This window comes from Podarcis gaigeae (assembly GCF_964106915.1).
Source record: "Podarcis gaigeae genome assembly, chromosome: 7".
In the NCBI taxonomy this organism is placed as follows: Eukaryota; Metazoa; Chordata; class Lepidosauria; order Squamata; family Lacertidae; genus Podarcis; species Podarcis gaigeae.
Window position 1 is genome coordinate 79,401,505 of NC_139683.1, and position 60,948 is coordinate 79,462,452.

Here is a 60,948-nt window from a genome sequence, read left to right on the forward strand (position 1 = left end):
CTGACTTGGACAAGAATTGACCAAATATGGATTTCTAGAGGTCTGGCTCCTAAGGTGAAGAAAGTGGAAATCTGCCCAAAGACCTGCTCCGATCATAATGCGTTGAAAATGGACATGACATCATTACCAACCGGCTCCTTTAGATGGAAGATGAATGACAACTTGTTTAGAGATCAGGAGATTATTAAGAAGGCCAAAAAAACAATAAAGGACTACTTTGAGATAAATTTGAACACTGCTGTGGAAAAAAGAACAATCTGGGACGCAAGCAAAGCTGTGATGAGAGGGTTCTTGATACAACAGAACGCCATAAAGAAAAGACTACAAAATGAGAAAAAGGATAAGATTTTGGGGAAAATTAAAGAGTTAGAGAAGAAACTAAGAGTAAACCCGAAGTCACAGCCGATCTTGAGAGAAATTAAACTTCATCAGGCACAATATTCCAAACTGATAAATCAGGAAATAGAATGGAAGATTAAATTAATGAAACAAAAAACATTTGAATCGGCTAACAAATGTGGGAAACTGCTGGCTTGGCAGTTGAAGAAGAGACAAAAGTTGAACATAGTAACAAATTTGGAAATAGAAGGAAGATATATTCAGAACCCGGTGGAAATTAGAAAATGTTTCCAGAAATATTTTAAGAAATTATACACTCAAGGGCCACAAAATGAGGAAGAGATTGCAAAATTTTTGGAGAAAAATGGACTTTAAAAACTATCACAAGAAAATAGATCACTCCTGAATAGTAAAATAACACGTTTAGAGATAGAACATGCCATTCAGAATATGAAGCTGGGCAAGTCTCCAGGGCCAGATGGCTTGACCTCCAAGTATTATAAGACATTAAGTGACTATTTGATTCAACCACTGATGGAGGTCAGCAATGAAATTATGGAGGGAAAGAAGGCGCCTGAATCGTGGAAGGAAGCTTTCATCACATTGATACCAAAATCAGAAACTGAAAAGACACAACTTAAGAACTACCGTCCCATTTCCCTTTTAAATGTGGATTATAAAATATTTGCTGACGTTTTGGCAGGAAGACTCAAAAGAGTTTTAAATGAGATAATTCATAAAGACCAGGCAGGCTTTCTCCCAGGAAGACACTTGTTTGCTAATACAAGGAACATTATTGACATTTTGGAACTTTTGCAAACAAATATTAACACTAAAGCAGTTTTAATTTTTATAGACGCGGAGAAGGCCTTCGATAACATCTCTTGGAAATTTATGAAGGGGAATTTAAAAGAAATGGGAGTGGGGCGGGGTTTTGAAAATGGGATTGACGCGATTTACTCAGAACAAAAGGCAAAACTGATAGTCAACAATGTGGTTACAGAAGAGTTTAAGATTGAAAAAGGGACACGACAAGGCTGCCCGATTTCCCCCTTGCTGTTTATTTCTGTCCTGGAGGTGCTCTTGAACTTGATTAGAGGGGACCGGTTGGTGCAAGGGATTCAGATCGGAGCGAAACAATATAAACTTAAAGCTTTCGCAGATGACCTTGTTTTGACATTGCAAGAGCCAGAATCTAGCACAAAAAGAGTGTTACAATTGATTCAGGACTTTGGTCGGGTAGCGGGCTTCAAACTAAATAAACAGAAAACTAAGGTGTTGGGAAAAAACTTGACAGATGCAGAGTCAGAACGGTTTCAGAGAGAAACAGAACTAACTGTGGTTAAAAAAGTAAAGTACCTAGGGGTAAACATAACAGCAAAAAATCTGAGTCTATTTAAGGACAATTATGAAAAATGTTGGTCTGAAATTAAGAGAGACTTGGACAGTTGGTCAAAATTGAAGCTTTCTTTGCTAGGCCGAATTGCTGCTATTAAGATGAATGTATTGCCTAAGATGTTGTTTTTGTTTCAAACATTGCAAATTGTGGACAAGACGGAGTGTTTCAGGAAGTGGCAGAGAGATATTTCTAAATTTGTCTGGCAGGGCAAAAAGCCCAGAATTAAGTTTAAGATATTAACTGATGCGAAAGAAAGAGGGGGCTTTGCCCTGCCAGACTTAAGGTTGTACTATGAAGCCGCAGCTTTCTGCTGGCTAAAAGACTGGCTACTTCTAGAGGACACTGATGTGTTAGATTTAGAAGGTTTTAACAATGCATTTGGTTGGCATGCATACTTATGGTATGACAAAGTTAAGATCAATAAGGCCTTTAAGAACCATATTGTCAGGAAAGCAGTGTTTAATGTCTGGACAAAATACAAAGACCTATTGGAAAATAAAACTCCAAGATGGCTATCACCTCTGGAGGCTAAGGCCCGAAAAAGACCCAATATGGAGGCCAAATGGCCGAAATATTGGGAAATAATAGAGAAAGAGGGCAATAATTGGAAATTGCAGAGTTTGGAAAAAATGAAAGACAAAGTGCGAGACTGGTTACATTACGCTCAGATTCAAGAAATTTTTAAAAAGGATAAAAAGTTAGGATTCCAGGTGGAGAAATCGAAGTTGGAAACAGAATTGTTAGAACCTAAGACTAAAGCAGTGTTTCCCAACCTTGTGCCTCCAGATGTTTTTGGCCTACAACTCCCATCATCCCTGACCACTGGTCTTGCTAGCTAGGGATGATGGGAGTTGTAGGCCAAAAACATCTGGAGGCACAAGGTTGGGAAACACTGGACTAAAGTACTCTCAAGAATGTATAACTTGCTGTTGAAATGGAATACACAAGATGAAATGGTTAAGTCGGCCATGATAAAGTGGGCACAGGATATTGGGCATAATATTATGTTTGAGGATTGGGAAAGGTTGTGGACCACGGGGATGAACTTCACGGCATGTAATGCTCTGAAGGAAAATGTAATGAAAATGATATATAGGTGGTACATGACCCCAGTTAAACTTGCCAAAATATGCCATGTGCCAGACAATAAATGTTGGAAATGTAAGGAAAATGAAGGAACATTCTTTCACCTCTGGTGGACTTGTCCCAGGGTGAAGGTCTTCTGGGAAATGATATATAATGAGCTGAAAAAGGTATTTAAGTATACCTTCCTTAAGAAACCAGAGGCCTTCCTCTTGGGCATTGTCGGCCAGATGGTGCCAAAGAAGGATCGAACATTCTTTTTGTACGCAACAGCAGCAGCAAGGATACTTATCGCCAAGAAGTGGAAAACTCAAGATCTACCCACTCTGGAAGAATGGCAGATGCAGCTGATGGACTATATGCAACTGGCTGAGATGACTGGCAGAATTCGAGACCTGGGAGAAGAGAGGGTTGAAGAAGATTGGAGGAAATTTAAGACTTATTTACAAAAATATTGTGATTTGGTGGAAAGTTAAGTAGGATGTTTGATCATAAATAATTGGCCACCACAAAATCGGATCGGAATGGGATGTAAAGTGAGATTAAGAGAAATTAATTTGCAGAGGATTATATTTAAATAAGTGGTTATAAAATTTGCAAATTAGATGATAAATTGCATGGAAAAAATCTATGATGATGAAAATGGCAGCGGGAGATGTGAGGAAGTCCAAAGAAGTTATGAAACTCTGTTGAGATAAAAGTAAGGTTGTTTATTGTCTTTGTACTTTATTCTGTAAAAACCCCTAATAAAAATTTTATTAAAAAAACAAACAAACACTCCTTTCCCTTCCTCCACAACAAACACTCTGTGAGGTGAGTGGGGCTGAGAGACCAGAGAAGTGTGACTAGCCCAAGGTCACCCAGCAGCTGCATGTGGAGGAGCAGGGAATCGAACCCGGTTCACCAGATTACGAGTCCACCACTCTTAACCACTACACCACACTGGCTCTCTTCACTGGCTTGCTCTTAGAGAGGAGAGAACTTTACCATGAGCTTGAGTGGCACACTCAGTGCGGCATAGCAGTAAAAAGGACCAGGAAGAAGCTGGGGGCCTTCATGTCCACATGGTGATTGTAAATAACTAACCACTCTCCTTTGCTTTGTATCTGACATTTCTTCCCTATGTGTACTAATGCTTACATCTGTACCACTGTTATGATTCATGTTATGACTCACCTACAGAAGGCAGATGTTTCTTACAGAAATAAAGAACAGAGAGAAGCAGGGAGGTGGGGAATGCATGCCTCTTTGATGCAAGGAAGCAAAGGCCATATTGGCTCAACCTCATCGAAGTACTCAAACCATCAATTTTGTATACGGTAGCTTTGCTCTGTGTTTGGGGCTCATGGGACAAGGAAGAAGAAAGCAGGGAGGCTAGGTTAGCGGCATTTGCATTTGATATAGAACTTGCTTTTTAGAGCAACAAGTCTGTTGTGATGCATCCATAAAAAGATTGCTGAAAAGAAAGAGAGGCCATTGTGGGTCTTTGGCCTCCAGTCATATGAAAGCACAAAGGGGCAAAGAAGCATGATTGGAGATGAGCAGACTCTGCCTAAGCACTGGAGGCATAGACGAAAAGAACAGTAAGTTCTGCTGTGCTGTGTGATAGCAACTAATGGGTTTTACTTCTACAGCCAGCAGGATTTTCCTCACACCATTCAGAGTAAGAGATACTGGTGCCTGCTCCCTTTCAAACAAGTTTTCCCTCCTGCAAGTCGCTTCTGTTGATTCAGATCTCCCTACCACCTACAGATGGAATAAATGTCTATAATAACAACATGTAAACTGATCAGTTATATTTGACATGAGACACTAATGTTATAGACAGGTCCCTCCAGTGTCTAGTTATGATGTTCCTGGCTTATGAGTACTTTGCAGTGTGAGTGTGCATTATTGTCTTGGAAAATATTCAGTAGGGCCAGTTCTGTAGAAAGGATTCTATGAGTGGAAAAGAGAGGTGCTGTATGCACTTTTGTAACAACAACAGCAACAACAAACGACACACATACAAACAAATTGAAGCTCAAAAGCACACACAAATTCCTCCTTTGAACTTAGCAAGCTGATGTATTACTTTTCTAGAAAGCCCAGTTCATTAATACATGACAACTGCAATAAAGTCAACGTGCATGGGACTTGCTTGTTAATAGGCCATCTAGATATAACTTAATTTTTATTATTACTGTGTTCATTGTTTCCAAGCAGTTAAACAATGATTACTAGGTCCTGGGTGCTGCTTAGAGTTAAGTCCATGGTCACCTCCCGATTGGTTGGTTCTAGGAAACAGTCAATCTATAAATGTTGCCTGCTTCTTGTGGCCAGAGCAAGTATTCAGTGTATGTGCAGCTAATCAAACTAATCCTACTGCTACAATGCCTTTGGATGAATCCCTGATTTCATTTTCCAACTCAAGATCACCCAGAGCACTTTGGTAAGAGGGGACTGATAGTACACCCTCAGTACTAAATTACTCTTGGGATCTCATATTGTCAACCAAAAAGTAATTCTGTGGGGGAGCTTTCTTTCTTCTTCAGCAGGCTTCCTCAACCTCGGCCCTCCAGATGTTTTGAGACTACAATTCCCATCATCCCTGACCACTGGTCCTGCTAGCTAGGGATCATGGGAGTTGTAGGCCAAAAACATCTGGAGGACCGAGGTTGCAGAAGCCTATTCTACAGTGTCTCACACCCATCTTTGGATATATGCCTCTTCAAGTTCCCTCCAGCATTCTCTGGAGAGATAAGCCCTGCTGTTAGTTTTAGATTATCCACCCATCACATAGGTGGTTGTCCTCTTGAGCTTTTAAAATTGTAAGGTCTCCACACTAGCACTGCTCTGTTCCATCAAACTTGAAACACTTCAGGTTGTAGCATATTTTCTGGAGTGCTTCAATAAGTATGTTTCTTGGCCTCTTTTCAGATCCATGTCACTTTGTTAGATTAGCTCCTGTTCCGTGGAATAGGACTCTTTGTGGCATTACTACTCTAAGAACCAGAGGTTTCAAATTAGTCTGTCCTACCAATGCCTCGATTTGGCAAAGCAATATTGTACCTTGTTCTGACCCCAGACAAACCTAACAAGCTTAAATGCATGTATTACATATATATTTAACACCGGCTTTTTCAAGTGCCAAGCAAATGCAAATCAGATGTTGCCAAATCTGAATAGAGACCATTTCAGCGCAAACACTTTGTTTTGCCCCAGACATTGTCATCTAGCAACAACAGAAGACTGAGATAAAGGCATTCATCTGCTTATATTTCCCGTGGATTTCTTCCTATACGCAGTATGCTCTTGGGCAAGTTATCAAAACCATCTTGGCAGCGTACCAGGACAAGCTAATCATATATTGTGGAATCATAATTATCTGTCTGGGAGTTATTTGCATGGCTCTCGGAGTCAGTATTCTCTGCGCTCTTGCAAAATTAACCCGGAGCCTTAACTGCTCTAACAGCTATGGCCTCCAATCATGGCTGCAACCCGGAAAGCTCTTTTCAGTATACCCATGAGCTTGCATGTGCCCTCTGGGAATTGATGTTGTCTATTTTCCCTAACTATTTTAGATGCTTCTCAAGCTTCAGAAGTGCCTCGCTATGCAGTATAAAGGAGCTTTGCCTGGCAGTGGTGGAAGGAATATCAAAGGTCCTGCTGTGTGTCTGAAGCTAGTTTCTGGTTCTCTGGAGAATACAAATATGTGCCTTCCGCTGTCTGTGATAGAGGTACTCATTAAAGCAGTCCACCTGAGAGATGATGGTTGTCTGCTTTGTGCATGCAGATCTCTCTAAAGATCCACACCACCTCCTTTAAAATGTTGTAAGTTAATACATTTATTTAATAATTTGTAATAGCTGGTAGATTGATGTAGCAAGGCTATAGGATAAATTAAAGCTGCCAAATGGTACCTGTTTTCCTCCAAATCTCATGTTTCACAGGGTGGTAGGGTAACTAACAAGAGCCAGTTTTTCTGGAACAAAGCAAAAGCACTGGGGTGATGTGGGTTTTTAAATTTTTAATTGCATCTATTGAATGAGGACTAGGATATTCGTTGGGGCTCCCATCTAAGGAAAAATGTACAGTATGCTGATGGATTGGTGGATTAGGGGCGCTATGGTCAAAACCACTGAGCCTCTTGGGCATGCCGATCAGGTTGGCAGTTCAAATCCCCGCAATGAGGTGAGCTCCCATTGCTCTGTCCCAGCTCCTGCCAACCTAGCAGTTTGAAATCACGCCAGTACAAGTAGATAAATAGGTACTGTTGTGGTGGGAAGGTAAACAGCGTTTCTGTGTGCCCTGGTTTCCGTCATGGTGTCCCATTATGCCAGAAGCGGTTTAGTCACATGACACGGAAAGCTGTCTGTGGACAAATGCTGGCTTCCTCGGCCTGAAAGCGATGAGCACCACACCCCATAGTCGTTTTTGACTGCACTTAACTGTCCAGGGGTTATTTACCTTTACCTATACTCTAGAAATCCCCTCTTCTTGTTTTTCACCAGTCCTTCCAAGAACTACTGTATTTTACTGGTCTGATGGGCTATCCTATAGATGCCTACTCAGAAGTAATCCCATTGGGTTCAGTTGGACATATGCTCATGTAAGTGTGTATAGGCCTGCAGTCTAACTTGGTTTTCAAGAAATATTGTTTGTGGATCATGTCAGGAGCACTGTGATTTTTAAAAAAATAAATAAATGATTTTATGTTCTTGTTTTGCTTTTCTGATGTATAGGAAAATGTATTTATGAATTTGGAACGAGACTTGAAAACAGAGAAGTAAAAGATTGTTTAAAATATAAACACAGAATCCCATTGGACTGTGTCAGGCTAGCTGTGCATAAATGGTCACTGTACAAAGCAAGCGAGATGTCAAGAGAAAAGAGTGCTAAATCAACCTTCTCCATGACATATTGTTGTCTAACAACAAGAAAAAACAGAATATTATAAAAACATATGGAACCCTTGGTTTCTCAGCAGCAAATCCCATTGATGGTCCTGGCTTCGCTCCATCCTCACCACATAGTGTGTTCACTCCTTCATCAGGGATGCTGGACTATTTATTATGCTGTTGGCAACATAATGCCTTTGCCTGTATGCTAGCCTTTCCAGTCAGGCGATGAATACTGAAGTGTGGATAACGAATACTGTGGCCAGCTTTGCCCATGTACAGACGTAGGTAAGGAGCTTATTGTTTCTCTAAATTGTTTGTCTCTCCAAATTGTCTGGGAATTTCTCAATAAAGGCCCATTTCAGTGCTGGAAATTCTTATTTATGTATATAGTGTCTGGCTTTGCTCACGGTGAGACCTCCTTTTCCCATCAATCTCTTGGTACAACATTGCCCCCAGTCCACTAGTGGTGGTATCTGTGTGCCAAGTAGAGAATGAATGGCTTACTTGCAACTGCACAGGCTAACACTGGAGCCTATGTTAAGCACCGAATTATCTCATGAAACATTTTCTTGCAATCTTCATTCCATTGTGCTCCAAACGATTCCAGTGGATCATGGCAGAAAGCCTTTGATGGTTGCCAACGTTGATATCGAAATCCAGCATCGCCTGAGCAAGTGCGACTTTCTCCCAATTAAAGTGCAGAGTGTTTGAGGACTGGGACATTCACAAGGAAACCAAAATGCTTGTTTACAATGCTATTGTACTACCAACCTTACTATATGCCTGTGAAACATGGACCACTTATAAATGCCATCTCCAACTCCTCAAAAGATTCCATCAATGGCGTCTCTGAAAAAAATTACACATCACTTGGGAAGACAGGCGAACTGGGTTTCCCAAAAACAAGTCATACCAAACGAATCTCATTTCTTTTTTCTTTTTCTTTTTGATAGAGTCACAAGCTTGGTGGATCAGAGGAATGCTGTCGACATAGTGTATCTTGATTTCAGTAAGGCTTCTGACAAAAGCCCCACATGATATTCTTGCAGAGAAGCTGTAAAATGTGGGTTGAACAAGGTAACTGCTAGGTGGATTTGTAGCGGGTTGAGTGCAAAGGCAAAGGCTATCTGTTTGATACCTTTCAGGGTTAATTATTGTAGCCCTTGGTATTTGTGAATATGGCCTTCCAGGTGTATAATAGTTATACATGGCACTAGTAAAAGGTTTGTGGTGAGCACCTAAAGTATTATCCCCATCACTTGACACCTTAACACGGGAACTCTTGCAATGGCTGGGCAACATCTATAAAGTCTCATGTACTCTCATATGTTTGCAGTTATCATGGGCATAGCCTGCTGTGCAAACCTGCGAGCCAACCTTGAGGAAAGCATTTATCTTAAGCAACAACCTTGCATCTGTACATTAAAACGTTCTATCCATTTTCAATTATAAAAGCATTCTGATGAAAAGGGAATCTTTATTTCAGTTTTGCACCTGCTGCTTAGTCCTCTTTTGACATCCTAATCCTTTGTTTGTGACACTATTCATCGCCTCAGCAACTAAGTAAATGCGAATTTTCCGAACAGAGGATTAGGACTCCAGGTGGGAAATAAGAACAATGAACCTCTTCTCCGCCCCCTACCCCCACTTTCCAAGTAGTGTGAAGACATTATATATATAGCCCAGATTTGAAAATGTCAAAGAGGACATCTAATGGCTTGCAACAAAATCTTGGCCATTTCTTGCCACTGAAGCAGTTTTGGAAACTTTGCCTCAACCAGTTAAAAGATTGCACCTGTTGTTAAAACGAATGGCGACCAGATGCCATTTTAATGGCGTAATAAACAAAACGCACAGATAGGGGATTAAGAGAGGAAGAGGCTGCAGGATTTTTCACTGCCAATTTCTCCTCAGAGTTACTAATATATTCACTGGCTTCTTGTCTGGCAGCCTCCGCAGAGGACTAAACAGGCTTGGAACGAAGCCCACGAACTTCTTGTAGGCTGGCAAATCCTGCCATCTTTAATGGTGTTGACTAGATGGGAAGTGACCTGTGACAAGATCTTGGCAACGATATCCCAAAATCATTGTGAACGGGAAAATTAAAATAGCAACATTAACACATAGATTGTGGAGGAAAACACCTTCAAAAATAGGGGGGGGGGAGCACTGGAGATAAGGTTGCAGTTCACTCCATCACACATTTCTTGACACATTTGTGTGGCGTGTCTCTTACAGTCTTGCCAGTTTGTGGAAGACCTGAAGGGTCATATTTAGAAGTTCTTCCTAAAGACATAATTTCCCAGCCATGACATTTTGCAAGGTACATGTTCAGCAGACATATTATGTGGTGCATTTATTGGTGGACTGGCTTTGAATTCCTGAATATGTGCGGTAGTTAAATTAGCTGACAACAGCCACTATCATCACCCTGGGTCACTTAGATGCTACTTAAATATTAACACAAGCTGTGGGGGAAATCTTCTTTAAGGCCAGGGACCAGACATACAAGGTCTTGAGTTCCCCCTTGGCTCATTCCCTTTTCTTTCAAGAAAACATGTAATTAAGCAAAACAGGGGAGTGGTTAAATAAAAGGTGAGTGCAAGCTGGTCCCCTTAGACCAGGAGAGAGGTACAAGTAGCCATCTAAATGTTGATGGACTCCCACCAGCCCTAAACACCAGAGTGGTTAGAGTTGATTATGAAAACTGCAGTCCAGAATTATCTGGAAGGCTGCACGCTCCCCATCTTTGCCTTTAGCTACATTCTGAGTGGATTCCAATGCAACATGCTCTGTGTAACACTACTTTTGAAAAGTGTTCAGAAACAAGCTCCAATAAGTGTTGGAAATGTAAAGAAAGGGAAGGCACATTTTTTCACATGTGGTGGAACTGTAAAATAATTTAAAATTACTGGGATATGACTTATAATGAAATGAAAAGAATGTTTAAGATAACCTTTGTTAAAAGACCAGAAGCTTTCTTATTAGGCATTTTAGGTCAAGATTTGCCAAAAGACAAGAAGAATTTGTTTATGTATGCTACAACAGCAACTGGAATTTTACTAGCTCAAAGGTGGAAAAGCGATGAAATGTCAATGGAAGAACAATGGCAAGATGGAATATGCCGAAACAGCGAAGCTGACTGAAAGACTTAAAGATAAGGCTAACACAGACTTCAGAAAAGATTGGGAACCTTTTATGATATATCTACAGAAACAATGTAAGGAAATGGACTCACTTGCAGGATTTGACTAAAACACTTATAATCAATGAACATAAACAGAAAACATAAATATGAGGTTAAAATATTAAGAATATAACAATGTACAATTTTAACTTTATTACATAAGGGATATAAAATAACAAGCAGGAAAAGTGAATATGTTATATACCAGAAAGGGAAGTTGGGGGAAGGGGAACTGCGAATTTATTTTTTGACTTTTTTTAACCAGCAGTGATTATGTTAAAATTTGTTGAAAATTTAATAAAAAAAATTTTTAAAAAAATGAAAAGTGTTTGGAAACTACAATGGCTGTAAAATGCTGCAGTCAGGCTTGCTGTGGCCAGAGCAGTTTGATGGAGCATGTTGACTCCGTTGCTGGATCCGCTTTCGTGACTTCCAAGGCCAGTTCAAAGGTGATCACCTTTAAAGCCCTAAGTAGCTTGTCCTGATGATACCTGAAGGACCATCTCCTCCAACATGAACCTGCCCATCTGCTCAGGTTGGGGAGGACGGGGCCTTCTCAGCATTCTGCTGTCAGAGTGCATTTTGCATTCCCCATGGCAGTGCCCAGGGCGAAGACCAGTGAGTCACCTGGAAGCAAGCCATTAAGAAACAAAGGCAGTGCCATGACCCATCAAGATTGGCTATCAGCAAAGCAAAGGCTGTATCACTGACTGGCTCGCTCTGTGACAGTTTATGCGTTCCATGTATTTTTCTGGAAATAAAATTTTTTAAAAGGAGTCGGCATCATCTTCATATGATTATTTATATTTGTGAATTCAAAGCAGCTTTCACAGACTGATATTTATCGCACAGCTTCGCAGGAAATGCTGTCAATCACTTCAGCTATACTCCCACTGAAGAAGTGTGCGTTATTAGCTGCCCTCAGCCATTACTACGCTTGTTTTGTGACAACCACACATTGCTAAAAATTAATTAAAAGAGCTATTTAAGCAGAAAAAAGCGCATGCATGTGGTAGGCAATTTCAACCTTTTTTTCCTTGACAACAACGTGCTATACCCTGTAGCAGTTGCTTTGTTTTGCTCTCCAACAGTAGGGTCTTTCCTACCGCTCACTTCCCATCTGTATCCCATTTTCTCAGTCACTGAACAAATGCAATTAGCTTGCAGTCAGCCACATAATGATCTCCTACAAGTACCACTAAGGTGTTTCTGTATCCATGGATTCTCACATCATTTTTTTCCAGAATATTATGCTTTTCAACACTCAGCCTGATTCACAGGTCAAGAGGAGTTCCTGCACTTCAGCCCGTTTCAAAAGTAAATCAAGCAGATTTTCATAGGGTTTTATTCTAAGAAATTTCGCTTATCAGAGCAACTTTAGATTCATTGGACGCATGCATGTTCATGACTGCGATGTGGAAAGATAACCTGAATGTTATCACAGATATAGGACCACACAGAGAGCTTGCCCTTCTGTGGCACAATGGGTCAGTGTGTCTGGCTGTTAACAAGAAGGTTGGGGGTTCGAGCCCACCCAGGGATGGCTGTGGGATTCCTACATTACAGGGGAGATGACCCTTCCAACTCTACAATTCTATGATTTCCCAACACTTGAAACAAAATGGAGTCAATTTATAAATCCAGTTACCAGTCACACATATCCAGTAAATAGAATAGCGTACAGAAATGATAAGCTGTGAATCTGCCATTGGCTGAACTGGATTGGAGACCCCAGGGCATATAATACAAATCTTAACATTTCATGGCGAATAGAGAGTTATATAAAACTATATTCAGCTAAACATGATATGCTTTATCTTGGGGATCAAGTGTAGGTAATATATTTTAAAGGAGGAGGCAATAATTATGCTCCAGCAATATAAAATAAATAGCAAGACATCTAAAAGGTAAATGTCCCCTGGACAGTTAAGTCCAGTTAAAGGCGACTATGGGGTTGCGGCACTCATCACACTTTTCAGGTCAAGGGAGCCGGCGTTCGTCCACACACAGCTTTCCAGGTCATGTGGCCAGCATGACTAAACCACTTCTGGTGCAACGGGACACTGTGAAGGAAACCAGAGCAGCGGAAATGCCATTTACCTTCCCGCCGCAGCGGTACCTATTTATCTACTTGCATTGGTGTGCTTTTGAACTGCTAGGTTGACAGAAGCTGGGACAGAGCAACAGGAGCTCACCCTGTTGCAGGACTTCCAACCACCAACCTTCCGATTGGCAAGCCCAAGAGGCTCAGTGGTTTAGACCACAGCGCCACTTGCTCCCTAGCAATACATGTATGCTTGTCCAAACAAAGATCTTATGATATATCTCATGATATGGAAAGATAGCTATCTTATCTGTCTGCATACAGTGGTACCTCTGGTTAAGAACTGGAGGTCTGTTCTTAACATGAAACTGTTCTTAACCTGAAGCACCACTTTAGCTAATGGGGCCTCCTGCTGCCGCTGAACGATTTCTGTTCTTATCCTGAAGCAAAGTTCTTAACCCGAGGTAATATTTCTGGGTTAGCGGAGTCTGTAACCTGAAGTGTATGTAACCTCAAGCTTATGTAACCCGAGGTACCACTGTATATGCATTATCAACAACAGGTATACAGTGGTGCCCCGCAAGACAAATGCCTCGCAAGACAGAAAACCCGCTAGACGAAAGGGTTTTCCGTTTTGGAGGCGCTTCGCAAAACGAATTTCCCTATGGGCTTGCTTCGCAAGATGAAAATGTCTTGCGAGTTCCTGCGGTTTTCCCCCCCTTTCCCTAAGCAGCTAAGCCGCTTATCAGCTGATCCGCTAAGTTGATAAGCCGCTAAAAGCCCCGCTAAGCCGCTAATAGCGCTAATCCGCTAAGCTGTCAATGGGCTTGCTTCGCAAGACGAAAAAACCGCTATACGAAGAGCCTCACGGAACGGATTAATTTCATCTTGCGAGGCACCACTGTAATAAGATTGCCAGCAGCTTTTCCTTTTTTATTATTATTGAGGGGGTGGGAATCTTTGCAGCAGCAGATCGCTTTAATCTTTGTGCTATGTAAACCCTACATGTGTAGGAAAGCAGGCCAAACCCTTGTGGATTCCAGTACACCAATATTGAATGTATCTATCAGTATTAATCTCAGATGGCCTCAGTACGTAGGAGAAAAATCCTTGAAAAGGGCAGGCTGGTGCTTATCACCATATGCATATGATAGAAGCTGCTAACATGGAAAAGCGCCCCAGGGGTTCTACAACATGCTATGCTTGGCAGCTTTCCTTGTCGAAACCAGCAACAAAACAAAAGCTTTTATTATTTTTTTATAGGTCTCTTTAGTCAGCTAGCATATGTTATCCCATTTTAGACTTTTGGCCCAGCCCAGTGCTGTCAGAATATTTCATGTCTCGCTACAGGAAGCTGCAATATGTCCAAGAAAAACAACTTTCCTTACACCTTATCCACCCACATAAGGAATCCTAACAGCCTCCGCTGGGAGAAGTGGAATATGGAGGAGATGACTGACTTGAAAAGTTGTCGGCTATTTGAAAGTGTATGGGCCACCCCTTCTCAAGGTTTACAATACATAACCGCGGAAACATAAAATCCTGTTACGTTCAGCCAAAAACAGTACAGGCAGTGCCACATTCTTATACATGTCTACTCAAAAGGAAGTTCCCCTTACCACAGGGAATTGGAGATGGGATTGCAGACTAAAGCACTAATCCACTTTTAGATTAGCCCTAGCTTTGCCGCAAGACAGAAAAAATATATTGTTATAGACAGTGCTTTACTTCTAGGAAAAAAAATGGTGCCGGTACTCTTGAGTACTCCAAGAAAAAGCACTGGTTATAGATTTGAGGGGGTGCCCCTCCCTAAACCGCAAAAATTGATAAATGGTAGGATTCTGATTATTTGTAGTATGGCAGGAACCAACAAATACAATTAGATTCAGTTCTGAATAAACATGCATAGGACCATGTTGCTAGCAACCACAATAAAGATTTTTATATAGGACACAGGTGGCGCTGTGGGTTAAACCACAGAGCCTAGGGCTTGCCGATTAGAAGGTCGGCGGTTCGAATCCCTGCGACGGGGTGAGCTCCCGTTGCTTGGTCCCTGCTCCTGCCAACCTAGCAGTTCAAAAGCACATCGAAGTGCAAGTAGATAAATAGGTACCGCTCTGGTGGGAAGGTAAACGGCATTTCTGTGCGCTACTCTGGTTTGTCAGAAGCGGCTTAGTCATGCTGGCCACATGACCCGGAAGCTGTACGCCGACTCCCTCGGCCAATAAAGCAAGATAAGCGCCGTAACCCCAGAGTCGGCCACGACTGGACCTAATGGCCAGGGGTCCCTTTACCTTTACCTATATAAAAAGCAATAAAGAGACACTTACATTACTAAATACAGAAATCACAACCAAATTTGATGTAAAAAAAACAAACCCTGAAAATCTACATTGTGTTGTTTAACTCAGGAATTCTGGTTCCTGAGTTCTTTTCTGTGTTAAAAACAGAATGTAATCTGAAGCCCAGCTATAAGCACATTGAACGCATTGATTTCAATGTGACTGCATGCACTGCCAACAAAAATCCTGGTGAAGTGTTTTTCTTCTTCTCATGATTGCTATTATCAGAATACCCAAATGTTAGTGATATATTTCTTTCTCTTTTTTTGCTGACTATAAACTTAGCTCTAAGTGTTATGTTATCAGTTTCACTTCATCTTGAAAGGATTCCAACTCCGTCTCGTTTTTAAAATATTATACAGGTAGATCGCATCTCATGCTAATTTCACTTACAGTTAAAAAAAACAAAACAAAAAAGGGGGAGCGGGGGGGAACCCCTGGAAGGGCCATCTGAGATCAACCTGCTTACAAGCTGAGATCTATATTATGAAAAACTATACAATATACATCTGCTGTATAGTATATATAAGATTCTACCTGACTAAATCATGCTCAGAGCAGACCCACTAAAATGAATGGGAGTTGGAAGTTTGCATTGACAACTCCATTGATTTCAGTGGGTCTCCTCAGAATAATACTTAAACATGTGGAATTATATTTCTTCCCTATAACTTTCTGACTGTTGGGTACAAATTGCCATTATTTTGACCACTGTAAGCAGATGAAAACATTAGCAGGATTTTAATGTCACTTGTAATGTAACAAAGATTATGGATAACATGGATGGATATAAAATATAGAGTATGGAATAATATGCAGTTGAAAATGTTGACAATAGGACCCATGGAGGGGAAGTCTTGAGATTCAGAGGATTTTCTATACATGGATATGTATTTGGTATTGTTATAAATTTCTATCTGTAAAATCAAATAAAAATGATTAAAACAAAAACAAAAACAGAAAGCCATTATTCCATCTCAACCTTTACGTGGTTCACAATGTCAAGTTTGCCCTCTGCCCCTTTCTTACCTTGTTTTCCATACCGAATCACTAGATTCTTTCTCCTAAGGGCCACTTTATTTTGGGTTCCTCAGAAATGCCATCAAATTCACACATTTCTTATTACCTTTATCGGTCTTCAACTGCTTTTCTTCCGTTTTAGAAAACACACTTTTAACCTCTGAAATATATAAAAATAAGAAACACGATATTTGACAAAATGTAATAAACATTTCAAAGTCTAATATAATATGAAACTGGAAAAATTAATATTCACTACCACCCGCCAATATTTAATTGCCTTCCCATGCTTCCAACATGTGTGCATGTCTGCGAAATCTCTTCGTTATTTACAAATATTTACAAATATTTACAAATATTCCATCTTCTTGGAAGACACGTTCTTGTCACGGGGACTCTTTTCAGTTTTGTACAAATTTAGTACATTCAATCTCCTTTTCACCAATTTTTTTTATTTTGCAGGCCCACAAGCACCACTGTACATCCATCTAAAAGCACTTTTCTTTATAGTCTCTCTACCATTTCTTGATAAAGGTTTTATATTCTTCTACCTGAGTATTAAATAATACCCCATAATCATTTGATAGCTCATTTCTATTGGTTGGTGTCAACTTTTCTGGTCTTTTTACCTTTAACCCATGATTTACTCCTCACATATTTTCATTTTTTCCCTTTCATCCCCAGTAAAATTGGAAAGCGTTCCAATTATAAAGTAATGGGGGGAGTGCATTAATTTGGAAGAAGAATGTGCCTCCCACAAGGTGTTTAACTATGATGAATTGCCAATCCAACAGCATTAATTGTCTTTATTGTCTAAGTAGGGAGTGCCCAGGAAAAGAAGTGGTTATCAATTCTGAAAAACCAGACTTCTGGTGATTAAGAATACAGCAGTCATAATTAGAGATTATCTGGTACTTAAAAACGAGTCGAAAAATACATTTCTATCTCCCTGAATAAATAATTTCTCTCTTAAAATAAACGCAGCCCATTTTAATACTTCCTGCTGCAGCCTAGCCATCTATATACTTCACCAAGCTCCCCACATGAAAAAGATGAGGTTATATTACACACAGACTTAGCGGAGACAGAATGCAAGGCCTTCACAATGCATTATTTATAGCCTACTACCGGTTCATATTCTTTGGGAGAAAAATGCACGAGGCAAAAGCCCTGAACCTTGTGATTGATAAAGTATGGAACAAAGTTAACAGAAATCTTAAATCATCTGCCAAAGACCTGAAGGTAAAGCTCATGCAACAGCAAGTACCCAGCAGACTACATCTAAGATAGATAAACAGGGAATCAAAGCCTCCAACAGGGACTGGGAATATGGAAAGCTCAATATAGCACCAGTTCCTTTTGTTGGGCCTTCAGATGCAGTTTTTGAGGCAATGTGCTGTATCACAATCACACAGTTATAAATCAGCCATGTTTTTTCTATTTTTCTAATTCTGCAATTCCTGATCTTCACCTCATTTTCTCATGTTGAAAATTAGTTGGGGATGAGCAGAGGACTGAGGGTGGAGAAAGAGAAAGGGTTGGGTTTGTTTAAAATAATCAATCTTTATTAAACGTTTTCAACATACGATAAAAGCCAAAATAATCTAGAAAGGAAAAAGCAAGAATAAGTAAGGGAAGAAAATTAAGAAGAAGAGCGGAACAGAGAAAGTTAATACAATATTTCAAACAGTGAAAATCAAGACGGAAAAGTTGTTGAGCTTTCTTTTGTTTTGCCCAAAGTTCAAAAAATGCCATCCAGATTTTCCCAGACATTTGGACAATGCTAATGAATGTGAATATGGCATTCTGGGTGTATAGCAAACCTACAAATGTATCTTTACACTTATTTAAGAGTGAACCCCTCTAATTCAGCCCTTCCCAAGATGCTTTCCTCCCCAGAGTTACACAGATATTTATGATATAGCTCCAGCCTGAGTCCTACGTAGACAAGTTGTATGGCCAGTGACCTACAGCGTGCAGTTCAGAATTCTGTTTGTTTAACTGCATTCGTGTGACGCTCTTCATCCAAAGATCACAGAAAGAAAAGAGATCAGAAATACCATACCCTGTATGCAACCAAAACTACTTATGGAAGTATCTGTCAGTAACAGAGGCGCAAAATCTTTGGCACGGACAGCTGTGTTTGGCCTCTGGAATTGCACCCATCCCAAGCTTCCTCTCTTGGCCAGACCTAAATTTGTTCTTGCTAGCCTGACTGACTTGTGAAACGTTTCTTTGCGTGTTGAGGTCCCCAGTAAAGGGTAAAGGGACCCCTGACCATTAGGTCCAGTCGTGGCCGACTCTGGGGTTGCGGCGCTCATCTCGCTTTAGTGGCCGAGGGAGCCGGCATACAGCTTCCAGGTCATGTGGCCAGCATGACTAAACCGCTTCTGGCGAACCAGAGCAGTGCACGGAAACACCGTTTACCTTCCAGAGTGGTACCTATTTATCTACTTGCACTTTGATGTACTTTCAAACTGCTAGGTTGGCAGGAGCAGGGACCGAGCAACAGGAGCTCACCCTGTCGCGAGGATTCGAACCGCCGACCTTCTGATCAGCAAGCCCTAGGCTCTGTGATTTAACCCACAGCGCCACCCGCGTCCCTTATCGAGGTCCCCAAGCCACCCCCTAAATAAATCACAATTCACATAAAAAAAATGTTTAAGGTTTTTGGCATAATTTTGGCCACAACTTTATTAAAATACATAATGTGAGTGGTTACTTAGGCATTGGTTACGACTATCTGTCCCCGCCCCGGGACAGAACTGACTTCCGGATTCCAGCAAAAGCCAGTAAGGGAAAACAATATTGGGGAGAGAATGGGACTGGGCACCATACCGTCACCCCTCCCTGCATGCTCCCAGGGACTTGCACGGCCCTAGCCCCTTGCTTGGGATACGGACAAAAGCATGGCAAACCCCTGGATTCCTTTAACGGAATTCCCTTGCAGCAGCAGCATTGGAGGGGCAGGCACAGTAGGCAAAAACCAAATGGCACCAGCCAATCTGCCAAATGGACAAAATTCCTACCAGGCCCCTGTCCCCAAAGCAAGCGACCCCATGACAGGCATAGCAATATCAAACGCAACAGCCCTAAATTAGGGAGGGTGGGCAGGTGATCCGATGCGCGCAGCAAAAAAGATTGAAAAAAGCTGCGTGCCATGAATATACAACCTTTGGGCCAAGCCTCTAAATGGAATCATCAAAATCTCCCCAACAACCCAGATTGGCCCAATCAGTCATGGCCATCCAAACGGTCCTGCCCAGTAACCAAGAGGGGGTGTTCTGTTAGACCCCACCAGAACATGTGCTCTCCGTGAAGGTGAACACGCTTTATCACAGGGACATCCCAAGAGATTGCAAACTACTCCTGGGGGAGGGAAACTGTCAGTGATCTACCCCTTTTTGGGGGGGGGGAGTTCAGAGTTGTTGATTTATTTTTAGGGGGCCGGTCAAAATTGTGGAGCTTTCTTTAGGGGAGCTGGTCTCAAAGATGTTGAGCTTTTTTTAGGGGGGGCTTCCCAAAAATTATTTCACTCACCAACAAGACAGCCACTAACAGACAAACACAGCACTACAGCAGATAACAAAAGCAACCTTAGCAAGAGAACGTTTGTTTAGGGCAGTGGTTCTCAAACATTTTACCTCAGGGCCACACCAAATATTTAAATTGATAAGGAATACATTGGACAACAAAAAGAAAAACTGGCATTGCTAGACGTGTAACACAGAACACAACTACTTTATAATATGATCATGGGACATGCCGCTTCATAATAATCATTCCCAAAATATAATTATAAACGAGCCTCTTACACATGTACCTTAAGTATGTATATAAATTCAGTGAGAGGTGGGAGCTTGCTTTTCCCACATAATCTCTTTTATATTAGGTCTCATTTGTGATAGACAAACTCTCACCAACACAAATAAGACTTTCTCTTTTGAGCTTTCCTATTTGCAAGAGCGGAAAATCCCTGTTTCCATAACTATCCATATTCTGCGAATAAGATAAAATATTTTGACACTATACTATACTACAGCGAAATGCTTAAATGTTTATTTGTTTGTCCTTGAATCTTCCTGTCATATCTGCCATCCTCTCCTGCCAACCCTTTGCAGAACCACTGGTCTAGGGCTTTCTGTAGTCAGCATTTCAATATTATGGAATAATATTAAGCATTTCAATAACCATTTTAAAAAGTGGAAACCTTTTCCACCTGATACTCCTCCCTAGTTTTCATTTGCGCATTCAATCAAGACTACAAGTCATGTACCATATTTTTCGCCCTATAGGACGCACTTTTTCCCCTCTAAAAATGAAGGGGAAATGTGTGTGTGTTCTATAGGGCGAATACAGGCTTTCGCTGAAGCCTGGAGAGCGAGAGGGGTTGGTGCGCTCTCCAGGCTTCAGGAAGCTCTGCGCAACCCTCGGGAGCCCGGCGGGAAGCCGCGCCAGGCTCCCAAAGGTTGTGCAGAGCTGCCTGCATTCCAAAGCCTCTTCAGCGCGCCCGGGCGTCACGCAGCTCTCCGCAAGCCTGGGGAGACCGGCACGGCTCCCTAGGCTTGCGGATAGCAGGCTGGTCTGGGGTCTGGGGTCGAGGGAAGCTAGGTGCGTCCTATAGGGCAGTGCGTCCTATGGGGCAAAAAATACGGTAACTCCTTTAACTGACTAACTTTACAGCAGCATGTACTTAGGTGCTGTCATACCATTTGCTTTTCTAAACTTGTGCAATCATTGTCAGATTCCAGGTTACCGTGACATATTTGTTGGTTGTATCTTTAGCCCAATTACTGCTATCGAAAAAACAGACCGAGTTTCTGGTAGCAAACTCAAGGCAGTTTGCAACTATGGCTCCTTGGTGACAGGAGTTTACTATCTGCAAAAACAAAAAACACCTAGCAAAACTTCACCACCAGCCTTTTTAGCACCTTTCGCAACGGTTCAGTGCTAGGAGACCTTGCTAAATAACTCTTGGCTCTGCAGTTATGAAAGGCATGAAATCCTCCTTCAGATTAGGGCCTGGAAATACTACAAATGAAGAAATAATACCAGTGTCTATTCGTGTTTAGAAATCAAAGCAAAGGCTTTTCAAGATAAAAACTGGAGGTGCAAAGGTAACTGCAAAATGTACTTATTTTGTTTTTAAAACACTTATTTATAAAGGTGCTTTCCAACAGTTCCCCCCCCCCCATTTTTTAATTAGTTTTCAGTATAGCAAAATACAAATTCAACCAACATGACTTGTATAAACAATGGGTATGGAAGGGGTGCGTGTTTTACAGTATCAAGAATAATATGTCATTTCACATTTTCACTACTTTTCTAAAAATGTTATTATTTTTCATGTAGGTCTGCTGTGGTATTAGTAAACTGGTGTTATGCCATAATCCTCAGGTATACAAACGCTAAAAACAAAGTTAAAGTATAAAGACAGTGGAATATAGCCTATCCACAAACAGGACGCATCATCTTCTATTCTCACGATAGCCAAACATTCTTATTTACTTCTGGAATCAAGTCACAAATTACTGTTATTAGCATATTGTTTAAAATCCCACCACACTGCACAAAAATCCAAAGGTTCTGCCTTTCCTTGAATGAATTTTAAACTAAATGTATCCCCCCCTAAAATTTATGCCATAATTGTACAGTTATTAAAACTTTACTAAGTTGGATGATAGACAGCCTTGCTGTAATCAACAGCAAGGTGGTAAGTTCTTTAGATGCTAACCCTTTATTTGTACCTTGGGACATTGTTAAAATACAAAAGGTTCTGGAGTGAATTCAGTTGTGTTATTTATTATCGCTGTTAATTCTGAGTGAACCAGAGGTATTCTGGTACAGTGCCCCTGTACATGACGGCTCTAGATAGCCAACCTGTTAAGCCAAGTAGGCCAAAAGGCTTGTCTTCCACAGCCTTCCAAACCCCATTTTTTAAAGAGCATGCTGTTCATTTCCTAAACATTTTACTGCCCTGCCTATTGAGCAGGCACAATCCCAGTACTCTTTTTTTTTAAATAATATTTATTCAAATTTTAAAGGTTACAAAGGGAAAAAAGAAAAAGAAAAAAAAAACAGAAAAATACAAACAATTAAAAAAGACAAATCAAACCTTCCCATAACCTATCTTTCATTTGCTTGTTTCCTTGACCTCCTCACACCTCCCTTTTTTGTATTCTAGTTCAGTTAGATATTTCAGCAAATCCTTTCCATCTTTGTTTTTATCCTAATAGTTTATCTTAATACACTGTAATTTTACATTCTCTTCTTTCACCAATTAACAATCCATTTTTACTTGGTCCTTTATAACATTTCTGCTAAAACCACATAACTTCATTCCAGCATCCTTCTAACATTCCTTGATTTTACAATGTTTCTGTAAGTAAACTTTAAATATCTTCCAATCTTCATCCCAGTACTCTTTTAAGCACCGACTGAAAGCTGCTGTGTATGTTTAGCCTAGAGAAGAGCAGACCGAGGGGAAATATGACAGCCACCTTCAAATATCTAAACGGCTGTCACATCAAAAATGGAGCAAGCTTGTTTTCTCCTGCTCCTGAAGGAAACAATGGATTCAAGTTACAAGAAAGGAGATTCCGACTAAACATACGGAAAAACTTTCTGACAATAAGAGCTGTTCAACAGTGGAACTGTCTCCCCCTGAAAGGTTGTGGATCAAGCTTCCTTGCAGGTTTTTTAGCAGAGGTTGGGTGGCCACCCGCCATGGATGCTTTAGCTGAGATTCCTGCATTGCATAGGATTGGACTAGATGGCTGTTGAGGCCCGTTCCAACTCTACAATTCTGCGGTTCCTGTTTTTAGGACAATTGTATCAATAGTAATGGGACACGGGTGGCGCTGTGGGTTAAACCACAGAGCCTAGGGCTTGCCGATCAGATTGGTGGTTCGAATCACCGCAATGGGGTGAGCTCTCGTTGCTCGGTCCCTGCTCCTGCCAACCTAGGAGTTCAAAAGCACGTCAAAGTGCAAGTAGATAAATAGGTACCGCTCCGGTGGGAAGGTAAACGGCGTTTCCGTGCGCTGCTCTGGTTCGCCAGAAGCGACTTAGTCCTGCTGGCCACATGACCCGGAAGCTGTACGCCGGCTCCCTTGGCCAATAAAGCGAGATGAGCGCTGCAACCCCAGAGTCAGTCACGACTGGACCTAATGGTCAGGGGTCCCTTTACCTTTTATCAATAGTAATGAGTTGTGGGCAACTTACACTTGCCAGGAGCGACGCCTCAACGCCTTCCACATGCGCTGCATCAGGAAGATTTTGGGCATCACATGGCAGGGCAGAGGACCTCTATGCTGGATGGGTCATGCCCACAGAACGGAAGGTGCGGGATCCCTAAAGATGTTCTTTACGGGGAGCTGGCTTCAGGCACCAGGCAGACCAACTATGCATTACAAAGGTGTCTGCAAACAAGACACAAAGGCTGCCTACATTAACTCCACTTTAGGGGAATCCCTTGCTAGACAACTACAGTGGTACCTCAGGTTACATACTCTTCAGGTTACAGACTCTGCTAACCCAGAAATATTACCTCGGGTTAAGAGCTTTGCTTCAGGATGAGAACAGAAATCGCACGGCGGCGGCGCGGCAGCAGCAGCAGGAGGCCCCATTAGCTAAAGTGGTGCTTCAGGTTAAGAATGGACCTCTGGAAACGAATTAAGTACTTAACCCGAGGTACCACTGTACAGCACATGGAAACCATCAGTCAGGTTGTGTATCCACAGCAGTGACCAGAGGAGGAATGTCCACTGGGAGGAGTGCAAATGAAAGGGCACACCTGCATCGGACAACTAAACACCTTCAGCTGCCCCAGCTGCAACAAAACATGTCTCTCCTGTTATGTACTGAAGTTCTCACCCTGGGCCAGCAGGGGGATACTGTAGATAGTTATGCAAATGATGGATCAAAAGTGACGTTCAGTGATTGGATAGTTTGTATGCAAATGAAGGATCGAAAGTGACGTTCTGTGATTGGCTAGTTACAGAAAATGGTTACTGTTGCATTCTAGTGGAGCTCTATATAAGCAGGCTGGCTGAGCTCCTCAGTTCAGTTCTGTTCCAGCTTACAAATAAAGAGCTGCTTTGGAAGAATCACTGTGTCGTCTGATATGCTCGCCCACAACTTAACATCTCCCATATTGGATATCTCTACAGCCACGGGGGGGGGGCTGCAACTTTCCAACTTAGGCCCCTGAAGGTGCAACTTCTCCATAGGCTCTGGAGACAGATGGGACGCATAAACCTGGTTTAGCATTTTAACTTTTTGCATTGCAGGGGGTTCGGCTAGATGTCCTCGGGGCCGGGGTCCCTTTCCAACAACCCTACAATTCTGTGTTGCAATTCCACCCTAGATTTCCCCCTTTTTGCAAACCGCTCTTCTTTTTTGCAATGTATACACTGCGTGAGCTGAATAAACAAACACAAAGCAATCTGAAGAATTACTATCTGAAGAAGTGTGCATGCACACGAAAGCTCATACCAAGAACTGACTTAGTTGGTCTTTAAGGTGCTACTGGAAGGAATTTTTTTTGTTTTGACTATGGCAGACCAACACGGCTACCTATCTGTAAAACAAAGCAATAGATTCCCTAGCCAAAAAAAAGGGGGGGTGGAGAGAGAATGGAGGAGGCAGCCGCCCGCACGCGCCTCTCTCGCCTTCCTTGCTCGCAGGAAGAGGAAGGAGCAGCCGTCCTCCTCTTTCCGCGCGTCCCTTTCTCTCTCCTCCTCCTCCTCCCGCTTCGCCGCGCGCTCTGACGACAGATCCGTGCGCAGCCAGAGGCCACGTTGGCAACTGAGGACGCTGCCGGAGGAGCCGCTTTGCGCTTGAGCTTTTTGGGGCTGACTCTTGATTTGCAGCAAGCAGCAGCAGCAGCTTCCGAGCGAGCATGTCTTCGCCGCCTAAAGTCAAAACAGAGACCCGGGCTGGACACCCTCCTGCTGGTACTGCTGACCTTCCCCCGATCTCTCTCTCTTTCCTTCTCTCTTTCCACCTCTCCAGATCTTGGCTTGGCCAAACGGGAGTTTGTTGTTGGGAGGGGTGATTAGGGGAGGAGGGGGAAGCTGGTAAGTTTTTTAAAATTAAAAATCACACACCCCCCCACACACATACACAATATTTGCATGTCGTCCTAAATGAAGAGTGGGCCGGGGTGTGGTTGTGTGGACATGTTTTGTGTGCGCATCAGGGAAGGAGGCGGGTGCCCGATTCTTTTTAAAGCTGCAAATCCTGTGCACGTTTACTTGGGAGCAAGCCCCATTGGAGCACAGTTGGGGTTGTTGTTGTTTTTCTGAGCACAAGAAGCAAGCCCATTTTCATTGAGGTGACGGGGGCGGCTGCAGCCCAAAGTGTGCGCCCCGTTGAAGCTGCGGGGCTTTCTTCCGGGTAAGCAAGATTGCAACGTTACTGTCTACATGCTGAGAACATCGGGGTGCACAGAAGGTGCTGCACTGTTAATACGTGCTTCCTTCCGCCTCTCTTGAAGCAACAAAAGTTTTGTATGGCCTATGGGTGTTGAAACTTCTGCAAAGTAGGACTTTGTCCATTCCCCGCTTTCCACTTGAGGACGCCATGCCAACGTATGCAAGAAAACAGATCCCGCAAGTGTCTTGTGAAAAGCCACTTTGACATCACCGGGTGGATCCTCATAGGAGTCTAGTTTATAGACACTATAGCACAGAGGACATTGCAAAGTGTGTGTGGATGCCATAATACAGTATAGAGAGTTACTGTGTACTATTGCAGCCAGATTGTATAAGCTTTTTTCAATGAGTTTAATAGTGCTTATTCTCAGGTTGGCTGCAGTCCTAGACACACTTTAGTTACATTCTGTGCAATAGCAATATTTGAAGCTGCTGTTAAATAAAACAGTATAAAAATAATAATAAAACTTCAAAAAAAAAAAAATCCCCAAAGTGACTGTCCAAAGAATTTGCCATGTCCTAAAACTAGAGGTTAAAACAAAATGTCAAAAAAGTAAGCGAGTTTCTTATTTTGTGTTAATCTTTCCATGAAAGCGCAGAAAATTCTTGCTACTGATTTAATTACTGCCGTGCTTTTCATAAATTATTGTTGGATTTTCAAAAAAAAAGTAAAAACTCCTGAAGCAAAAATTTCAGTAGAAAAAGATTAAAAACATTCCCCTCCACCCTGAGCAACAGGAATGTAATGGCTTTGTGTCCACATGCTGATTTATTCATTTGTCTAACTTCAACATTTGTTGTTCAGAGCAAAGTCTTAAGCAACTTCCCAAACATTGTGCAATACAGTATTCTGAACATGGAGCTGTCTTGAAGCTGCTGTGCTTGTAAACCCTGTGGATTTCAGAAATCACCAAAGGAAAAACAAGAACTGCATTTTTTAGTGTCTCTTCATTTAACTTCCCTTTCATCTTCCTGGATTATATTGCTCACTTGCAGACAGTACTTCTCTTACTTCAACCTTTAACCTTCCCAGTCTGTTCTTGACCTGTATGACCCCACTGTTTCATGATGCCTTAATCTTGAAAGTCCTATGCTGAAAGTAAGGGAAATAGTTTAAAGAAATTTCATTATGATAGAGGAAGGCGAGAGATCTAGAACAGTGGTTCCCAGTTAGCTAAGTACTGCAGACCCCCTGTTTGTCAAAAGCCAAGCCTTGGACTCCCCTACTTTTGAAATTTTCCCTATCCCTATGGTAGTTTTTGTTACGTGAATGGTGCCACAGATCTCCTGGGGTCCACAGACCCCCAATTGGAACCAATGATTTCTCCTTATAGTCCTTTTTAATTTCCTGGAAGTGAAGAATACTTTTATTTTTCTAATTGTTTTCTAAGTATCCCCCCCCCCTTTCTACTATATATAAAGAACTGTGTAAACTGAAGGCAATGTAGAAGGACAAGTAAAAATTATTGCGAGCTGTAGAAGGGGCATGTTTGACTTGAGCTCTGTAGTTTGAGAGAGGACCAGCTGTTGCTTAGGTAAGCAGCTGATAAGTGTTGGTGGTGTTGAGGAGCTGAACCGTACATTGAGAGATCAATTGTATCCACAAGAAACAGACATAAAGCAAGCCAGTGCAAATTAAGCCGGCACAAAGTTATACTAGAACCAGACTTCATTCAGCTGTGAGGCTACTGGTGGTTGAGCTGGCCTAAGCCTAGGAAAAACAAGCCTTTAAAGTACTCTTTGAGTTACACCACCCTTCTTGCTATCTTAACTTACGCTGGGTTGCCAGGTCATATGACTGTGTTGAACAAGCTTAGGAGCCGGCCAATTTCCCTTCCCCTTTCCCCTGCCATGTTCCTTTTTCAGGAACACTGGCTAAATTACACTGGAGGGAAATGTTGAAAAATCAGTGTGTGGCACTACTTTGCCCCCTCCTGTTTCCCTCTCCCTGCAGATCTTTGCACAGTTAATTGTTCAGAAATTGTCTCTGAAAATGGGTGGCCCCTAGTTAATCAGCTGTGAGCATACTGCTTTTTTAAGGGCCGGTGTGTGTGCTCCCACTTCTTCACTTTCTCCAGAACTGCCCCAAAGTGGCTTCTTGGCTTTCCTCTGCTTCTGGCAATCCTGCACAGTGTTTTTAGGCTCAATCTAGCACATTTGTTATGTGGACTCAAGCTCCGTGGGTTTCAGTGAGATTTGAGTGCTCATAATTGTGCAATGGATTGTGGTGTTCATGTGCAGAGAGGAAAACAAGAGAAGTAGCCTGGACAGAAATTACCAATCAACCCTAGAGAGGAAGAGGGGCCCATTAATGTGTTGTGTTAATAGGCACTTAGGACAATCACAAGTCCCTATAGACGAACAAGCACAAGTCCCTCTGCTTTAGAAAAACATGTAAGGTCTAGGCAATCAGCCTAAAGATAGTTCATGTGCATCAGTACAGTCCGAAAGATGGAGATGTTTTTACAGGCCTAGTAAACAAAATATTGGGCTCCAGCTAAGCACTTTCAAAAATAAGATGGAAGATTTCGAAGTCTTAACACACCCTTTAAAAAAATACTGTAGTTCTGGGAACTGTTGTTGAAGGGAATCTGGATCTTTGGGGGAAATGCTATTGTTCTTCAGAATGATCAATGGATTGAGGGATATCTCACTGATTTCCAACAGAAAATGTCCTGTGTAATGTAGTAATTCACACTAGTGCTTTTCAGCTATGTAAATGCACTGTAGTTTAATGTTGACTACTCTGTTAAACCACAGAGCCTAGGGCTTGCCGATCAGAAGGTTGGCGGTTCGAATCCCCGCGACGGGGTGAGCTCCCGTTGCTCGGTCCCTACTCCTGCCAACCTAGCAGTTCGAAAGCACGTCAAAGTGCAAGTAGATAAATAGGTACCGCTCCGGCGGGAAGGTAAACGGCATTTCCGTGCGCTGCTCTGGTTCACCAGAAGTGGCTTAGTCATGCTAGCCACATGACCCAGATGTTGTACGCCGGCTCCCTCAGCCAGTAAAGCGAGATGAGCACTGCAACCCCAGAGTCATCCGTCACTGGACTTAACTGTCCAGGGGTCCCTTTACCTTTAATTTATCCCACATCCCACGCTGCCACCAACTGCAAGTGATTGGATTGTCCCCCCACAATCCCTGGGAAATTAATCACTGGAGTTAAAATATTGGGAGTCTTTCATCCCAAATCCAGACAACATTATCGGCAGCCAAAATACAGTTCACAGGCTTTGTTTCCAACAAGCACTTTCAAGTGTCTTGATTTGTTTCGGATGCACCGTCCTTGCGAAAACAACGTTAATAATTAGATTTTCCCTAAACTGGTTTGTGCCGCCGTACTCATCTGTTAAATGCATTGTAGCAGTTTGACTCAGTAGGAGTGAAGCTGAGTATGGCTTAAAAGTCTAAATTCATTTTTCGGAAACTGCAGAAATGAAGTAAGATAATAGCATGGCTGTAAAGGAAAGCCTTTGGTTTTGGTGGTCTTTATAGCAGGCTTGGTACTGGCCTCAGCCGTGCAACTAAAAGGTTGAGGGAGATTGAAGTTACCTATAAGGAGCAGTTAGCTCGAAGCTCCTGCTGTTGGAATATGAGTTATAGGAAATGAAAACCACTGCTGTTTTTATTTTCTATTCCTCTCAGGCAGTACAATGAAAATAATGTATCACTTCTGTGTTTCATTCTCACAATTACGTAGAACGAAAAACAGCATTTGTATAGTGGTCATCACAATATCTGGTCCATTTGGACCATCAGAAATGCTCATGGGCGACTTCTGATGATGCAGTACTAATTTCTAATGTTTCATGTGGCTTTAATGTGTTTGCCTGCCATCATGCAGCGTACCTGACAGGCCCCTTTATTTTTGTTGCAGTCAAAGCTGGTGGAATGAGAATCGTGCAGAAACATCCACATGTCGTAGAAACCAAAGAGGAGAAAGAGAAGGAACAGGAGGATTGGGAAACTCCTGGCACCAGGTGAAGGCCTTTCCATCATGTGTATTATTATAAATGAGCAAGGCGATTACTCTTTTTCCAGCAAAGCACAGTTGTGGGGAATTGGACAGCTTGGGTGAACACGGAGGCAGCCCTATGGCAAGATCTGCCAAAATGCAACAGATTGCCGTCTCAGCCAAAGATGCAGCTGTGGAAGTTGCTCAGCTGGGGCTCAGCTAGCTGAGCTGAGGCTGGTGTGAGTCCCCCAAAAGGGGTGATCTGGGAGCAGGAGCAGAGCGGGGGTAGGGCTGGGGACTTAGACTGGATCTGGTGTAACTTTATACTAGCTGAACTTACTCTGGTTCCCTTTACGCAAGGTTCTTGTTCATAGAATGGCTCCCTAAATATAATAACACACACTCAACAATCCACATTTATTTATGCTAATCCAAGTGATTGCATGACAGTTTTCAATGACATCTAAGGTGGATGCAAAGTAGAGAATTCAGTAAGAACTGTAAAGAGTTGGAAAAATAGAATTCCTGCTTTGGTGGGGGCGGGTGTGTGTTTGCCTGTTTCTTTTTAAAATCTGTTTTGGCTGCCACTTCTTTTTACCTTTGGGCCAGCCAAGCCAGGTGGTCTATTGAAGATTGAGGTGGGGTTGCAGATATGTAGGGAAAGGGCTGTAGGTAAACATTTCTTGTATGAGCACAGAGCTATTCAGGGGCTTCTTGAAATAGGCTTTAGTGGAAAATGTTCAGGAAGGGAATGAATGGGACCAGTAGCAGCTTATAAACCTCTGGTGATTTCCTCCAGATTCTGAGCATGGAATAACTGCACAAGCAGAGAGTCTCACTTCTCACACACATCTGCTTGGCCACAGGTCTTTTCCTGCTTTCCGCTGCTACTTACTCAGTAGAAATTAAAATGGACTTTATTTACTTGGTGTTTTTTTCATGTTTTGCTACATAGAACCATATTGGTCAGATAGGCATGGGGGGTGGGAATATGATTTATAAAAAGAAACGTCTGATTTCAAAAACGTGCCAATAATGTGTGTGCTATTTCCTAAGACTTTTAATGGTTAGAATCTAAAGTTTTACATTTAAACGGTTATTTGATGGTTGACTTTTTAAAAAGACACCCCACCCCATGTTAACTGCCTTCTGTTTTTCAACTGTCCTCGTAATCCAGCACTCCCAGCAAAACATTTGGCAGGGGCAATTAGAATAAGATCTATTCATTGATTATTGATGTAAAGGTCCAAAATGTATTTTGTATAGTTAAGTTTTTACCTCTTATCTTCAGTACATTTTATTTTATTTTATTGCCATGGCTAGTGGCTGATGCAAATAAAAGTTCTTCTGAACTGATCTGTTCCAGCACTCTTACCGTGGGCTTCCAGATGCCTGCATGAAAAACTTGGATGGGGTATGAAAACTACACTCCTCCCCCCTCTGCCCTTCATCCCTAGGATAATGGTATTCAGAGGTACCACAGAGGCATGTGGTGTTCTTAATATGATGCAATGTTTATATTGCTTGCATTTAGTCAGCTTGGCCAAGAGGCTGACCTTTTTTTATCAACTGACATTTGCCCAGTGGATAACAGAGGGGGGGAAACCAATACAGAAAGTGCACATTTAAATGCATATAAAATAAGTACTCAAGGTCCATGAATATTATTTTACCCGAATACTTAAGGAGAACGTAACACTGCTGTGCTAGGTTAAATCAAAGACCCATTTAGCACAGCGCCAACTGGATGCCTTTGTGAACCCCAGAAGCAGATCATGACTACTTCGGCAATATCTCAGTTGGTTAGAGCAGGCATAGGCAAACTCGGGCCCTCCAGATGTTTGGGACTACAATTCCCATCATCCCTAGCTAACAGGACCAGTGGTCAGGGATGATGGGAATTGTAGTCCCAAACATCTGGAGGGCCCGAGTTTGCCTATGCCTGGGTTAGAGCGTAGTGCTGATAACGCCAAGGTGACAGGTTTGATCCCCGTATGGGAGCATATTCCTGCATTGCAGGGGGTTGGACTAGATGACCCATGGGTCCCTCCCAACTCCATGAGCACAGCAGCCTTTACTGCTGTTAATCGCTAGTGTCTGGTGTTCAGAGGCAAGGTGCCTCTGATCTTGGTGGTAATATATAGCCATCATGACTAGTAGCCATTTGTAGACTTAATGGCCACGCATTGTCTTATCCCCCTTTAAAGCCATCTTTAAATTGGTGGTTCTCACCACTTATTGTGGCAACAAATCCCATATTCTAACTATACGCTTAACTGTGTGTTAAGAAACATTTCCTTTTGCCTGTCTTGAATCTCCCACTGTTCACAATGCGAAACACTTGGAGCGCTTTGGAGGGAAAAGGCTGTATATCTACAATTATTTAGGACTATGTGCCGGTCATCCGTTTACTGGTCAGGCTGTTCCAGGTAGGTTTGTGCTCCCACGAGCGCCGTCTGTATTCTGCCCTTGAATCAACAGCGCCTCATGGATAACAGCATCAAGCAAAGAATGAAGATGTAATAAGCCAGTAGGGTACAATTTCTCACATCGACCTCTAGGCAAAGATCATTAAACAAAGCCAAAAGCACAGTCCTTATCCAAGTGGAAAGCCAGACTGGCAGGAAGCCAGGAAGCCAATAATGTCCAGGTGTGCCTGAAATTGCAGAGCAACCCCCTACTTTGCAGTTAAAAGGGAATGGTATCGTTTTCTCTTCATTTCAGGTCCTTTGAAATACAGAACCCAATCAGGAGCAATGAATACAAGCTAGTAATAAATTTTGAACAAAGATTGATGGTTCTTTCCCCCCCAACATCAAGCCAAGGGGAGGGGTGCAAGCGAAATGTCTATACTGTATGTTTCTAATAGCTGAAAGTCCAACAATCTACGGAGAACCATATGTTCCCCATTCCTGATCTGCACTTACTGGCAGAAGCTTGGGATTAATCCTGGAATCTTTTGCATGCAATGCGGAGGCACAAGTGTTGTATATTTCTTGAAATCTTCTTATGGCTGCAGCCAGAGAGACTGGGGTGGCTATTGCACAAAGGGTTGAATCCAGATCAAGTTAGCTGCCGTTAAGTTCTATTGCACTCAGTGGGACTTTGCATGCAGTGCAATACTGCAAATGGCTACTCAGAAGTAAGTCCCATTGTAATTGTTGGGACAGTTAAAGGTAAAGGGTCCCCTGACCATTAGGTCCAGTTGTGGCCGACTCTGGGGTTGCAGCGCTCATCTCGCTTTATTGGCCGAGGGAGCTGGCGTACAACTTCGGGTCATGTGGCCAGCATGACTAAGCTGCTTCTGGCGAAACAGAGCAGCGCACGGAAACGCTGTTTACCTTCCCACCAGAGCGGTACCTATTTATCTACTTGCACTTTGACGTGCTTTCAAGCTGCTAGGTTGGCAGGAGCAGGGACCGAGCAACGGGAGCTCACTCTGTTGTGGGGATTCAAACCGCCGACCTTCTGATCGGCAAGTCCTAGGCTCTGTGGTTTAACCCATAGCGCCGCCCGCGTCCCTGTTGGGACAGTAGACCCTAGTAAATACATTTGGGATTGCAGCCTTAGTCATGACTAACATTTCAAACAGATTCTTTTTTTCCATTTGCCAAAAAACAAATAAATCACACAACAAGGATCATTTCTCCTCTCTCTGAACATTGTACACACCCACCGTTTACTTTGGGAAAAACCATGAAGTTTTAAGGAATTGTAAGTGTTTGCTAAAAGTAATCTTACCAGGGTAGTCTTGTGGGAATAACCTTTAGAGAATTATTTGTATTAGGTTCTTAGCCAATGGGTAAGTTCCCAGCTAATTAAAGTGGGGAGCCAGAAGATAACCAACCAAAGATAACAACTGAATTGTTGGCAGAGCAACAAAGGTTAATATATTGGCTTCAAAATAATTCATGGAGAGTGTTGAATCAAGATGTGGTCTAGCCCTGTTCTCTCACTTCTTAGCTGGAACTGAGTTGTAGTCCAAAACATCTGGAAGGCACCAGGTTGGCAAAGATTAGGGTATATATACTTAGTGGAAGTGTCTCCCCACAAGGGCACCTAACCTTCCCCTCTTGGCCCAGTTTGTGTCTATTTGCAGGGCGCTCAAGATTTGTATGGGGTTGTACATTTAGGCTTGATTCATAGGAGCTTTCTCCCTTGACATTGAGCAGTACGCTTCTCATGGCTTGGGCCTATGCATTCTGTACAGTCATATCTCAGAAGTTGAACAGAATTCATTCTGGAAGTCGGTTTGACTTCCCAAATGTTTGGAAACCAAAGCGTGGCTCCCAATTGGCTGCAGGAAGCTCCTGCAGCCAATCAGAAGCCCCGTCGGGTTCCATTTGGGTTCCAAAGAACGTTCGCAAACCGGAACGCTCACTTCCGGGTTTGCGGCGTTCGGGAGCCAAAACATTCAACTCATAAGGCGTTTGGGAGCCAAGGTACAACTGTACTCAGTTATTATTAGTAGTATATTTATTTATACCAAGCCACTTCCCCTGACAGAGATTCAACACATAAATGGACTGATGTAGACATTCTAATCTACCCTTCTCCACTGTCTATGTGCAGGATCCTTTTTTAATAGGAACTCATGTTCTGTTATATGAGCCCCAACTTGTAGTCTGAAGTTCTACACTCCAGACAGACACGTAGTTACCACTGTGGTGAACATTTGATCGTAGGGACAAGGCAGACTGAAGATAGTGTTAATCACACTCCTCTGCTGCATTCACACTCTGCACTGTGGATGGCAGAAGAATTGTGTTGAACTTAACAAATGGTGAGCGAATAAATCCTGAATGTAAGTTAGCGTGATTGAAAAACTCATAATGGAGTCTCATCTTAGTTTGTTTATTGACTTTGAACTTGGCCCAGTATATAAAACCCCTAAATAAATATTACAGATTTTCAGCCTCCGTGTTTCTGATAAAAAATGAAACATTTATGCTATTATTTTAAGAGCTGGTTTTGTGCAGTTGCCCTCCTTCTCACTTCGTTTATTCATTCAGCGCCAGATCCTGGTTTTGATTGGCAGTCGTATGTACGCTGGCTGTTGCTTGGCCGTGTCATATTTATTAAGATGAAGAACTTTAATTAAAACCTTAGATTAGGAATTCCTGAGAGGACAATAGATCATTTTGCAAGATCATTTGTTGTCACAAGTGGTGACATGGGGGGTGGAATATTCTGAGCTATTTAGACTGAAATGATCATAACTGTTGGATTGGGCCTCTGGAGTTGCTTGCATGAGGCAGGCGTAGAATTACATGCCGACTTGTCTGTCAAAATCTAGAAAGTTAATGCAACAGATACACTTGAAGGACAAACAGGCAGCATTTCTGTTTAATTATTAAAGCCTTTATTAGCCTTTCCTGTGTGCCCCAAGAAATATAGCCAGTAATTAGTTTAGCAAAGAAATATGGGTGGCCTCAACAGGCATTTTCTTTCCTTCCTTCCTTTCTTTCTTTCTTTCTTTCTTTCTTTCTTTCTTTCTTTCTTTCACAAACAAGATTGTTTGCATTTATTTGATCTGAGCTAGAAAGGGAGCTTCCTCAGTGGTGCTATTATCCAAAATTGTGGTTCTTGCTTGTGCATTTATTGCTGCTATAGTTTATCTTCTATATTTCAAAGTCAAAACCGGCTTTAGATAATTGGCTAGGATAAGGACTATGATCGTTTTGAGGCAAATGAGGTATAAAATGAAAGCACGGAACCAGTAGGCTTGCTAGTTTGCACAAACAAAAAGATAAATATGACAAAAGATTGGCGGAGGGGGAAACGCTCGACTCTGAGATCAATTCAGGCTGCGGTGTTTGAAAATCCCATAGTTTATTTGGCTGTGAAATATCTGCTTCAGTTGATTGAAATGAGTCTTCCATAACCATTGGCTCAGCTACTGTTTTGGAACTGAGAAAGTGGACTCTGATCCATGAAAGCTTATTCAGGAATAAATTTGTTAGTGTTTACGACGGTGCAAATCCTTGGCTCTGTTCAAGTGTTTGTGACATTGTAAACGAAGATGGGACAGGAGCTGGCATGGAAGCACCACCCACAGTGGGTGTGCCCGTTGTCCTTTAGACCTCCATGAGATTAGTACAGTGGTGCCCCGCAAGATGGAAAACCCGCTAGACGAAAGGGTTTTTCGTTTTGGAGGCGCTTCGCAAAACGAATTTCCCTATGGGCTTGCTTCGCAAGATGAAATGTCTTGCGAGTTCCTGCGGGTTTTTCCCCCTTTCCCCCCCTTTTCCTAAGCCGCTAAGCCGCTTATCAGCTGATCCGCTGATAAGTCGCTTAACAGCTGATCCGCTAAAAGCCGCTAATAGCGCTAATCCACTAAGCTGTCAATGGGCTTGCTTTGCAAGATGAAAAAACCGCTATGCGAAGAGCCTCACGGAACGGATTAATTTCGTCTTGCGAGGCACCACTGTACACAGTTCTTTAGGTTCTTAACCATGTTGACTTCAGGGCGCCTAGAAAACACTTTGGAATGCTCCTAGAAGACTCACTGCATTTGCACCACTTTAGCTAATGGGGGCTCCTGCTGCCGCCGACACGCAATTTCTGTTCTCATCCTGAAGCAAAGTTCTTAACCCGAGGTAATATTTCTGGGTTAGCGGAGTCTGTAACCTGAAGCGTATGTAACCTGAAGCATATGTAACCCGAGGTACCACTGTATTAAAAGCACACACAAAAGCATGCTCTGATTCTGGCATGCCTTTAGTGCAGCAGTTTACACCATTGATCTTCAGCGTGCTTGGGTCATGACCCACAAGTCGAATGCTCTCGCTCGTGGCATCGTTTTGTTTTTAATTTGGTTTGAAAAGAAGAGGGGAAAGGGAGGGGTACAAAAACAGACATATTTAAAGAATAAAAAAGTGGCGTCCATCTTGGACCTTGACGTTCAAGGCAAGTTCTAGATCTGAAAAAGTTACTGTTGTGTGGCAGAAATTAAATTCTAACTATTGCAAACACACCTGTTCTCTCTCTGTGTCCTTCTGCCCCAAGGCAGGTTGATAAGTAGTACAAATATTCAAGGTGAACAGAATGCTCCCAGCAACTAAAGGGGATGTAGAACAAGTTGTTCCAGTTGTTCTCTTGATCTGTTTGTTGGTAGCTTTCAAAATGACCTCTCTGCAGTTACCTTGCTTAACCACCCCCAATAGTGACAGAGAGCTTTGAAGGCCAGTGCATTTTTCAGATTTGTCACCCAGTCCGTATTCCTTGTGAGTGCTACTCTATTTAAGGACACCACTGTGCCATGCTTCTGCCCATAGCTCCTAAATTACAGGCTTCCACCACCATATTGGATATACAGATGTTTACAAAGGGAAAAATTTGCCCCGACTTTTGATCTTGCTTCTAGTATACGTGGCAAAAAAGGGTTTTTAACCGGAGTAAATATTTCTTGGGGACGCGGGTGGCGCTGTGGGTTAAACCACAGAGCCTAGGACTTGCCGATCAGAAGGTCAACGGTTCTAATCCCCGTGACAGGGTGAGCTCCCGTTGCTCAGTCCCTGCTCCTGCCAACCTAGGAGTTTGAAAGCACGTCAAAGTACAAGTAGATAAATAGGTACCGCTCCGGCGGGAAGCTAAATGGTGTTTCTGTGCGCTGCTCTCATTCGTCATGCTGGCCACATGACCCGGAAGCTGTACGCCAGCTCACTCGGCCAATAAAGCGAGATGAGCGCTGCAACCCCAGAGTCGGCCACAACTGGACCTAATGGTCAGGGGTCCCTTTACCTTTACCTAAATATTTCTTCTGGGTCAAATTCATGTCCTTTTACCTGTTGAATAGTTTAAACTGATACTGAAATGAGCCAAGATACTCTTTCTAAATGCCACCTTAAGCAGAGAACAGGTTTCGCCCTCAGAGCTTTTTAATTTGATGTCCCGCAATTCAACAGGTTTTCATTAAAAGTAGGCCCAGATATCCTAATCTTACATTGTTGAAGCTTGATAATAAGGTATGCAGGCTATGCTTTGAAAACCTGATATGAAATCATATCTGCACGCAATCATACATTTAAAAGCGCACGTTTTTGCTGTTTTCTGCCTCACTGTAATACCATGGCATCTTTACCACATTGTGCTCAGTCAACATGATTATGTTTTATACAAATGCCTACTTCTCACAAATAACAGATGCATTGATAAACCTGTTACTTGATTGTATATCACTTCAGATTGCCAGTGGGGAGTCGCATGGTTGAACAAGCCCCCATACAAATAATAATTAAATAAAAATCCCCTATTTTGCATATTGAGGAGGAGGCCCCGACATCCACTTTTCTGCATGGAGAGAATTTTTCCTGTGAATGAACATTTATTTACGGCATTTGCCAGCTGCAGCCTGAAGTGGCATAGTCGAAAAAGGTTTACCATTTCATCTGCTTTTTTTCTGAAAACCAGGCCGAAGGTGGCATTTAATTGGTGAACTTGTCAATGTAGAATCTGAATTCTGGGAACTGTGTTTGGTTCAAGCGATGCCTTCCCAAAGAGGCAGGATCTGAAGTCACGGTTTTATCCTGGCTTGTTTACTTCCAAGGCCCCATGCCATCTGAAATAAGGCAGGTGGTTGCGCGCATTTTCACACAATTGGCTCAGTTGAAATTATACAACAGCACAATAGCACATGTGCAGATTCCATTTGCGTTCAGATGTGCTTATCCAGTTTCCATCTGATTATGCCCAGTTTACTCAACTGTGTACAATTGGGCATAAAGACTGCATCCTAATTTATAGCAGCAGCTTTTAATAAATGAAAAGGGTGGAGATGTTTCTGCCCTTAATATTTGCCTTTTATTTTATTTAGATTTGTATACAGTGGTACCTCGGGTTACATACGCTTCAGGTTACAGACTCCGCTAACCCAGAAATAGTACCTCGGGTTAAGAACTTTGCTTCAGGATGAGAACAGAAATCGTGCTCTGGTGGCGGAGCAGCAGCAGGAGGCCCCATTAGCTAAAGTGGTGCTTCAGGTTAAGAACAGTTTCAGGTTAAGAACGGAACTCCGGAACGAATTAAGTACTTAACCCAAGGTACCAGTGTACCGCCCTTCATCAGGGCGAGTCACAGGATAAAATACAAAGTAAAAACACAAGTAAATAGTTAAAACAACAAAACAATACCCCCCAAACAATCTTGACATACTTAGTCCTTCAAGTCACAGTTCAGCGAGTGTTTGTTTAGAAGCACATTTATGTAAGAATACAGATCTCTCACAAATTTACTGCAAGCTTTTCATCTACCCAGTGTATGTTTTATACCCAGGGTAGTATCTTTTTCTTAGCTTTCTTGCGCAGTGAGAAAAAACAGATTGTGCAGCCTCCTTTAATGAGACAAATCCCATAAATGCGTGATCTCATGCCCTCTTGACTCATGCTCCTTTTAAAACACACACATACACAAAACATCACTCACTTTTGGTATGCTGTTGGGGTCAGTAAAATTGCTCTGCTACTTGGGATACCAGGGGCCATTCAATTAAAGAAGAAAGTTCAGAACTTCACAGTCTTGTTAGAACACTGTTCTGGTTTGCATGCTCTTTCTTATATCTACCATATCGCCAGCTGTCTGAAAGGCTCCAAAATTAAAACTCCTTCTGGTGTCCACTGCAGCTTTACTTGACCACACAAGGTGGGGGGGGGGTGGCATATTCATTTGACATTGGGTAAGTATTGCTTGACTTGCACATATCTTGTTACCAAGATACAGTGGTACCTCAGGTTAAGAACTTAATTCATTCTGGAGGTCCGTTGTTAAACTGAAACTGTTCTTAACCTGAGGTACCACTTTAGCTAATGGGGCCTCCCGCCGCCACCGTGCGATTTCTGTTCTCATCCTGAAGGAAAGTTCTTAACCCGAGGTACTATTTCTGGGTTAGCGGAGTCTGTAACCTGAAGCGTCTGTAACCCGAGGTACTACTTGTTTGGTAAGGCTCTGATCTATAGCTGCTAAGTTCAGCATTCAGCATTGCTTGCTCTGGAAAAAGACCTTTAGCACATTGCCCTCCCATTTTTGTAATGCTCTCTTGCAGAACCGGATTAAAATGAAAGTTTCATACATTGTTTTCATTTAAAATATGCTACCTTTTGAGGGATACTAACAGTATGCTATTCAGAAATTACACAGTCCTTTTCTGAACAACTTACGATCTATCTGAGAGAAACATGAAAAGGGGGGAAGGGGGACGAGTTAGGGTTTTATGTGATGTGTAGGAAAGACGCAGGTGACGTACACATAGAGTGGCTTGGAATGGATTTGCTAAAGTATTAGCAAATGGCCATTACTCAGTGGTTCCAGTTTAATCTACTGGTTTCAGATTCTTCCAGAATGGCCTGTGAATGTTATGTAGAGTGAAAAAGTTTTAGTCTGAAGTTCTGTCAAGAAACCACCAATCAGCTGAGTAACTGAGCTCTCCTAGACTGGAGTTTTCAGCTTTGTATTATTTTTGTAGTAAGGTTGATCATCATTTATTATATTCTAGCATATTAAACAAAATTGCCTTCGCTTCTTCCTTTATGTACGTTTTACTTACCTTTTGCACGTTGTCTTCTGAAACATACCTGAATGAAGATTTGGAAGTGGTAGAAGGAATGATGGCTGGATTTAAGAGTTCTTCAGTGTGTTGTCCATACACCTGTCAAATTCCAGCAATCTCTGAATACTCCACAAACCAAAACTATGAGATCGTCTTGTTGTTCAGTTTCTTAATTTAAAGGGAACCTGATAAATGTTTTCAAGCTAGATAATCACTTCTCGTCTAAAATCAATATATCCTGTGAAATGTGCATATTTTGCACTTCCCCCATCAGTATATTAATTAATTACTGTTTTACTTCTTTGAATACTTGAGTTACAATGGTAATGGGCAACTGACAAATGTAATTCTGTCACTCTGTATAAGCTATTAGGTCAGGTATGATTCAGTATTTAAATTGAACTTGAAATATTGTGCTTTGAATATACAGTGTTGAGAAAAATTATGGCTGCTCAACTGAAAGAGGAGGCATTACTTTTGTAAGGTAAAGGGACCCCTGACCATTAAATCCAGTCGTGACCGACTCTGGGGTTGCGGCACTCATCTCGCTTTATTGGCCGAGGGAGCCGGCATACAGCTTCCGGGTCATGTGGCCAGCATGACTAAGCCACTTCTGGCGAACCAGAGCAGTGCACAGAAATGCCATTTACCTTCCTATTTATCTACTTGCACTTTGACGTGCTTTCGAACTGCTAGGTTGGCAGGAGCAGGGACCGAGCAACGGGAGCTCACCCCATCACGGGGATTCAAACCGCCGACCTGATCGGCAAGTCCTAGGCTCTGTGGATTAACCCACAGCGCCACCCGTGTCCCTATTACTTTTGTATAATCCTTTTAAAAGGGTAGGACAGGGAGATGCTGGGGGAAGAAGCTTTAATTGCTGGTGTAAATGAAACACTGGTGATTGCTTACCTGCAAAATTGTGTGCCTCTGTCCTCTCTGTTTTGGAATGCGAATTTCTGCTATCGCACCTTACTGTGGTTAGTTAACATCCATCCCATGCGGTTCAGATAGCATCAGTGCCGACTTTAAAGGTAACTGTGATTAGGCTCTATATGCCGCTTCAGAATGCAAATGGGTCTCACAAGTTTAAATGACCCTTGCATGTAAGAATTAAAATGTTGTCCTTGTGAGTAACATACCAGCACATCAAAGCGCAGCGGTTCATGGGACAAAGGTTTTGCCAGATAACTCGAGAAGCGGATTTTCCCTTCAGTCTGCACACCAGAGGCTTAATAATATTGAAGACTGAAAGCAGGCACTTCCTTAAAATGGTTTGCCAGGGCACCCTGCAAAAGTCGGTAAGACTTGCACTGCTAGATTAAAAAATAAATAAATTATAGCGCTGTTAGAATTTCATCTAAAGTTCTGGTCATATGAGACTTCCATCAATGAACCTTAAAAGGGTGGTGAGGTTTCTTCCTTTGATCAAAGCAGAAGTTCAAAAGAATTGGTTCAAGCCCAGATAAGTAGGGGTCAGCTCTGTAAGGTATTGTTATCTTCCAAACCAACATAATTAAAATTGCCTCTTTCACAGTCATGGAATGCTCTGAGGCTCTGTCCAGGATAAGATGAAAACTGACAGGGTAGCACAGTGATATTGGCTTTGAAATGAAAAAATATAATTGCTGCTAATAAGAATAGGATTTCAGGCATCAACCTGGATTAAGTCCTGGCTAGGTAGACAATTGCCTGGCTGCCACTGCCAATTTGCAGTCAGTCGTCTTCCTGGGCTTTCTCTTGCATGTTGTTGGGGCGACGGCGGTGGCGGATACTGGCACATAAATGAAAAATCTGCCTCCTACACGGCAAGTAAGTCGACTTAAACCGAGTCAGTCCATTGCCTCATTATTTGCCCTGGTTGGCGGTGCCTCTCCTCTCCAAGGTTTTAGGCAGGCGTCTTCTCCCCGCCCCCCCCCCCCAGTCCTGCTTGGATACGTCAGGAATTGAACCAGGCGAAGTACGTGTTCTGCACACCCAGCACCTGATCAGCGGACCTAGATGTGAAAAATTCAGTTACCAAGTTCTGGCTGTTCTTGGCTGCAACCTTTTATTTGCAGGTGCCCCTGGCAACTCCCGCCCCTGAATTTTATGAGATAGTATGGCATTGGTTTCTTATCCATGAGGAGTCAGAAGGAGGGTGGGAACCTGACTGGGACACACCCAAGCTTATTTCCCCCAATCCAAAACACAAGGTGTAGCCTTGAGTAGAGCTTTCCTACAGCACCTCTGTAGGAGAATAGCAGGTTGTGTTGCTTGCATTGCACCAGATTATTGAGGCAGTCTGAAGCAGTGAGAGAGATTCTTGCCAATGCTGAAAGTGTCAAGATGGGAGCTTCCATTTTGGGGGGGACAGGGGGCAGGAAGGTGTGGAGGACTGCCTGATCCTGAATGGGGTAACTGTGCCCCTGAAGGACCAGGTGCGTAGCCTGGGAGTCGTTTTGGATTCACAGCTGTCCATGGAGGCGCAGGTCAATTCCGTGTCCAGGGCAGCTGTTTACCAGCTCCATCAGGTACGCAGGCTGAGACCCCATCTGCTCACCAGAGTGGTGCATGCTCTGGTTATCTCCCGCTTGGACTACTGCAATGCGCTCTACATGCAGCTACCTTTGAAGGTGACCCGGAAACTACGACTAATCCAGAATGCGGCAGCTAGACTGGTGACTGGGAGTGGCCACTGAGACCATATAACACTGGTCCTGAAAGACCTACATTAGCTCCCGGTACATTTCCGAGCACAATTGAAAGTGTTGGTGCTGACTTTTAAAGCCCTAAATGGCCTTGGCCAAGTACAGTGGTACCTCGGGTTACAGACGCTTCAGGTTACAGACTCCACTAGCCCAGAAATAGTACCTCGGGTTAAGATGTGAACAGAAATTGCGTGGCGGCGGCAGCAGGAGGTCCCATTAGCTAAAGTGGTGCCTCAGGTTAAGAACAGTTTCAGGTTAAGAATGGACCTCCAGAACGAATTAAGTTCTTAAACCGAGGTACCACTGTATAACTGAAGGAGCATCTCCACCCCCATCGTTCAGCCTGGAAAATGAGGTCCAGCGCCGAGGGCCTTCTGGCGGTTTCCTCACTGCGAGAAGTGAAGTTACAGGGAACCAGGCAGAGGGCCTTCTCAGTAGTGGCACCCGCCCTGTGGAACGCCCTCTCTTCAGGTGTCAAGGAAATAAACAACTATCTGACTTTTAGAAGTCATCTGAAGGCAGCCCTGTTTAGGGACGTTTTTAATGTTTGATGTTTTGTCGTGTTGGACAACATAAATATGTTGTTGTTGTTGTTGTTGAGCATTTCCCAGGTTGGGTTGGAAGTGAACCCTGTCTGAAATCCTAGAGAGCTATTGTTTGTCAGTGTAGATGATACTGTGCTAGTAGACCCAATGGTAGCTTCCGATGATGAGGGTTTTCTGGGTTGGAACCTAGCAACTCCAGTGTAACATGAGAAGCAGCTTCTATAAATAGTGGGAGAATTAGGCACCATAGTACAGTCATACCTTGGTTCGTGAACGCTTTGCGAGTCGAACGTTTTGGCTCCCGGGCACCGAAAACCCGGAAGTGAGTGTTCCGGATTGTGAACGTTCTTTGGAACCCAAATGTCCAGTGTGGCTTCTGATTGGCTGCAGGAGCTTCCTGCAGCCAATCGGAAGCCGCGTCTTGGTTTCTGAATGTTTTGGAAGGTGAACAGACTTCTGGAAAGGATTCCGTTTGACTTCCGAGGTACCACTGTATACTTGTTCACTCTTCACAGACATGCCTATTAAGCCAAAATGATAAAATAGTGTATTTTGGGCACACAATATACAAGCAAGTGAATGTTGTTTTTGACAAGATTCCTTTGAGGCTAAAAAGCTTAGCAGAGTTCAACATAAGGTTAGACATTATGATGGATTATGAGAAAATCCACAATTGTTAGGATAATGTTTCAGTTGGGGAGAGGGTAGATTCCCTTTCAAAACCAGACATGGGAGAAATAGTATTTTGACCCTCTAAGTCTACTCTAAAGAAGTTAGAGCCCAGCCTACAACCTGAACAAAAAACTTCAACAATGTGTTGATAGGCTATATATAAATTCACACTGCTTTTCTCATGCTCTCTGGGAGAATTATTTAGGCTTTCCCTGTTAACAACCAGCCTCAGAACTCTTCTTAGCTTAACCTAGGTTTTCGGTCACTTAACAATCCTTTTATACCAACAGTTGAGATTTACTGCACTCTTTCACTGCACACAATTGAAGTGATGTTTGATTATAAGAGGACTCAACAATAGTTAGTATGTAACCAGAAGTGATCAATATTTTATTTTATTTATATTACTGTATTAAATTTGTATACCACTCTACATATGAAGATCTCAGGGTGGCAGGTTGATTACTGTATTTTTTGCTCTATAAGACTCACCTTTTCCCTCCTAAAAAGTAAGGGGAAATGTGTGTGCGTCTTATGGAGCGAATGAAGGCTGCGCAGCTATACCAGAAGCCAGAACAGCAAGAGGGATTGCTGCTTTCACTGTGCAGTGATCCCTCTTGCTGTTCTGGCTTCTGAGATTCAGAATTTTTTCCCCCCTTGTTTTCCTCCTCCAAAACTAGGTGCGTCTTGTGGTCTGGTGCGTCTTATAGAGCGAAAAATATGGTAATTCCATGAAACAGGTGTTTACTGGACTCGGATGGCGCTGTGGTCTAAACCACTGGGCCTCTTGGGCTTGCTAATCAGAAGGTCAGCTGTTCGAATCCCCGTGACAGGTGAGCTCCCATTGCTCTGTCCCAGCTCCTGCCAATCTAGCAGTTCGAAAGCATACCAGTGCAAGTAGATAAATAGGTACCACTGCAGCAGGAAGGTAAACAGCGTTTCCGTGAGCTCTGGTTTCCGCCACAGTGTTCTCTTGCGCCAGAAGCGTCTGAGTCATGCTGGCCACATTACCCGGAAAGATGTCTGTGGACCAACGCCGGCTCCCTCGGCCTGAAAGCAAGATGAGCACCGCAACCTCATAGTCGCCTTTGACTGCACTTAACCGTCCAGGCGTCCTTTACTTTTTACTGGCATGCCCTTAAAAATTGTTCCAAAGCATGGAGGCAAGGTATTAACAGTCATTCTCCTTCTTCCCACCCCACCCCCATATTTCATTCATGCTAAAAGAGCCCACTAGAGTGCATTGAGAAAGTAGGAGCACTGCATGCTTGCTTTACTCAGACACATTCTAGAATTAAAATAATGGACACATTTACATAACTTGGTGGCAGTAAGACGTTAAGCTAAGATGCCACTCAGCTGGTTGGATGGCTCTCTGCAGATTATTGCTGTTGTCAGCCATTTATGTAATGCCAAACGGCATGCTGCTTTGGAAACAGCAGCTGAAAGTGTGTGTTTTTGAGCAACACTAATCTTCATGTAATCTGCGTAATGTGGCAGATGGCGTGTCTGATTTCCCCCCACCCCCACCTTGTGAATAAAATTAAGACCAACGTACTCTTTCCCCCGCCCCAAAGACTTCTGTCTAAAAACGGAAATCCATTTTCCGCACTTCGTTATTTTAACTAGGTAATTCTGTAATGTTTTGGATGTAATTGAGTGGTGGCCAAATTCGGCCCGCCAGCTGTTTTGGGACTACAAGTCCCATCACCCCTAGCTAACAGGACCAGTGGTCAGGGATGATGGGAATTGTAATCCCAAAACAGCTGGAGGGTCAAGTTTGGCCACCACTGATATAATCTCACTGGTGTGCTTCTAAATGATACCAGGTGCCTTGTTTGTGGCCTGGAGGCATCTGGTTGGATGCCCGTACAAAACAGGATACTGGACTAGGTTAGCCTTTGTTTAGCTCCAGAAGGTTCTTCCCATGTTCTAGTGTGGCTTCTCCAGGCAGTGGAATTCCAGCTGCTTTTGGACTACAATCAATGGCAGCCGTCATAGTTGTGCTGGCAGGGGCTCATAATGTAATAATAATAATAATAATAATATGTGTTTCTCCAGCCTCTCTGGGCGGCTTCCAATAAAACACTAGAATACAATAACCTATTAAACATTAAAAGCTTCCCTAAACAGGGCTGTCTTCAGATGTCTTGTAAAAGTTTGGTAGTTATTTTTCTCTTTGACATCTGGTGGGAGGGCATTCCACAGGGCAGGCGCTACTACTGAGAAGGCCCTCTGCCTGCTTCCCTGCAACTTGGCTTCTCACAGCGAGGGAACCGCCAGAAGGCCCTCAGCGCTGGACCTCAGTGTCCGGGCAGAATGATGGAGATGGAGACGCTCCTTCAGGTATACTGGACTGAGGCCGTTTAGGGCTTTAAAGGTCAACACCAACACTAGGAATTGTGCTCGGAAACGTACTGGAAGCCAATGTAGGTCTTTCAAGACTGGTGTTATGTGGTCTCGGCGGCCGCTCCCAGTCACCAGTCTAGCTGCCACATTCTGGATTAGTTGTAGTTTCCGGGTCACCTTCAAAGGTAGCCCCACATAAAGTGCATTGCAGTAGTCCAAGCGGGAGATAACTAGAGCATGCACCACTCTGGCGAGACAGTCCGCAGACAGACAGGGTTTCAGCCTGCGTACCAGATGGAGCTGATAAACAGCTGCCCTGGACACAGAATTGACCTGCGCCTCCATGGACAGCTGTGAGTCCAGAAGGACTCATGTAGTCCAAAACATCTGGGAAGGGGCACCAGGTTTTAGTGTGTGTGTATTGCTTTTGGTTATAGTCATGTACATGTACGCTTGTCATTTTGGGTATAGAAGCAAAAGAGGTTGGTGTAGAAACACAGTATAGATTAAATTTGGGATTAGAGGGAAACTGTGTAAAGGGTGAAAAATGGAGAAAGGTCATCAAATGGCACAATGCCTAGAAGAAGAAAGCACTTCTTTGGTCCTTCACAATTTCATCTCTCTACTGGCCTAATTAAAGGGTGTGAAATGTAGATGGAGCCAGGGTGGATTTGATTTAAATCACAAGTCAGTAAGACTTGATTTCAGTCATTATTTTTTTTTACAGAAAGACTCATTCTTGCTGGTATAATCTTAATATTTACAACCAGATGAAGGTTTCATTTTTGGAATAATAAATTTTCAGAGTAGTTTTTACAGTTATATCAAAAATTACTGATTTGGAAATTATTGTGAGTTTTAATAAGTTAACTGTTTATATTTGGACAACTTTTCTGCCGTACTTTATTGGAAGGAGAGAAATAATCATTTCCTTAATAACAATTTAAACAATTTATTTAACTAAAACAATAACATTATAGCATATGTATCCATGTTTGTTAACTGATATGGTTTAAACGGTGTGTTTTTTTAAAAAAACAACTTAGACTGAGTTTTAGCACACATGTCGGTCATGGCTTTACCTAATGGTCAGGAGTCCCTTTACCTTTAAAACTTAAAACAAATCCTTATTTCCTGATGAATAGCCTTTGGACTATAATGTAACTTAAATAGAAAGCTATTTTTAGAAAGCTTTTTCCTCCAAAAGCATTTTATTTTAAAAATCTGATTTAAATTAAAAAAATCAATTTAAATAAAAAAATCTGATTTAATTTTTTAAAAATCCATTTATTAATAATAATAATAATAATAATAATAATAATAATAATAATAATAAAATCATTGATTTTTATCCATCCTGGATGGAGCAAATCCAGCAAGAGAATACCACCATTCCTGAAGACTACCACTTAGGAATGCAAGTGATGTACATGTTTCATTGTGTCCTCATGTACAGAGAGATGATTGAGGGGGGAAATCCTTACCTTGCTCACACAGAAAACTTAGCATGTACTCATGCCCTTTTTTGCAGGCACCAAGGGTAGTTTTTTCATTAGCTTGCGAGAACATTGAATTCTGTTCTGCCACCCTCGCTTCTATTCCCATTCTGAAGTTGTGCAGACCCAGAAAGGCTGAACCATATCCTACATTCTTCCTTTCCCTTTTCATTCAGAAATTGAATTATTCCCTTTCATTTGGTAATGGAGGTGGCTCAATGGATCACAGGGTGCAACGATGCCCATAAGCTAACTTTCAGCTGCTGGGTGTATCATCCGCATTCATCAGGGTGTGATAAAAGTGATGTGGTTTTTCCCCTCAGTTGTTCTTGAAGATTACTCGGTGGGATGTTGGTGCGTTGAGGGGGCATGTTCATGACTGTTGTTCTATTCAGTTGCTACATGCATAATGGATAACTGATTATTATGGATGAGGGCAAACGGTGTTTATCTGCAGTGTGGTTTCTGAGCTGGTGTCTTGTACAACAATAACTTTGAAGCACGGTGTGGCAACTTGCTCACTTCTGGTGACATGACATGATCCACTGTCGATGTTGGGTGGTGCGTATGTGTGCAGATCTGTACAGTGGTGCCCCGCAAGACGAACGCCTCGCAAGACGGAAAACCCGCTAGACGAAAGGGTTTTCCGTTTTGGAGGCGCTTCGCAAAACGAATTTCCCTATGGGCTTGCTTCGCAAGACGAAATGTCTTGCGAGTTCCTGCGGGTTTTTCCCCCTTCCCCCCCCTTTTCCTAAGCCCTAAGCCGCTTATCAGCTGATCCGCTAAAAGCCGCTAAACCGCTAATAGTGCTAATCCGCTAAGCTGTCAATGGGCTTGCTTCGCAAGACGAAAAAACCGCTATACGAAGAGCCTCACGGAACGGATTAATTTTGTCTTGCGAGGCACCACTGTAAGTGGTTTATATGTTTATATGTGGAATGTATCTTGGTTAGTGAAGAGAGTAACTTGCCTCATTCTATGAGGCTACCTTAGATAAATCTTCACAGTCTTTACTTAGTCCTGCTATAGGTAGATGGAGAAGAGCCTGTTTTCTGTTTCTTTCATCACCCAGGAGAACTGAGGCATACAAATACTTGCATGGGTAGGTTTGGGTTTAGTGTGTCTTGGTGTTTAGAAGGGGAATGAAAGTTTGCTGTCAAAAAGTTCCAGCGTGGGTATTGAATGGAGAATCTTCTTTGAGCTTCTTGCAAGCAACATGGTGCCTGAAAAGGGACTCTGGGTTTAATCTGGGACCTAAAAATTGTAGCCTGAGCTAATGTGGACCCTGTGTCATTGACGCCATCTTCAGGTACAGTAGAAATATAGGTGTGTTCAGCAACGAACACTGCAAGTGGGAGACAGCAAGAATCCCCCAAACTGGCTGGGTTTTTTTATAGGTATTAGGGGCATGGCATTCTACCTTCATGTAGTTTGTGGAGTAATACCAGCTGCTTGTAGCAATTGAGACCACAGCTTTTTCTACCTTCACTGACTGATCTTGAGAGGCAGAGCCTAGATTCGATTGTAGCCACTCATAGTCTGGCCCTGACAGTGCCCTTCATTTGCAGGTAATGCCTCATTTGAAAATTAAAGCAGTACGCCTTATATCCCTGCCTGTCTTCTTCACAGGAAAATTACATGCATGTGAAAAGCCGTTGTTGTAAATAATCATTGATAGGGGGAAGTTGTACACTGGCAAAATAACTGTGTGTGGAAGAAAACATTCAATACCTACAAAGCACACACATAGCTAGCATAATATTAATAGGGGGCATTACCAGTAGGTATATAGTTGCGATCAAGAAACTTAACATGCCTCATAAATAAACCCTCTTGCAAAGGAGAGATAGCCTATAGCTTTAGATAGTGCCTCACAAATGCCTTGTAAACACAAATCTTTTGAACTGGCAGAAATGAATTACTGTTTTTAAGAGCTAGTGCCTGAGCCTTTCTGCTTAGAAGCACTGTCCCAGCGATGGATTGCGGTCTGGTAGTTAACGTGACTTAAAGCAAACAAAAAACAGTGGCCCTTTGGAACATGGAATTGTAAACATTTTTCTCACTCCTGCTGTTTTCTTTCAGCCGTTGCCCACAGAACAGCTCAATTCTTAGGAGAGCATTTGCTTCCTTCTGCTTGTGCAGATAAAATCATGAATGAGAGAGAGCTGGAACAGAGGAAGAACTTCTTGGAGGCTTCAGCAAGATTTGGGCATTTGTGTAGTCTGTATCACTTAAAGCCAGAAGCAAGTGGAATCAATCCACAGTTATTAAAAGCTCAGGGACCTTGCCTCCAACATATTTTGCTTCTCTTGAAAATTGAAAAATTATCTTACTATTTTTTTTAAGCATAGGAGTATACTCACTAGTTTCTCACATACATAGCTGAAAACACTTTAAAACATGACATGGTCCTCAGAACCAGTTTCTCAGAGGTAGTTCAGCCATGCATATTTGTTCTTACTGGGTCTTGAACTCTGTGGAAATAGAGACCAAATAAATAAAAGTAACAGCACCTTAAATTAGGCTTGGAAGCAAATGGGAAGTCTGTGCAGTTCTTTCAAAATTGGGCCCCACTTTGTAGAAGCAGCTAGTATTCTAAAAGACAGGTTCTACACTAATTGAAGCTTTTGAGCGGTCTTCAAGGGCAGCCCCATGTATAATGCATTACAGTAGTCTTGCTGGGAAAGTCAGTAAAGGACAGAATTAGTGTCATTTCCATCCTCCACCACTCACACTCCCTTTTGCCCTCCAGTGGCCCAGGACAAGGGTCAGTGATTGGTGAGATTGCAGTATGTTGTCTCTGTGTGCTACCTTCCATCAAACTGTGGTGATGGGAGTACGTTGTTGTTGTTTAGTCGTTTAGTCATGTCCGACTCTTCATGACCCCATGGACCAGAGCATGCCAGGCGCTCCTGTCTTCCACTGCCTCCCGCAGTTTGGTCAAACTCATGCTGGTAGCTTCGAGAACACTGTTCAACCATCTCGTCCTCTGTCGTCCCCTTCTCCTTGTGCATCTTTCCCAACATCAGGGTCTTTTCCAGGGAGTCTTCTCTTCTCATGAGGTGGCCAAAGTATTGGAGCCTCAGCTTCAGGATCTGTCCTTCCAGTGAGCACTCAGGGCTGATTTCCTTCAGAATGGAGAGGTTTGATCTTCTTGCAGTCCATGGGACTCTCAAGAGTCTCCTCCAGCACCATAATTCAAAAACATCAATTCTTCTGCAATCAGCCTTCTATATGGTCCAGCTCTCACTTCCATACATCACTACTGGGAAAACCATAGCTTTAACTATACGGACCTTTGTTGGCAAGGTGATGTCTCTGCTTTTTAAGATGCTGTCTAGGTTTGTCATTGCTTTTCTCCCAAGAAGCAGGCGTCTTATAATTTCGTGGCTGCTGTCACCAGCTTCAGTGACAGCAGTCAGATGGGAGTACAGAAGGGACTAGAGATTTCCAACATGGCACCCATGAGTGCCAGTTTACCACTGTCTTTTCCATCATGCAGGAAATCTACAATTCATCAGAGACTGCTAGGTTTTCCTGCTCAGATCCTGTTTGTTCAGTTTATCCTACGTTGAACCCCCAGCCCAAAGCCACACCCACAATTCATTTCATGTCAGGATTCGGCATTCATCCATTCTGAACAAAGGAGACGTAGAAAGAGTTTCCCTTTGTGAGTGGTTGTGGTTGATATTGGTACTTTCCCCGCCATTGCTAGGGCAGTTGATGCCCAAAGCATTTTTTGGTCCTATTATTCTTCTCATTTAAATGAGACAGCCATTTTGTGTTGCGCCACACATCTCACTATAGCCATTTTGTGACTGGCACCAATAGCACTTTTTCAGGATTCGAGATGTGTGCCCAAAATGGTTGGTGCCCCCTGGACAAAAGGAAAATTAATCGCTACTTGACACCTGGAAATTCCGTCTGGTTATTGTCCTCGCAGGATCCGAATTAAGAGGTGGGCTTGAGAAAAATGGATCAATGACTCATTTCCCTATGACTGATTTTTTTTTTTAAGTTAGAGCAAAGCACATAAAGACTTAACTCTAAGAAGTTTTATAAAATCAGTTTGTAAATAGTTATTGTTGAGAGACTGTTTCCGTATAGCTACATCTTTATTTGTGTGAAAATAAAAGCTTGTGCAATATAATGCATGGAGTGTTAGACTTGTACTAGAAAAAATAAAGAATTACAGTGGACCCTCCGGATACGAACTTAATTCGTTCCGGGGCTCCTTACGTAGCCAATAAGTCCGCAACATGAGGCCCCGCTTCTGCACACATGCGCGGTGAAACCTGGAAGTATACACTTCCAGTTTGCCGCATTCGCAACCCAAAAGTTACGTTACCCAAAGGTAACATGACCCAAGGGTCCACTGTATTCCAATGCCCCCTCACCCAGTCTCAGAAGCTCTGTTCCTTCATTCGAAGACCATGTGTGACCATAAAATGCAGAAGGGCTATTGGGCTGCAACTGGTGGCCCTGTCCCAGTATCCCTGCATTTCCACATTGAGCTGGAAATACTGATGGGAATTTTTTGGGGGGACAACGTTGTGGCCAACCCACATAGACTTCTCCCTGCAGTCAGGAACCTTGCATGAAAAATCCTTTCATAACTTTCTGCTCGGTGGCATTGGTAGTTCTGCTGTCCTTTTATGCTTTATGTCCATAACTGTGCTTTGAACCTATAAATGGGACTTCGGTCCAGCCTACTTCTCAGGGATGTTGTGAATTTAAGATGAGAAATATTGTGTGTATCACCATGATCTCCTTGGAGGAGATTCATTGAACTCTCCAATTGACATCTATATGAATTAAACGTATGTACGAGTGTGCGTTGTCGTGTCCCCCCCCCCCCCCATCGCAAATAATTACATTATTTGCAACTCTAAAATTACGCGGAAGAAAGGATCAGCTTGTCTTTTTAAGTTTGCTTGTTTGCCTCTCTGCAAAGTTCGGAGGCTCAGCAGTGCCATCTTGTGGAAATCCTTGCACATTTTCAGCCTTGCCAGGCAAAAAAACCCTCTTGCAAAGCACTTTGGAATGCTTTGATTCTGTGCCGATCTGCTAGCGAAGATTTTGATATGTGAGAAGCAAATTATCAGCAAGTGGCAGCAAAGCATTTCAAACCTGTTTTACCTTCAGGACCACTCATTAGAAAAGTCGCGTCGATCAGGTGAAATATTGAAAACAATAGAATGAAGGTTGAGGTGAAGAACCCCCCCTGCTAGAGTCACTCTTTGGACCCTATAGGATTGGTGCCTGCTTACAGATTTATCAAAGCAACTAGATGGTTTTTATTACATTCCCTCAGGTCAGGGGAAATCCACATTTTTTAAAAAAATATTTGACAGTTCCCCTGTGCTTTTTGAACTCTGTCGTTTTTAAAAGTATTTTTAAAATCTGATCCACTATCCGTTTTCGACAAAGGTATGAGCAATGGGTTATTTCCCTAAGTAATTTGCACATACTATTTTTATAAAAATAATAATTAACTATTTTGTCCTTCTTCCCTGAATTCCATGGAGATCTGTGAACCCATACTCTTGCTTATTTTGGGACATAGCATTTCCAGACACCCCATTCCACATCCAAATAACAATGCCACATATAGAGAGAATATAGAAGCACATAATACTGGCCTACCGTATAGTTGGGGACGCGGGTGGCGCTGTGGATTAAACCATTGTGCCGCTTGAGCTTGCCGATCAAAAGGTCGGCGCTTCTAATCCCCCGCGACGGGGTCAGCTCCTGTTGTTCGATCCCAGCTCCTGCCAACCTAGCAGTTTGAAAGCACACCAGCACAAGTAGATAAATAGGTATCGCTCCAGCAGGAAGGTAAACGGTGTTTCTGTGTGCTGCCCTGGTTTCGCCAGAAGTGGCTTAGTCATGCTGGCCACAGGACCTGAAAAAACTGTCTGAGGAAGCGGACAAACGCTGGCTCTCTTGGCCTTTAAAGTGAGATGAGCGCTGCAACCCCAGAGCCGGTCGTGACTGGACATAATTGTGAGGGGTACCTTTACCTTTACCGTATAGTTGCTGTAAAGATTACTGCAATGATGTATGTGAATTACTTTGTACAGACTTCAGAGTGGTGTGTGAGTATTTTATAAAGTGAGATGGAAGCGCTGTAACAATAATAATGAATAATAATGAAACTAAAGACCTCAAATCTTACATGATGAAGGCAAAACACTTTTTAGTATTCCTCATATCTCATTTCACTGGTTTAGTGGCCTTTTCAACTAATCAGTCTTCTGTGTGAGTTCTCCGCAATGTCAATATCTGCCTTGTTTAAGCTTTAGTATTATGAAATATTAGAATTCCATATTATAGGATTAAGAATAAATGAACTCCTTGAAGATATTGATGTTCAGCAGGTGCATTTCTTAATAGAAGCACCGACTGCTTCAGACATTTCATCATAAGCAGGTGTTGGATTTCTTCCCATATGTTATGATATTTTGAAATGAGACTATTCTCTCTGAAAGTTTAGGTTTTATAGTGGCACTTCTTCATTTTCATTATTATGTTTAAATTGCATCCATTTATATTCGCTAAATGCATTTGTTAAAAACAAGCGTTCCCTACATTAAAGGAGGCAGTCCTTTAAAAAATTTATTTACGAAAGCCTAGAGAGAAAGGTATGGTATGCTGTATCTTCAAAACAACATCTGTCAAACTGGTTTTCATCAGATTAAATATATCCTCAAAGCAGCCATTTATAGCTTACAAAATACTAGAAATGTAGGTTACACTATGCGTGAAACGCCAGCAGAATGCAAAGCAATTGAAAGAATGAAACCCTGTTTCCTCCTCCTTTTCATTTCTCTGGAGGATTGGAGAAGGAGGAGGGGAGACTTTGTCAGGATTTTTCTATCCCTTTCTATTTTTAGCAGCTATTTCTGGAGAGATGGCAGCGTTGCTGATGTCAGGATGCTGTAAATATCATGAAATCAGGGAATTGCTGTCTTGCACCAGAAATCAGACTCTGATTTCTTCAGGAAATACATATGTGCAATATTGGCCCGTATGACAGTATGAAGGCTATGAAATGACTAGGCCTGGTATAAATACTAGTCACCTGTCCCACCCCCCACCCCCCAAAAAAAATTCTTGAACAGAGCTAGCAAGCGTCATCTAGCCTTCACTTCCAGTAATTCATCTCAGACACTTGCTTGGAGACACACATTCCAGGCCTGTATGCAGGTCCAATCAGTCATGGCCCCAGCCTGGCTCCGACACATGGGAAGTAAATTATATCAGGGAGTGGAATCCAATCAGTGACCTTGCACTTATGGTAGGGCTTTTGATTTAACAGCGTCTCCACTAATAGAAGGGATGTGGGTGGCGTTGTGGGTTAAACCACAGAGCCTAGGACTTGCCGATCAGAAGGTTGGCGGTTCAAATCCCCGCGACGGAGTGAGCTCCCGTTGCTTGGTCCCTGCTCCTGCCAACCTAGCAGTTCGAAAGCACGTCAAAGTGCAAGTACATAAATAGGTACTGCTCTGGCGGGAAGGTAAACGGCATTTCTGTGCGCTGCTCTGGTTTCCCAGAAGTGTCTTAGTCATGCTGGCCACATGACCCGGAAGCTGTACGCCAGCTCCCTTGGCCAATAAAGCGAGGTGAGCGCCGCAACCCCAGAGTCGGCCACGACTGGACCTAATGGTCAGGGGTCCCTTTACCTTTACCACTAGTAGAAGGGCAGGTGGTTTATTTATTTTTTGGGTCGATCTGCCCTTCTGTCTGCATGCTAGCTCCTCTTGCCAACTTCCACTCTGATGTGGATGTTCCTCAACTCTCTGGAGCTGATTTTTTGAGGCACCAAAGGGAATCTGAAAAGTCACTTGTCCTCTTCCATTAGTGGAGGCATCCACTGACTCAAAAACACCTTCATGCCCACAAAGGAGGGTACCAGTTGGTTGTCAGAGATGGCTTTTTCCAGCTTTGCTTTTTCCAGCTGAGCCAACTTGAGGAAGAATCATGTGTTCTTTGCCTCCTTTTCCTGAGAGGTTGCCCTTAGATTGAAACAGCTTTCATGTGGAAGTCTCCTAAGTTGTCTCAGAGAGAGAACCAGACCATACTTCTTTGACCCAAGGGGCTTCATTACAAACATCTTCTTTGAGCAGCGCCAGTGGATAAATCTGGTTGCTGCAAGTGCTTCTCAAAAAAATGCTGCTCCAAAATTTCATGGTTCGACGGAGAATAGTGAAAATTGAAAGGTCATAGGGAGAATATGTGAGGAAATCATTCAAATTCAGATTTGCCATTATGAAGCCTTTCAGAAAATGTCATGGCAAGCAAATACTGTGCAGAAACTAGATTTCATGTTTTATTAACACGTTGTTTGCTATTCGTTTTTTCTTACTGTCATGTGTGTTTAAGTACTTAACACAAATTTGAAAAGTTTGTAAATCAAACATCCTTCTCAGAAATGTCATAGCTAGGTTTCCTGGATTTTGATGCTGTAGTGTTAGCCTTAAAGGCTGATTTAATATTATTTGCCTTATGTTTACTGTACTACTAAAACTGGACCCAGCTGGATTACCACTTTCCATTCTGGCCACAGCACATTTTAAACTCCCATTAAAGCAGATGATAAGGTAGTCCTAGTTCCTTCCACCGCCCTCTTACAAGCTCTCCACCACCCATTGCACCAAGCAAAGAAAAGGTGAGGATGACTTGAACCCCAGAGAATGTAGACTGAAGGACCTGTTGCTGCCTTGTCATATTGCTTATTTGGGGTTCCATCTTTATTCTCTCTGTGTTATTTAATTTTGAATCTGGAACATCAAAGAATAAATCTTCCAAACTCAGCCATGTTGCACCTCTGGTACATTGACTAGTACAGCAAGGATGGGCTGAATAGATAATTCATGGAGATTGCTATGAGAATGTTAGTTTCCAAGAGTGTCTCTGGCTGTGTTCGTTTGAATTGATTATAAAGTCTGAGTAATAAAGTCTTTGGAATTATCTGTTGTGGCTTTTTGCCCTCTGGCTGTATCAAATGGCACTGTTCAGTTATATAGCTAAATACTCCTCTTTAATTTTCCAGTCCACCTAAACCAACTGTGTTCATTTCTGGAGTCATTGCAAGGGTGAGTTTCCATCTTTGTTAATTTTCAACTGTTTTAAAATCAAGGGAAGCTTTGCCAGTTTCTTCTGAATTTCAACTACCTTTTGGTTTAGATCTGATGTCTCCTATTCTCATTTTTAATTTATGTCATCATTCACACATGAAGTTCCTAATATATTAAGTGCCGTACAAAGATTGAAAGATAAGACAGCTGCTGACCACAGGCACATAGTCTGATAGACAAAGCCCAAAAAGGAAAAGGAATGGAGAAATTACCGTATTTTTCGCTCCATAAGACGCACTTTTTCCCTCCTAAAAAGGGGAAATGTGTGTGCGTCTTATGGAGCAAATGCAGGTGGGAGGCTCTGCTCAGCGTTCCTTTTAAAGAGCCACACGGAGCTTTTCCCCGAGGAGGGAGAAAAGCCAGCAAGAGCTGCACACACGCTCCACGCGGTTCTTTAAAGGGAGCGCTGAGCAGAGCCTCCCACCTGCATTCGCATCTGGGATGCATACAGGCTCTGTTCAGCGCTCCCTTTAAAGAGCCGCGCAGAGCGTGTGTGCAGCTCTTGGGGGCTTTTCCGTGAGGTGGGAGAAGGGACTGACTGGCTGCCCTCTTTCCCTTCCCACACCTCCCGGAAAAGCCAGCAAGAGCCGCTGCCAGGCTCTGCTCAGCGCTCCCTAGTAAGGGCTTCTTTTCATCCCTCCTCCCGCTTTGTTGGAAAGCCAGCAGAACAAGAGCCGCTGCGCTGCTTTCGCTCTTGCTGTGCTGGCTTCAGCGAGAGCTGCGCAGCTTGCTCTGCTGGCTTCTCAGTGAAGCAGGAGGAGGGACGGGAGGGTTTAAAGCAAGAAAAGCGAGAGCCGCTTATATGCTCTGTGCAGAATATAGTTTTTCTTGCTTCCCCCCTTTAAAAACTAGGTGCGTCTTATGGAGCGAAAAATACAGTACCCGAATTGCTCCTGCATGAAGTGCATCATTCAACTCTGTGTGTGTCAGAAAAGGGCTAGTTGCTGTCCACTTTATAGTGCAGAATAGCATGTACATTTTGAATTTAGAGAAAGATTATGGGCACCAATCACAAAATGGATACCATGGGGAGACTTTGCCACCGTCTTCCCACACTTGGTTGACAGCAGTATACAGCTACCAGGAAGCTCTCGTTGTGATATTGCAAATTCACACACATCAGCTTGCCAAGTTATGCAGCCATGTGTTTCATAAGTAGTAAAATGTGCAAAACCTGCATTTTAAGCCAGTTTCCTAGATTCCTGTAGAGCAGCTCATTTTAACTGATCTGGTCAGCTGCTGTTTGTATGCACCATGGTCATTTCAACAACAGGTAAATGTTTATATTGTGAAATGGGCAAGCTGATACGAACCACAAGCTCATATTCTGTAGCCCAAGAAACAGTTTGTAAGAATCTCTGACATTCTGGCATGTCAGGCTGGAGCAAACACACACACACACAGACACACACACACACACACACACACACACACACAACTTGCAGATGAGACAGGTGTTCTCTCTTTTTCTTTTCATTCTGATGTGTTTGTTTTTTCATCAGGGTGATAAAGACTTCCCTCCAGCTGCAGCCCAGGTGGCTCATCAGAAACCGCATCCCTCTATGGAAAAGCACCCTCCCGCACAACATGTCAACCAACACATCCACCAACCTCGCAAATGAAGCTCCTGTCCCAGGATCCAGCCATAGTGTTTACGGATGGAATGATTAAGAGATTTGTGCTACCAGATCTTTTGAAAGTGGTATCTCATGCTTTTGCCTTAATTGCCTATGGTTTGAATGGTTAAAAAGGGGTGGGGGGTGGGGTGGGGAGGGAAGAGTCTTCATTCCTACAACTCAGCTGAAAAGAAAACATGTCCCTGTGTACTGCCAATAAAAAAGATTATATGGTCATAGAAATGTAACGGGATTGGGAAAACCTAGATCTTTGAATAATTATTTTAAACTTTTTCATTTCTGGATTTTGGCACTACTGGAATGCATTAGATTGGAAGGGGAAGAGGTGTATTACTTTTTGCTTGCCCTCTTCTGGTGAGAGGTTTTCAATGTATGAGTAAGACTTTTAGGGCATCCTTGCAATTATTTTTATTATTTTCTTCTTCTTGTTTCTCAAACATGTTTGAGGAAGGTCCGGCACAATTATTTTTATTTTAGTCTAGGATATGAAAGGACCAGAAATTTCTCAGATGGGTAGATCTCTCTTGCAAAGTGTGGGTCTTTAGGAGATTTATGTCGCAGCCTAGCCAAAGATGAGCCAACTGGTTGGCCCAAAGTCTACATTCCCCTCCAAAAAAACAACAACAGAGCAATAAGAGGCAAGAATCCAATTAAAATGACAAAATTGGATGGTCAACCTATTGCTACACTTTCTACATGCTCAGAAAGTACAGAAACTTGAAACAGATTTTAAGCCTGCAGGAATAACACATGACAGCACAACCATTCCTAAATAGATAGCTTCAAATTGTAGGATCCGGGTGAATCACATGTTTGAATGCTCTGCCTGCAATCTGAACTGCCTGCAGTCCAGGAAGGACCCCGCCATATACAAACTTGAATAATCTTACAGTGGCAATTTAAGATCTATGTTATATTAATGCAGTAACGTGTGAAGTACTGGTGGGCAATGACTTGTTCTTTTATTTCATCACAGCAAGCAAATTAGCTCTAGTGTGTGGCAAGTGGTCTCAAGATGGTGGTGTGTATTCTCATATATATCTGTTAGATCCATTACACTCATTGGGGAACAAGATGAGTGTTGCATTGCACACCTGTAGATCTCCACCAGCTGCCTATAAGGATATCCACTGCTGGATTTGGGAGCCGGGGATGTAAAAATCATTATGGTGAAAGCTAAGCCTGGTCATGCAAACAACCTTGTACTTCGGAATCACTTGGTTCTGTATACTGTACCCAAATTTCATTTACATTTTTATAGGTACTTTATTTTTTAAATGGTGAAACCACACCATTCTTTTTTCTTCTTTTTCTTTTTAATCCTGTAGACTACAATGCATTCTAATAACTTCAGAAAAAGTTGGCTGCTAATAAATCATTGTTACAATTTCTCTTCCGGCAACCATGGAAGATTTCCACTCCCCTTGGGCTTTGAAGAATCATTTATTTTTAATGACGAATAACATGAGAAAACTGCAAGAGGAGAGAGGTTTAATAATAATAAAAACCCATTGAAATACTGCTTAATAAAAATGTGTAATTATTTTACGACTGCCATGGTTTTGAAACGAAACAGAAATGGGGTCTGTTTGGTTTCTTCAGCTGCTGTGTTTAAAACAAGTCAAAGCTTTATAAAGGGCTGCGTACTACTATTTTCCTCAATGTTTAAAGATGCCTACCTTGCCATTGGGCACAGGGATCTTTACCCTTGATCGTTATGCCTAAATTGATGACAGAACTCTAGGAAAACTAGGTCAAACAGCAAACTCTTCAAATACAAATCAATATCTGCTTCACAGTCAAAAGTGTCACGCAAGAACTGCACGTGGAAAAATGCCTCCAACTACAAATTGGACATGGTAGCTGCTTGCATTGGGTCATTCCTCTGATCCTTGAACATGTGTTGCTAGGGTGTCATCCATAACTGCTCTCCAGCTTCTATGTGAAGTCAGCAACCTAGTCTGCAACATCTGGACCTTTCTGTGTCTTGGTCAAGACATGAATCTAGATGCTTTTCTCACATTTTAAGGCAGGGGTCAGCAACCTAAGGCCCATGGGCCACGAGTGGCCCACGGGGGTCGTTTAACCGGCCCATGAGCCACCCCCAAACTGAGCCGCCCACCCGGCGAGGCACCGCCAAGGACTCGGTTCCATGGCACTGGAAATCGCATCTGCGTAGACGCCAGA

The 60,948-nt window shown here is 42.6% G+C and overlaps 1 protein-coding gene across 1 annotated transcript; it reads left to right on the forward strand.

The window, feature by feature from the left end:
• The first annotated feature begins 24,925 nt into the window (after positions 1–24,925).
• On the forward strand, positions 24,926–60,294 carry DAP (death associated protein). The gene is made up of 4 exons (XM_083749732.1): positions 24,926–25,254; positions 29,612–29,714; positions 57,040–57,082; positions 58,627–60,294. The coding sequence occupies exons 1-4, from the start codon at positions 25,200–25,202 to the stop codon at positions 58,744–58,746; spliced, it is 321 nt and encodes a 106-aa protein (XP_083605858.1). The 5' UTR covers positions 24,926–25,199; the 3' UTR covers positions 58,747–60,294.
• The last annotated feature ends 654 nt before the right edge of the window (positions 60,295–60,948 follow it).

Excerpts from the sequence above, each read along its gene's own strand:
- DAP (XM_083749732.1), top strand. The coding sequence starts at position 25,200 with ATGTCTTCGCCGCCTAAAGTCAAAACAGAGACCCGGGCTGGACACCCT. Across the intron at positions 25,255-29,611 it reads GGCTGGACACCCTCCTGCTG|TCAAAGCTGGTGGAATGAGA; the intron begins GTACTGCTGACC and ends TTTTTGTTGCAG. Across the intron at positions 57,083-58,626 it reads TTTCTGGAGTCATTGCAAGG|GGTGATAAAGACTTCCCTCC; the intron begins GTGAGTTTCCAT and ends TTTTTTCATCAG.